General features: G+C 32.7%; 2 protein-coding genes and 3 pseudogenes across 2 annotated transcripts; all 5 read right to left on the bottom strand.

Annotated features, from left to right (window-relative positions):
* Window positions 1-10,718: 10,718 nt before the first annotated feature.
* LOC113749953 (putative 12-oxophytodienoate reductase 11) lies at window positions 10,719-14,244 on the bottom strand. Its single transcript, XM_027293842.1, has 5 exons — window positions 14,156-14,244; window positions 12,476-12,616; window positions 12,231-12,361; window positions 11,736-11,912; window positions 10,719-11,311 (listed from the first exon to the last, which is right to left on the bottom strand). Exons 1-5 carry the CDS (start codon window positions 14,242-14,244, stop codon window positions 10,719-10,721), a joined length of 1,131 nt encoding a protein of 376 aa, XP_027149643.1.
* A 7,151-nt stretch (window positions 14,245-21,395) lies between these two features.
* LOC113750376 lies at window positions 21,396-29,200 on the bottom strand (annotated as a pseudogene).
* Window positions 29,201-30,105: 905 nt separating this feature from the next.
* LOC113748682 (putative 12-oxophytodienoate reductase 11) lies at window positions 30,106-33,852 on the bottom strand. Its single transcript, XM_027292205.1, has 5 exons — window positions 33,678-33,852; window positions 32,280-32,420; window positions 32,024-32,154; window positions 31,523-31,699; window positions 30,106-30,957 (listed from the first exon to the last, which is right to left on the bottom strand). The coding sequence occupies exons 1-5, from the start codon at window positions 33,779-33,781 to the stop codon at window positions 30,365-30,367; spliced, it is 1,146 nt and encodes a 381-aa protein (XP_027148006.1). The 5' UTR covers window positions 33,782-33,852; the 3' UTR covers window positions 30,106-30,364.
* Window positions 33,853-49,371: 15,519 nt separating this feature from the next.
* On the bottom strand, window positions 49,372-52,361 carry LOC113750377 (annotated as a pseudogene).
* A 287-nt stretch (window positions 52,362-52,648) lies between these two features.
* On the bottom strand, window positions 52,649-56,026 carry LOC113748964 (annotated as a pseudogene).
* Between the last annotated feature and the right edge of the window lie 16,056 nt (window positions 56,027-72,082).

Consider the following 72,082-nt stretch of genomic DNA (forward strand, 5'->3'; position numbering starts at 1 on the left):
AATAAGTACTTAACATAATAGAGAGGTATTTTTTTCCCCTTAGGGGGTTAAGCGACAAATAATAAAGCTTAGGGGACAAAGTGAAAATCAGGGTATACTTTAGATGGGATATATTTTCATCTTGGCCCATCTTCAAAAAACTTGGCCCATCTTTAGTAGGCAACTATACAATCCGGATTCAACTCCCTAGTAGCGGAACAAATTTTGTTTTTGGCCCATCTTCTCTTCTTCAAAGCGTTAGTACGTCGATTGGCAAGTTTTATCCAGTTTTTCCACAAACCACAAATTATCTTATATGAAAATATAGGTGAACAAAGATCAACAACTCATAGCTTGTATATGAGGTAAATCCGCTGTAGCACTTAATAAAAGGGAAGTCTTTTCTATCCGGGTTCGATTCCCGGCAGCGGAACAATTCTTTTCTTTTTTCGGTTAACCACTTATCCCTTTTTGGTAGTGTTTCAATTTATCTTCTTGTTTCTTTGCTCAGCATTGAAATATTAGAGATTTTCTCCCCCTCAAAGAGTAAAGTGCAGTAGACAATGATGAAATCTTAGCGTTGCAAAATTAACTTTTTTGTAAAGCAATCAAAATTCGTTCTTATTGAACCAAAGCGCTAATGCTTTCATTCACTTTCTATTGCACTAACCGAATTAAGTAATTGCTCCCCAAGATTTATAGTACGAAGTCTTAAATTGAAAATAAATAACCTAATGTACATTTACAAGGAGATGAATTTGGAAAACATAGTAAAAATTTTGCTATAATTTACAGAATGTATTGTAAACCATTATTTTCACAATTAAACCCAAAATTTATAATGACTCCCACATTAAAAGACGAAACTGTAATACTTCAAGTAGAAGCAGAAAGACCAACAATATATACACCTAAAGGATTAAAATGGATTGAAATTACAGTACTAACTGAATTTCAAATACAAAATCCTCAAGTCCCAAGGAATTTAGAAAGAACAGAAGCAGACGAAATAATAGAAAAACCAGATGGGAGAGTGTTTGTAAAATTCAATTCATTCAGAGTAAGACCTTCAACCTCCCCAAATTATTCATGGATACCAGCTGGGCAATCCTGTTCCGATTTTTTTGAATTAGTGACTCTTGTTGAAAATAGTTCAACATTTAGGTTTAAAACCCCAGTACCAGAGGTAATACATCAAAATCAATTTGAGTATTTACCAACACATTCACAAATGAAAGGAGAAATAAATGTCACAAATAAAACTAAATTTAAAATTAATCATACATACTTACAAGAAGATTTTGATGACAAAGAAAATGAAAAGAAAAGAACTTGGTTTGCACAATTTTCACCTTTATGTAGAAAAAATTTGAAAAAAGAATGGAAGAATGAATTAATACAAAGACAGTTTGATTTTCCTTTTTTCACTTGGTTATCATTTTATACTTCAAAAATAGGATTATATGATATATATGATACACTTCTAATAAATGTACAAACTAATTTACATAAAAAAATGGAATTTAAAAGATAATCAAACAGTTATAGCTATTCATCCCCCTTACAGGAAATAAAAATAAATACTACTGAAGGAGATATAATTACGTCACCTTTTAAAAAGGGAAGAGAAGCAGAAACAAGTAGTAACAATAATGTAAATTTAGAAGACATTAAAAAATTATAACAACAAAACAACTATACAAATCAAAATCTTTATACTATAGCTCAACATATAGAAGCATTAGGTACTAAAGTAAATAGTATTCCAAAACCTTTAACAAGATTTCCAAATGATATATTTGCACCCCATTTTCAACCTAGAAGTCTTCCAAGAAATAGTGAACAAGAGCAAGGGTTACTACAAAATGTAAGTTCAACCAACAATGTACTTAATAAAATATCTCAATCATTACAATCTTTAATTAATACAATAGATAGTGGAATTACTAATGAACAATTAACATCAGAAGAATCTGAATCCTCAAAAGAATATTCGGAAGAAGAAATAGAAATAATAACTCCAATAGAGCAACAGTTTAAGGAAGCAAAAGATAATCAAATAAATAGAATAAAAAGAAGAAAGAATTATAGGAAAGATTGGAAAATAATAGGTACAAGAAATTATTACCCTAGACCAACTTCTCCAGATATTCAATATGAAAAATGATCAAAATTTCGTACTACAAAATATGATGGAGATTCAATATATGAATGGAATATAGATGGAAAAGCATAATATGAAATATTAAACACACTCCAAGAAATAGGAATGGCTAGATTAGCTTATAAACTAAAAAAAAATATTCAAGAAAGAAATGTAGTAGCTTTATTAGTATCTGGATTCACAGGACAATTAAAGAATTGGTGGGATAATGCTCTAGGTCTTCAAGACAAACTTGCAATATTTGATCATACAATAGAAGTAGAAGACACTGAAGGAAATATTCAAGCCCAATCAGATGCAGCAGAATTTTTAATAGTAACATTAGCCATGTATTTTGTAGGAAATCCAAAAGAAGAATTAAATGCTAATAAAACATTCTTAACAAATTTAAAATGTCCAACTCTATCAGATTTTAGATGGTATAAAGATATGTCTCTAACTAATGTATTATGAAGACCAGATTGGAATGCTTCATTTTGGAAAGAAAGATTTGTAACTGAATTACCAAAATTTTTTTTCCCAACGAATTATGAATAATTACAAAAAGAAATGGGAACTGATGTAATTTCATTTGAAAATATTTCTTTTGGACAATTATTTGCTTTTGTCAAAAAAGAAGGATTAGTTTTGTGTTCTGAATTAAAACTTCAAATAAAATATGGATCAAAAAGAAAAGAAGTAGGATCATTTTGTGAAACCTTTGGTATTAAAAGAATAAAATCGCCATCATCAACTATTAAATTATTACAAATTTCTTAGTGTAGCAGAAGATAATGAAAATTGAAAGCTCAACGGTGGAAAATTATTATTATTTTTTCATATGCAATGGATATGTTCATTTTGAACAAAAGAAACAATCCTTTTTCTCAAACGGAAGAATTAAATTACCTCATGTACAATATAAACTAAAACAATATTTACTTTTCCGAATCCAATTCATTATAATAAAAACAACAAATAAATTCCTCATGTACAATACAAACTAAAACAATGCTTACTTTTGCAACTCAAATTCACTATAATCAGTCAACCTATGATTAGTTATGAACCAATCTTAATTTGCGTGTTATAATTAGATTGAACTATTTATTACAGCCCAAAATTTTTTTTCTTTTTGGCCGCGATTCTTTCACTACTGCTGGAATTGTGTAATCAACCAGTGTTGAAATCACCACCCTATAATTATTTAAAGGTTATTTGTAATTTATCTCCTTGAGGGGTATCCTGATTCTCACTTTACTCCCCCAACATTTATTTTGTATCACTTAACCCCCTAAGAGATAAAAATACCCCTCTACGATGCAAATTTTTTTCATTTTTCCCTCTTTTAATACAAATTATTTTTCTGTTTTCAAAAATTTATTTATAATAAAATAATAAAATTATCTAACAAAAAATTTGGATGTCCATTCCCTAATTTACAAAACTGAAAAAACTATATATTTTTTACAAATCAATTTCATCTATTTTCCAATTTAAGAAATGAAGAAAAATTTTTTTATTCTATTTCCTTATAATTACACTATTCATAGTCAATTATCCATTTTTACAATCATATGTCCATATGTCAGTACTCGACATTCTTTTGTTGTTTTCATATAATAAATTTTTGCTTATTACGATCTTTTCTTTTATTTTTAAAAATAATCAATTATTAGTGTATGTCCTAATATCTACTTATCTTTTGTGAAAGTTACCACCATCAATTAGAGCGATCAAAATCAAACTGCAAGTTAAAGTTCAATGACGAAAGGAAGTAGAGAATTTCAAAATAAGTACTTAACATAATAGAGAGGTATTTTCTTCCCTTAGGGTTAAGTGACAAAAAATAAATTGGGTATATTTTTATTTAATATTGAAATATCAAAAAACTTGGACAACTATACAATCCGGATTCAACTCCCCAGCAGCGAAACAAATTTTATTTTTGGCCGATCTTCTCTTCGTCGAAGTGTTAATCCGTTGATTGGTAAGTTTTATCCACTTTTTCCACAAACCACTAATTGTCTTATATAAATATATAGGGCAATGAAGACCAACAGGTCATAGCGTGTACATGGTGTAGATCCGCTGTAGCACTTAATTAAAAGGATGTCTTGCAATCCGGGTTCGACTCCCGGCGGCGGAATATTTTTTTTTTCCTCTTTTGTTTTGGAAGTGTTTCAATTTATCTTCTTGTTTCGTTGCTCAGCAATGAAATATTAGAGATTTTCTCCCCCTCAAAGAGTAAAGTGCAGTAGACAATGATGAAATCTCAGCGTTGCAAAATTAACTTTTTTGTAAAGCAATCAAAATCCGTTCTAATTGAAAAAGTCATTCTGCTGACTAGAAAAAAAAGACAAACTGTCCGCTTGGGGTGTGCGTTTCTCTTTAGTGCGTGTGAGCTCTGAGTGCTTAGGTTTGTCCCACATCGAACTTGGGAGGGGGATTTGGGTAGTTTATTAGGCTCCTCAGGAACCACAAAAGTTGCCGGCTTTTGTGGTTTCCTGTGGATTAAGTTTAGTAAAATGCAAAAGTCATTCTGCTGACTAGAAAAAAAAGACAAACTGTCCGCTTGGGGTGTGCGTTTCTCTTTAGTGCGTGTGAGCTCTGAGTGCTTAGGTTTGTCCCACATCGAACTTGGGAGGGGGATTTGGGTAGTTTATTAGGCTCCTCAGGAACCACAAAAGTTGCCGGCTTTTGTGGTTTCCTGTGGATTAAGTTTAGTAAAATGCAAAAGTCATTCTGCTGACTAGAAAAAAAAAAAGAACCAAAGCGCTAATGCTTTCAATCACTTTCTATTGCACTACCCAAATTAAGTAATTGCTCCCCAAGATTTATAGTACTAAGTCTTAAATTGAAAATAAATAACCTAATGTACATTATAAACCAACACGGTTTCTTGGACAAAGAAATTACTTGATTACACAGTTGTTCAATCTTGAGCCAAATTAGAATCCTAAGGGGAAAGGTTACAGATTCAAGTTTCAAGAATACTGGAGTTATTAACCAAATTATTAGCAATCTCTTTAGAAATCTTGCCCTTTTAGATGTCTGATTTTTAGGTTTTATTAAGTTTTTTGGGCCTTATTCGATTTCCTTGATTGGGAATGTCCAAAGGAAAGAAATTCCACGCCAAGGAAAATTTTCTCATCAAGTTCCACGTTTTCGAATTGTTGCAAAATTGTGCAAGATATATGCATAAATGGACTTGTTATTTGACTCAAAGGGATTATTCTAAAAAAAAAAAAGAAAAATAAAATTCAAAGAGATTACTCGAATTTTGTCAATAAAAATATTAAAGAAAAAGAGAGTGAGAGAGATAATTAGGGTTTCATAAAATGGAGCTTACAAATTTAGTATGCAATTAGCAATATGAAATTATTTAGGGGCTTACAACACAGTTTTGCCAGATATTATTAGTTTCTCAGGAAAAAGAAGGGAAAAGAGAGGCACAAAAGAACTATGTTTTATATATTAAACGCATCTCGTCAACAAATGACTAAGATCCGGGTTCGACTGCCACCAGCGGAAAGCATTTTGTTTCTTTCTTTTTTTTTAATGAATTTGTTTCCATTTTGTTTTTCTTTCCCAAGGATACCAAATTATCCTTAATTCATCCTTTCCCAAGGATACCAATTTGTTGAGATATTTTATAAATTTAACCAAGTTTTTTTGTTCCCCCTTTTATTTTTTGCAAAAATTTAACAAATTTAGGCAAGTTCAACTTCAAACCGTGTGACATTTGAAGTCCAATAAGGAAAAAAACTAGTAACTTCAATTTTCAATAGTGCTTGAGTTGTTAATCTTATTAGTATACGCTATAATTTTGCAAATCTAGTTATTTAGCGCTTAAGCAGTCTATTTTTGCCATTTTGAGATATATTTTTTCCTCTTAAATCATGAGTTTGTATAAATACTAAACAGGGAAAGGAAGAAATAATATGTAAATATTGCATTTTGAGCTTAAGAAAACAAATTTTTCTTCCAAGGTCATATAGCTTTGATTTCCAAACCATTTTAAGGTAGAACCCTTCTTCCCCATACATAATACAGAATATCAAAAGCCATTTTCAGAAAATTGCAGGTAAAGTTAATGCTGATGAATCTTCTCCCTTTCACCTTCTCTTTCACAAAAGTCGGAAACCCTAAGAAACAGAAAGATCTAACATCATCGGTCACTTGAATAATTAGCATATCATGTTATAGGTTTCTAATTAATCTGTCAACCTACAATTAACCTTGTTAACCCATGGATTGACAAGACAAAACTACTTTGATGGGTGGAGTGGAATGATTCCAGATTAAGATAGGCCTAATGTTTGAAACATAGTACCAGCAGTAGTGAAAAAAGTGCATTAATACAAGAAGTAGAGTAGTAAGTAATAATTATACTGCTATTTCATAATCAAGTTTTGTATTAGTGGTTTTTATTTTTTGGCATTTGTAGTTTAGATCTTTCGCATGTAAGAAGTTGCTAAGAATATGTTCTGCAATCATTTGTGATATACGGATTCCAAGAAAAAGAACTAAAATGTATATATTGGGCCTAGAGAATTTTTAAATAACTCAATGTATACAAACTAAGTATGTCAATACCTAAACAAAATTTATTACACTTCAATTTTTTCTACTTTTGTTCTTTCAGATTATGTTGCTGCGTCGAAGTTTAAGCTTGAAACTAGTATTATAGTGTAGTTCAACTTAGGGGAGTTGATGAATATGCACAATGACAGTGATATCGCCTATGGAACATTGGAACCATTACAACTGAAGTAGACAGGTGTAATTTTAATTATTTTTTCATTCTCTTAAGATTTTAATATGTAATAGAATCTATTTAGTTTAGTTTGTTAGTTTGGATGGATTTGGAGGTGGCCGTTCCTCATTTTCTGAAGTTACTGGATTTTACATGTTTAGATTTCCAAAGTTGGTTTTATTTGGTGTGTATGATATGTAGGAAATGTGTAGGAAAAAGGAATATCCCAAAGTTTATGAACTTTGCATGGTGATTAATGTCATATATATTTATGAAATTATGATGATATCATCACATTCTTAGATCAGTCTAATTCTGGTCGAATTTCTTGACTTCTAGCCCTTAAATTCGATTGAATCACTATCCAATCTGAATTTCAATACATAAGCCTCATTTGATTTCTTTCTTTGGGAATCTCCGAAGGAAAGAAATTCCTTCGTGAAGTTCTACATTTTCAAATTGTTGCATATTTGTACAAGATACATAGCTTGTTATTGATTTAGGATAATTTTGAATCTAGAAAACTTAAAGAGGTTACCTAAAAAGAGAGGAAATGCAAAGATATTAGTGGGACTTTGTCAATCACAAGAGAGAGAGAGAGAGAGAGAGAGAGAGAGAGAGAGAGAGAGAGAGAGATAATTAGGACTTCAAAAACTAGAGTTGACAAATTTCGCGTGAAAGTAGCAATATGAAATTGTTCAAGGGTTACCATTACAAGAAATGTTCAAAATGTTCATCACATTTTACTACATGAATTTTTTCGTCCTTCACTTTTAAAATAGCAACTTTATATCCCTTATAAAATCAAGTCAATAAAATTTGGTTTCAACCTAGATTTTTTACTATTTTTTTACATTGATTCCATCACGTGACCCACATATGGTCATTTTTATAGAAGCAAAAAGATTAGATCTCATTTGTAGTTAAACAAAAGTTCAAATCCATATTCATTTTTGTCCTCAAAATGTGAGATCTAACCTGCATCATATTCAATTTTTTTCTTAAAAATATAGGATCTGAACTATGGACGCTATCGAGTCAAGTCGAGCTCGAACTCGGCTCATATATGGTACACTCAACACGAGCTCGAGCTCGAACGAGTAGCTAAGGAGGGAGCTCGAGTACGACTCGATAAGGCTTGATGGAGCCTTATCGAGCTTGGGTACTCAAGCTCAAAAAACAGTTCCTACAAGCTCGATCTGATTCCTGCTACTTCAGTTTCCAATTTCCAGAATCCAAGTTTCAGTTTCAGCAATGAATCAGTATGCTTTGATGCTCCAACAGCTCCACCAAGAAGTTGATTGCTGAAGGCTGAAGCAAAATGGACATGGAGTTGGTACTTGAGCTTAGCTACTTGAGTAGTTGAGCTTCGGCCTTCGAACTCCGATCGAACGAGGGAGAGAAGAAGATGGAAAATTAGACATGAAATGAAGCTCATTTGTTTTGTTTAAGTTTATTCAAGGGGTTTTTTGTGAAATTACTTATTCATCCTTCAATAATTTTATAAGTATACCTCTTAAGGTCGTAAATGTTGTAACTCATAAGCCTAATATAGTAATTAATAATTATAATATACTAGTTAAGTAAATTGGCTATCGAGCTCAAGCTACTCATCAAGCTTCGATCTTAGCACATTCTTGCTTGAGCTTGACTCACTAACTTAGTCGAGTAACTCGAGCTCGGTTAAGAGTCGAGCAGCAGACTAAACTATTCGCGAGTTCGAGTCAAGTTGCTCGATTCAACTCCAACCCTAATATGAATCAATTCATATTCATTTTTGTCACTAAAAAGATGAGATCTAATCTTTTTGCACAAAACTTAGGTTGGAGCTAAATTTTACTATCTTGAATTTGTAAGGGATATAAAGTTAACATTTTAAAAGTAAAGGACGAAAAAATTCATTTAGTAACATGTGATGGATGTTTTAAACAATTTCGTACTAACATAGTTTTTCTCAAATTATTATCTATTGCGCGAGAAAAAAGAATGGGGAAATGGAGTATAGACGTGAAAGTCAAAAGAGATTTGCGTATGATAAAATTGAAATTTGAAAACTAAAATATGAAATATGAAATCTAAATCTTAAAGTCATTATTGAATTGTTAAGTACTAAATCTGATACATTTGAGTATATATCTCGTTAAGTGATAAGTAAATAGTTTATCACTTGCTTTATGAAGCAAATTTTGTCTAGAAAATTCGGTACCATTCAATTAATTCAAATGTTTAGTGTTTAATTATCAAACGCGTCTGAACATATTAAAATCTGAATCTATTAAATTTACGTACTGAATTAGGTTATTAAACAAAGTTAATTTTATATAATTAATTGAAATTGTTATATCAATAAATGACTAGGGGTGCATTTGATAAAACTAAAGTTTAAAAACTGAAATTTAAAGTCTGAATTCATTAAATTATTGAATTGTTAATTAATAAATCTGATATATTTGAGTGTATATTACGTTAAGTAATAAGTGAATAGGTCATCACTGATTTTTGCGAGCAAGTTTTGTTTAGAAAATTCAATGCCACTTAATTCAATTTTTATTATCAAACGTATCTAAACATGTTAAGATCTGAATCTATTAAGTTTACGTATTAAATTGGATTATCAAACACGGTATAAGATCCGTTGTGGCACTTAATTGGTTTAAGCGATTACATCCGGGTTTGACTCCTGGCAGCAAAATCCTTTTTCTTTTTATTAACAATTTGACTCCTTTTTTTCTTTTGTTTTTTGGGCCCAAGGAAAACCAATTATCGTAAAATCGTCTTTTAATCTTCACATGAACGCTCAATGTTTGAAATACCAGAATTGAGTAGAGGTAAGATTTTGGGTTTAATAAGTCAAAGAAGCAAATTACAACTGATTTGTTGAGATATTTTATAAATTTACCCTTTTTTTATGCTCAAAATTTAACCAAGTTAGTCAAGTTCAACTTCAAGTCTTGCAACATGTTGAAGCCCTAGAAAAAAATAATAATATCAAGTTTCAATAGTACTTGCAATAGCCTATAAGCTTTTAATTTGCAAGTACTAATTATTTAGTGCTTAAGCAATCTACGTTTCAAGATTCATTTTTTTTCTGTTAAATCATGAATTTGCAAAAATACTAAACAGAGAAGGGAAAAACAGTATCCAAAAATTGTATAGATTTTCAGAACAAATTTCGATTCCACGGTAAGGCACATAGCTTTGATTTTCGAAACCATTTAAGGTAGATTTCTTGCATACCACGCATAATGGGGAATGGCAGCAGCCAATCTTTCAATATTGCAGGTAAAATTAATGCTGATGATAGTGGGATCATGCCACAAATATACACGTCCAGGAATTCCAGTTTTTTAATACTTGAAATGTGACCATATCCTACATTTTACATGTATGACAAAAAAGAACAGAAAATTCAAAACCTACAGCTCTGATTCTTGGACTAATTATGAGATAAATGGTTTATTCTTTTGCTGATATGCTGTTGATAACTTGCAATAGTTGTTTTCTGAAATTCTCAAGCTGCAAAACTCAGCCAAAGACTCAAAGTGCAACCTGAATTTTCCCATCTGTGCAAATATTTGAGACTAAGAGCACATATTGCTGGAATAAACAGTCAAAAATGACCATAAAGATCGTTGATCTGTTTTGTTTAGTTTAGCTATTCAAAAGTATGTGCAAATTTGCAGTGTTGATTGTTAAATCCTTAGTCATCACATTTATTACCAGACGGATGCTGAACCATTTCATGCCATGTCCTTTTCTAACTACCTCTGCAATTCAATGTCTAACAAAATTCACATCCTTTCCAACAATAGTCCAGCCAATACAATAGGATGTAAGTCATGCATTTGTTTCAAGAAATGGATAGTCAGTATAACCCACAACTGGATCAGGTATATAGAATGTAGCTCGATTATACTTGTTCAGGGGAGTATTTAACTCAAATCTCTTGGGTAAATCAGGATTGGCTAAGAATATACGCCCATATGCAATAAGATCAGCATGATTTTCTGCCACAGCTTTGTTTCCATCTTCCCTTTGATAACCACCAGCAGCAATGAAAGTACCTTTGAATGCCTTTCTCATTGGCAGAAGACTATCGGCACATTCAAATTTTTCTCCAACTTTTATCATCCTTGGCTCAACCATGTGCAAGTACAGAATTCCATACTTATTCAAGGCTTCAGCCATATGCAGACCTAGTGCTTTCGGATTTGAATCGCTTGCTCCATTGTAATTCGCAAAGGGCGAAAGTCTTATACCAACTCTATCGGCTCCTATTGCATCTGACACGGCTTCAACTATTTCCAAAGCAAATCTGCAGCGGTTCTCCAAAGATCCTCCATATTCATCTGTTCGGTCATTGACTTGGCCCTTCGAAAACTGGTCTATTAGATAACCATGAGCTCCATGGATTTCAACCCCATCAAATCCTGCAGAATAGACTTAAGCTGGATAGGGCAAAACATGATCTTCTGATAACTTTAAGGCTGTTCTGTCATCTTCTTTGCAACATTGGTAGAATGAATGATTTAGCCAATTAGGACATAAATTGTAATCTTAACTAAAGAAATGCAGATAAGGCACTCGCAAATCAGAAGATTATTTTGTAGAAGTTTCCAGTATGTTACTAGCTCAAATTTATCCTACTTGCTGAAAATTAAGTTAAAGTTCCTAATGAACCAGTCTTTTTTGTTCTCATTTACACTTCTACCTGCGCTGAATAAGAATTGTGTACATAAGAGCAAGAACTCAAGAACAATGTCATTCTTTAATCAGGATTCCATCTTTATCTCCAAAAGATAGATTTTAATTTTTCAGTTCTTCAACAAGTTCTGCATATACTGAAAATCTTACCAGCTTCAATAGCACTCAAAGCAGCAAGTCTAAAATCATTGACAACCTGAGGAATTTCTTCTGTCCTTAACCTTCGAGGAGGTGAAAATTCTGCAACATCAATACCATTTGTTCGAACTTGGGGAGCTAACAGCTTGTCTGTAGATGATATTGGAGCTTGTCCGTTGGGTTGAAAATCTGCAAATGGAAGTTAATTAAATCAGCTTCAAAGGAATAGAAGTCAAGCGCTCAGAGTGAACAGGAACTAGTGCCTCCAATAACACATTAGACTGAAACAAGAAATCTCAATTGCCACAACCAATCCTCAGATTTATATCCATGCTTGATTCCAGATGAAATTTTAAGGTGTAAATGCATCATCCAGAGTGGCCTTGCCAAATGAATTAGTTTACAGCAGTTGTATTCCTGTTGAATATATAGTAAATCTTGGTCCACAACTAGCATGTCTAAGATAGCACACTTAACCAAAAAAAAATTAATCAGAGAGAAAATTACCATTGTTTGAAACCCGTCCACCATGCCAAAGTTGGCAGAAAAATATACCACCTTTGGCATGAACTGCGTCTACTATTGGTTTCCAAGCCTCAATTTGTTCCTTAGTCCATATTCCAGGTGTCATTGGATAGCTTTATATATAAGGAAAAGTTCAACACTTAGTAGAAATGGCCAAAATAACAAACATAGGGTGAATGCTTGAAATATTTAGATCAATGGAAAACAAGGAATTCTAATAGAATTACCCTCGGCCTGTGTCAGAGACTACAGTGGCTTCTGCTATGAGCAAACCACCTTTCGTGGTTCTCTGAGAGTAGTACAAAATAGCATGAGGCTGTGGAATATCGTTGTAAGATCTCTGTCTTGTCAAAGGTGCCAAAACAATTCTGCATGGAATTAATATTAGATGGTGCAAAATTTAGCCCTGAAACTCTTTCTGATGTAGGGGTTAGAGATGGAATCTCAAAATTGATCAGTTAAAGTAGTCGTAATTCTGATAAGAAAGATGCAATATCACACAAACTTCAGTTACAATTTTTTTTTTCAATTGAGTTATTGCCTCCAAAGAGGAAAGGAGAATTCTAAGTTCAGTCTCATTCGAAATAGTAAATCTTGTGATATGGAAGATTTCTTCACTGAGCTTATAAGTCCAGTCCTATTTCTATTTAAGGAGGACAGAAGGAGAGCTTCATAGTCTAAATGCAGAGCAAATTATGCAAAATGCGAAGTAGGGTGTTTACTTGAAGGTGGTTCTCATTGTATTGACATATTTTCTGCCTCCATGTAACTTAAAAGGAACAACAAACAGTCAAACTAACAGAGTAATAGTGTCTATCAATTGCAGTAAAAAGAGATGATCCTGACCTGCAATCGGATAAGTTACTTTTTTTTATGCAAAATGCGAAGTAGGGTGTTTACTTGAAGGTGGTTCTCATTGTATTGACATATTTTCTGCCTCCATGTAACTTAAAAGGAACAACAAACAGTCAAACTAACAGAGTAACGAAGTGTTTAAAAATCTATCAATTGCAGTAAAAAGAGATGATCCTGACCTGCAATCGGATAAGTTACATTTATACGCAACGACAAACTACACAAAGTTTCAAGCCAATTTGTCATTGATCTTCTAGAATCTTTTTCTTTTCTATTTCGTTTTCTGTGAGTTCACACCGAGCCATTGATCACTTTGAAAGATCAGGAAAGGAAAAGAGGAAAAGAAAAATTAGAATGTGCTCTCCCACAATGACGCAGGGACGGAGTGATAAGACTGCTCAGCTTGGAGCATTTCTTTAATTTGTGACTCTTTGAAGTTCAAACTGAAAGTAGCCTCTGTGACTCCTTCACAACATATAGCTTTTATTTCTTCTCTTCAAATCCTTAGGACAGCAAATTTCTTCACATCATGACATGATCAGAAAAGTAGGTACAAAGTCTGTTAATGTAACAAATTCAGAAACTTTTTTAGTGCATTTTCTTCCAAATCAAATTATGTTATTCATAGTTACAGATCAACTTTACCAGGTGTATAAACACATCTTTCCTATTAGCCATCACTTAAGGAAGAAAGATAGCACTTCAGCCCAGATTATTGAGACAGTAATCCCTCCTTCAAAACACTACAACCAAGTCCTTCGTTTTAGTAATCTAACTTTGTCTGTTTCTTGAATAATATAAAAGTTGAAATTACTTGCCTGATGAACCTGATTTCACTCCAAGTCAAAAGCTAGCAATTAGATAAATACATACATCAAAGTGATTTCCCAAGTGGGATTTTCCTAAAATATCTGCTTCTTAATCCAAATTCAGACATTTCAACAGTGAACACAAGCTGATCATTTCCTTCATAAAAAAAGGTTCAAAACTATATAGCCTGACAGAAATATAGGAAGAGAAATTCTAGTACTAAATATATACAGAAATATTACCTGTGAGAGAGCTGGAAAGGTCCCATTTGATAGGGAGTCAGCAAAGGGATCGTTTGCTCCTCCTGTCTATCATCTACCTTCTTTTCCATTTCTGTTTACTATCTCTAAATCTCTAGTGTTCTTGGTCTTTGATCTCAAAGGACCATACAACTGAGTAAGCCAGTGTGGGAGCTGAAAAAAAGATTTGGATATTCTGGCAACTGCAGGCACCAGTATCCAGTATTTACTGGTGGTATCCACAATCCACCATGTCGCTGATCATGGCCTAATTTTTCTAGTCTCCTATACAATTATTAATTATACCAGTGGATTAGAATAAAGTACAAAGAAAAAAAAAGTACAAAGAACCTTTTACTTTCCAAATTACGTGTTCCACTGAAACTTCACACTGAATTTTACTTTATTTACACATAATATTGCCAATTTGTCTTGTCTTTGTACAACATGTTTTGGGTCTAATTTATGCTGTGTGCGCTAAAAGAGATCGAAACTAAAATGGAAGAAGACGTGTGTTTGGATTAATCTTAACAATTTATTACACTTTTTCCATTTTTAAGAGTATCACCTGTGATATACATTTTTTTTAATAAGTGTGAGTTTTTTAATCCAAACTTCCATCATACCACGCAATCGTCCCTCAAGTATCAATTGCGATAATTGTGAGATTCCACTCGTATGACCCTCTCATCACAAATGAAAATATTTTTACCAACTAAATCACATTTCATTGTCAAATATTTAAATTGAAGATTGACTCTAATACTTTCCTTTCTAACAAGAAGAAAAACTGAAAACTCTACAATCTTGCGGTGTGTTTGGATAGGAGATTATTTTAAAAAAATTATTTAGAATAATACAGTAACACTTTTATGATGTGATTTATGAGAGATAAAAATAATGATTAGGAATGTATTTATAATGCATGCAAGATAATATTTAAAAAAATTTTCCCCAAATTTATGTCTTGTTATATAAGACTATTATTTTTTTGGTGATACGCTTGTTGACTTTCTTGCATTTTGCTACACTTTTCTGTTGATGCCAAAGGGCAAAGGTCCGCGGGGCGGCATAAATTTATTAGTTATTGTCCTCTCTTTACGTCCATGTTCATGGCTCTAACAAGAAAAAGAAATCCCAGTACATTAAACGCAACAAAAGGGTAATTTTCTATTAAGACCCTCATGTTCATTAGAAAATTTGAATTTGATGTTTCATTTTTAGATATTTATTTTTAAAATTTTTGTTTCTAATAGGGGAGAGATAAAATTTAAGAAACGGAAAGAAAGAAGGAAAATAAGATTTCTACCTCCTTATTTATGATCTTATGTCACTTTTATTGCTCTTATTTGTATATTAGTAATTTTAATCTTTTGTATTGGTACTTGGTGATTTAGTTATTTGAGGAAAACATAATTTCATAGCATAGAAGTCATAGAAATATAGGAGCACAATATATCAATAGTGAGATATAAGGGGCTAAATTTGATTAAGTATACTTTACAAGGACTAAAATGGTAAATGAGAAATAAAAGAGACTAAATTATGTTATGATTAATGTTATTTCATAGACTTAAAAGGAACAATATTAATTTAGTAGTCCCATAAAGAATTTATTAAGGCTCAGGTTAATAGATTAGGAGGGATTTTTTGTTTTTGGGGACAAACCCAATGAGACCATTGGCCTAAGAATTTATTAAAGCTTAGGTTGACAAATTAGGAGGGATTTATTGGCCATTAAAATTTAGAGGGGACTAAAATCAGTTGGGAAACCAAGAATTGTTGGCATTTGATGGTGGCAAGGAAATTTGATTTCGCAACCAGCACCCGGAGAGGGACTTAAAGAGTCCCTCCTGGTGGCTCCTGGACCGATGGTCCGATTATCTAAGCATTGTGAGCAGAGTCCCCTCTTTTGAGAGTCTTTTCTATTCTAATTTGTTTAACGGTAAGTTCTACAAAATGGTGTAGTGGTTTCTAACATCATTATGGTAAAGACATTTTCAACCACTAAAAATTAGACAGCACAACAAACACGGATTCATATGTGGTATTAAATAGGACATTCACAAACTAGAAACCGGGTCCTTTATCCTATAGTAATAAAAGTTTGGGAGATCGGAGATGGAATAGGAATGCGAGTAGGAGATGGGAGATCAATTGATATTTGGCAAGATAAGTGGATACCAGGAAGTGAAAATGGAAGATTAACAACTGCAAGACATCCACAATGCACGATCAAAGAAGTAGCTGAACTGATCACGGATGGAGAATGGAACCAGGCAGTTCTCAAACGTTGGTTTATAGAGGCGGATATCCAAAAGATAAAGGCCATTCCAATAAGCACCACAGGCTGCCAGGATACAATGTACTGGAGATACACCAAGTCGGGTGTATTCACTGTGAAGTCAGCCTATGATGCAGCAATGGAAGCAAGTAAGGAACAGCTGAAGGGAAGGGTGCAAACAAATTTTGGAAGTACCAGTTATGATCAACAGAACTCAAAAATCTGGAAGAATGTATGGTCCTTACAGCTGAAGCACAAATTAAAGCATTTCCTGTGGAGGTGTCTGCACCACAGTCTGCCCGTGAATGAACAGATAAATAGAAGGACAGGCAAAGGCACTCCAATGTGTAGAAGCTGTGGGGAGGAGGTGGAAACAATTGAGCATATGTTGTTCTTTTGCAAAGATGCTGAAACGACTTGGAAGCTATCGCCAGTGCAATGGGATGGTTTGAAGGACATGAGAAGCAATTTTGTAAGGTGGTGGGAAGGGATATTAGGAGCAAAAGAAAGGGATAACGGACAGGAGCACATAGCTCTCACCGTAAATATCCTATGGCAAATATGGAAGGCAAGAAATAGGAAAGTTTTTGAGGCACAAGAGGCAGATCCCAGAAAGTCAGTCCAGCAAGCTCTAGCAGAGTGGGAAGAGTATATAGATGCTCAAAAATGTACAGCTGGAGAGTTCATTCAACAAACAGCACACTCAAGCAATAGAGGGAAGTGGAGTCCACCACCAAGGGGACTGATAAAAATAAACACAGATGCTGCTTTCTCTCAACACATGAGGAAAACAGGCATGGGAGCTGTGGCTAGAAATGCTGAAGGTAAACTAGTGAAAGTCTGGGCACGAACTGCATACAAAACTAGTGAACCACAAGTGGAGGAAGCAGCAGCAATTAGGATGGGAATGCAAATGGCTCACGAAGCAAACTGGAAGGCAGTAGAATTCCAATCTGATTGCAAAGAGGTGGTGGATAGGATAAACAAGGAAAATGGGCAGCAATCAAGAGTTGATGTTATCCTGGAGGACATTGCGAATATGAGATGTTTGTTTGCAAAATGTACTTTCTCTTTTGTCCATAGAACTGGAAATTGTTGTGCACATAGTTTGGCTAAGTTTGCGGTACAGCTAACAAAAAATGTTGAATGGGAAGAGTGCTTTCCCATGTGGCTCCATGAGAGTGCACAAAATGATTATACAGGAAGCAATCCTGATGTATCCAATCTTGTACTATCGAGTTTATGAAATGAAGATTATGGTGTTTGACAAAAAAAAAAAAAAATAATAATAATAATAAAAGTTTGGGACCCACATAATGTGACTATAAAAGAGAGTCAACCAGCCAGCTTGGCTATTGGTAGTCTTTGAACTCCAAAATCTCAATTTAATTGAGTCAAATTGGAAACGTTTCTATTTGGTCCTTTGAAATACTCTGAAAGTATCAATTTGGTCCCTAACACAAAATCTCAATTTGAATTAAAGACTTCAGTTTAGTCATATGAAGTGAGAATATTTTTTAATTTAGTCTTCCAAATATATAATGTTGGAAAATATAAAATAAATTTTATATACATTGTTAGTGAAAATTAACTTTTTTAAGTCTAAATTAACTTTAGATAGATGTCATAGTAAGTTTATTATTTTATGAAAATCATTTTATTTTTAATAAACTACTTCTAAAAATAAACCTAGTATATTTCACGAATAATTCTGTAAAAGGTTTGTTCTTCTCTTCTAATTTCCTACTCTCTAGCATCTACAACTTCTATTTGACCTTTGCATTATCCAAACCACTAATAGATCTCAACCATCATTGTTTCGTAATTAAAACAAGACTAAAAGATTTTTTTTTATCAATGTGGAGGAACTGATGTAAATTAAGAAAATTTGGGAAAAAAATTTTTGGATCTAGGGAGGCATGAAATCATGGATCATGTAGGGAAAAGAAACTTTCTCTTCAAGCTATGGAAAGATATGCATATTTGTGATTAGATGTAGAGAAAGAAAATTTTGGAGATTTACAAAGGCATGAATTTTGAGATTTGATTTGGGTCAAGTGATTTTCACTTCAATTCACCATGCAAAATAAGTGGGAACAGATTGAAGAAAGTGGAAAAGTAAATATATTTAACAAGCAAAAGCATGAAAACAAAGGCAATGGATGGATAGACCTGTAGGTTTTTCTCGAAATTGATTTTCATGAGTTTTCATACTTTTAATTGAGATAAAGTTCTAATTTTATTAAGCTGTTGATTTTTTTATTTGTATTAAATTCTATTTAATTAATTTCTATGTAATTTAATATTTTAGAAATTTATTTGCTTGTATCATAAATACATTTTAACAACTTTTTTATCTCACATACTGATTTCAAAAGAATGCTATAATTTTTTTTTTCAAAAAATCATTTCAAATAATCTCCTATCCAAATCAGTTGTTCCAAGGCTATTATGTGCTACCGTTCAGACCACACTTATATCTTTCAAGACCTTCCACTTATAAAAAAGAAAAAAGCACTTATATTTTTCATTAATGAAAGAAGCTAAAATTAGTTACCTAACAAGTTACACACCTTCATTAATGAATTGGCACATAATAACGAATTGTTAGTATAAAATGAGTTTATACTAATGGTGTATAAAAGATTTATTCAAAAAATATATGGATAAATATTTCCTACACTATTTATATATATAAACCAATGGGTTTACATGCAACGTATACAAATGTGGAACTCAAATTCAAGTTTGGATGATGTAATATGTATCTCAATGCACTAACACACGCTATTAGTGTAATGATTAATCCAAAAATATTATATCACTAATTATAAACAAAGGTTATGTTTGTCATTTTATGAAACATGTGGTCATCTTAGTAATTTACACAATAAAATGTATTAATTTACCAAATTTCAATTTCCAAAAAATATAGTGAATCAAAAGAGGAAACTACATTATTTAACTAATTTATACTTTCAAAATAATTTTTGAAATAAAATCAGAAAAAAAAAAAAGCAAAAGAGCACAGTTTTAAAGAGCTTGTACTAGTTAACGTTAAAATTTTTAAATTTAGTATTATTTAGTTTTTTCTAGGGTCAAAATAAATTTAAAAAAGTTGAAAGTTTGACTTGTTCAATTGAATCAATTGACTAATAAATTGGAAGTTCATTCAGTTCACTTATCAATCATAGTGTAAAAATATTAAGTTGAAGGGAATTAGTAGCTAAATTTTATATTATTCATCTTTATGGTTTTGCTTGTATTAGAGACTCATTTCTTTACTTCATTAAATTGTTTCTTTTATTATTCGTTCATCTTGTTCTTGACAAAACTCCCCCATCTTGGTCAATTTAGGTTATGTGTTTATTTAGTTTAATTTTGCTTTGCTTTTACTTTCAATTTTTACAATTTTGTTACTCTCACTTATATAAGCAAAATACGAATGCATAAGCTGAACTAAAGCATAGGCTGGTACACCTAAGTAACTAAAGGAGATTTGACTTTTAATTATTTCTAAAATTTCATTTTCAATATTTTCTTTAAGAGGTGGATAAAGGAAAAAAAAAAAAAAGTAAAATGTGTACAGAGAAAATGAAAATTTGATGGCAAGAAAATGCATGGTAAAAAAAGTAAAGGGGATAGAAATAAATTGGATAAGCAACAGAAAGGAAAATAAATGGAAGAATGAAAAATAAATCAAAATCCATGGGTCAAGAGTATTTGATGAAAAAACATGAAACAAGGACCTAATTGGAAAAACTGTGAGAGACAAAGTGCAACTCTACCAAAACTTCATGGGATTTACTACATGAAAAAGCCACGGAACCGAAAAAGCCACGTTGCTCAGCACATTTTCGGGACCGACATGGCATCATTCACTGACTTCGTTCTGAATCAATTGACTAATAAATTGGAAGTTCATTCAGTTCACTTATCAATCATAGTGTAAAAATATTAAGTTGAAGGGAATTAGTAGCTAAATTTTATATTATTCATCTTTATGGTTTTGCTTGTATTAGAGACTCATTTCTTTACTTCATTAAATTGTTTCTTTTATTATTCGTTCATCTTGTTCTTGACAAAACTCCCCCATCTTGGTCAATTTAGGTTATGTGTTTATTTAGTTTAATTTTGCTTTGCTTTTACTTTCAATTTTTACAATTTTGTTACTCTCACTTATATAAGCAAAATACGAATGCATAAGCTGAACTAAAGCATAGGCTGGTACACCTAAGTAACTAAAGGAGATTTGACTTTTAATTATTTCTAAAATTTCATTTTCAATATTTTCTTTAAGAGGTGGATAAAGGAAAAAAAAAAAAAAGTAAAATGTGTACAGAGAAAATGAAAATTTGATGGCAAGAAAATGCATGGTAAAAAAAGTAAAGGGGATAGAAATAAATTGGATAAGCAACAGAAAGGAAAATAAATGGAAGAATGAAAAATAAATCAAAATCCATGGGTCAAGAGTATTTGATGAAAAAACATGAAACAAGGACCTAATTGGAAAAACTGTGAGAGACAAAGTGCAACTCTACCAAAACTTCATGGGATTTACTACATGAAAAAGCCACGGAACCGAAAAAGCCACGTTGCTCAGCACATTTTCGGGACCGACATGGCATCATTCACTGACTTCGTTCTGCATCTAATGACATTTTGTGGTAAAAACCACTCTTAACATAGTATATAACTATCCTTGTTTAAATACTTTCAGTTACTTTTCAGGATGATTACTGCAAAAGCTGTTTAAGATTCCAATTCCAACAAGATCTAATCATTGCTTAGGCCAATGGTACTCATATAACAGAGAGAGAGACAGAGAAATTCATAATGCAATCGACAAATAGTAGTATCAAGTTACAATTGTACCAAATGCTTAAATTAGCAGTCCTGCAATACAAATTTCACCTAAAAAAGACCTTAACATGGTTTCAGTGGTCCTGCAATATTCCATTAATCTGCAAACGGGGAGAGCCTGATTTAACTCAACTCTATCAGCTCCTATCGCATTGGAGACAGCTTCCACGATTTCCAGAGCAAATGTGCAACGGTTCTCCAATGAGCCATTCCGTCAATTCATCTGTTCTGTCATTGATTTTGGTCTTTCAGAAACTGTTCTACAATATAACCATGAGCTCCATGGATCTCTACCCCATCAAAACCTGCAAATACGAACAGACTGCATCAGCATTCACTTATCTTCTGCTCGTTCTCCCTCCTATATCGTGTCTCTCGCATGTTTAACTGTAGTCTGCTTCTACATTAAAGATCTATAAAGATATGACCTGAATTTCCATGGCCGAGAAGTTGACTTCAAAATTTCCTAGGCACGACTTCAACATGTACTCCTAGTCAATGACCTTAGACATGCAAAATATTTTAGAACAAGAAATGCAAGCTAGGTCACCCCAACAGCAGTTTGAGATGGAAGTTTCAAGTAAGTACTATTTCAAATGTAGGAAAACAAAAGGGTTGTAATAAGAAAACAAGTAAATCAAAAACAAGAGAATTGATGATGAAGTTCTAGGAAAATTGCAAAGATACAAAATGAGGGGAATCTGATAACACTAAGTGAATTCAAGGCGTGTAATCACTTTTCTTGAAGTTTGATTGCCCCCACTATCTTGCTAATCAGGTATTGGGTAAAAACTCTAGAATACAATGAATTCGAGAAGACAACCAAATAACAAGTTCTTGGATTGTCTTGACAAGAATTAGAATGCTGAAAAATCAGTTAGTTTTTTTCTTTTATTGAAGCAGTTATTTATTTTGCTATAACACCCAGAAAAATGTTCATGTTAATAGGCATGAATTGACAGTGCCACCTTTCAGAAAATTCACATGAAAAGGTGCCAAACAAATTTGCAGAAAATTCACAGGCAATCTTTTAGAAAATTCACATGAAAAGGTGCCAAATGAATTTGCAGAAAATGACCATTATAGGGATCCAAATTCGCATCTTAATCGATTGCACACTTCAACTTTTTTCATTCGCATCTTCAACTAAGTGGGGGAATGTTGCAAATAGTTTGTAATATAATTCCAAAACTAACATCGAAGAGGTCATACATAAAAGGAAGGTAATTTTCATTTCAACTTTCTTCATAATGTTCATATATCACATATCTAAGTTAAGTCAATGGTCACTAGGTTGCTTAAACCAAGACTCAACAAAGAAAGAAATATTACACATATGGACTTTCAAAGCATTCATAAATTCACACTTAGTTTTAGCACTATACTGACCATGTGCTCATCTTAATTGATGATCATATACAAAGATTGTCCCAAACTTTGTTAGAAGCGGAATCAGTTCTATCATCATATAGGTAAACTATATTTCTAACTTTAATACATAAAGCACTAAGAAACATGTTTATTAAGAGAAGCTTCACATCCTACTCACTTGAGAGTAACAACTGGTACTATTCCTTGGAATGATCTACACCTAAATTGTAGGCTAATTCCTTAGATTATAGATGAGAAAAAGAAAAATCGGACAATTATAGGTTTGACAAGGGGGTTTTGCAAAACTATAGCTATCGTGCTGAATCAGCACGGCAGGAAGAAGTAATATATATATATATATAAAGTTAGATGTTGCTAAAAAAAAAAGCCTGCAAATCTTGTCCCTCCCGGGCTAACTTGGCCTGGCAAGGGTGATCCTTAAAAAAAAGGCAACCTAAAGCCTTTTTTATATATATAGAAAGCTGCCTCCTGTTGGGCTGTGTTTTGAAACTCGGACCGGATCAGCCGATTCAACCGGTTGAATCGGAAATCGGGAAGGCATCTGGTCCGAGTTGCTTTAAAAAACCAGGAAACAAACACTCGGTCAAAATCCGGGTTTGACCGAACCGCTTCAACCGGAATCTGAGGTCTAAAGAAGAGATGGTATGGGAACCACTTAAAAACTAAAGCCACGGGACAATGGGACATGTGTTGTACATAATTGCTGCCAAGAATTAACATCTCTGTCTTGTGTGTCGTTTCTGACCTTTGACCGTTGTTGTATTCTGAGCTTTTTTAATTTTTCCTTTTTTAAGTGTTTTACCCTTTTTGTTTTCCTTTTTTTATTCTTTTTTTTAATTACTCTCAAATCTCTTCACATAACCTACCATAAATCTCTCTCAAACAACTCCAATGGAAGATCTAAGTTCAAAAAGGGATAAAACATTAAAAAAAGAAAATAAAAATTCACCTAGAAATATTTTATTAATTTTATGATTTGACCCTTAGAGTACTAGAAAACTATTATTACACCTAAAAAGATTTTAGAACTTATAGCTATAGCCCTAAATTCTTGTATTACTTGTCAAATAAGCCCTCCAATTTGGTTCTAAACCTGTTGAATATGCACTAAATTATAAATTGTATAAATTGCTACTTAATTATACTACCTTATTTGTATTTTCTTGTAAAGTATCTTAGAAATATCAAATATATATTGAACCTGCATTTCTTAGTATTAATATATTTTTATAAAATTTACAAAATATATTAATTTTTAAAATTAAATATATTTATGACGTCATCCGGTTCTTGAGCGGGTTCGACCTCGGTCGAATCCATTGACACCTGACCCCTGATCTCGACCGAGTCGATGGCCGGTCCGAGTTTCAAAACATAGCCGCTGGGCTGAGTAAGCCCGGTAGGTGGTGATTGTTTTATAAAAAAAGTGTTAATTATACTTTGCCCCTTCAACTTGGATCTTTGTAACACTTTGTCCCCTTAAACTCCAAACATAGACACTTTATCTCTTGTGGTCAACTCTTTGATGGAGTTAAGATGAAATAATATTTTTTATGACCAAAATATCCCGATTAATTCTTAAACACATATAATAATTGTAACATAATAAATAGCTATTTCTTTAATATTTGCTAAATGTATTTAAATACAATTACATTATGCATTTTGATCTTTTTATTTAAAAGAAGTATTGCTACGAAATTGAGATAAACTCATTGAGTTGCTTAGACTTCTTTTTTATGAATTATTTAATTCATTTTATTGCTAAAAGATCAAAATGTATAGTGTAAAAAATATTATTTCATCTTAACCCATAAAAAAGTTGATTACAAGAGATATAGTGTATATGTTTGGAGTTTAGGGGGACAAAGTGTTACAAAATCCAAGTAGAAGAGAGCAAAGTATAATTAACCTTTTTTTTTATAAAACAATCACCCCTGTCGGGCTCGCTCAGCCCAATAGGAGTCAACTTTCTATATATATATATATATATATATACTCCCTCCGTCCCACTTTGATAGTCCTGTTTTCCTTTTTCGTCTGTCCCAAATTATAGTCCACTTTCCAATTGAAGATTGTAATTGTATTTTAATTTTCATAAAATACCCTTATTTAATGTAAGTTGTTGTTACTATAAATCTATCCCATTTAATGAGAGTTGATTCTTTTTTTACCATCAATTCAAGTTTCCATAAAGTTGTACTCTAATTAATGTGAGGGTATTTTAGGAAAATAGCTACCTAAATTGATTGTTCCAACAAAGTTAACTACTTTTTCTTAAACTGTGTAAAAAAAAAATCAGGACTATCAAAGTGGGACGGAGGGAGTATATATATATATAAAACCTTTAGGTTGCCATTTTTTTTTAAGGATCACCCTTGCCGGGCCAAGTCAGCCCGGCAGGGGACAAGATTTGCAGGCTTTTTTTGTTTTTTACAGCATCTAACTTTATAAAAAAAAATTGCTTCTTCCTGCCGTGCTGACAGCTGTAGTTTTGCAAAACCCCTTTGTCAGACCTACAATTGTCCGATTTTCCTTTTTTTTTCATCTATAATCTAAGGATTAGCCTAAATTGTACGGCTTACTACCACTTAAAACAATTTGTTTTTACCCTTTAAACCTTTCAAACTAGAGGTAGTACTAGAAGAAGGTTGGGTTACCATTGCTAAGTGATTTTAGTCTAAAAGTTTTAATCTCATTCCAGATATTGTCATATTTACCAACTCTCTTACTAAAGGATTGGTCAACGAATCCACTAAGTTTTTGTGTGTCCTTACAAACACAATACTAACAACATCGTTTGCAAGCATTTCTTTAATAAATGCATATCTCAAGCTTATATGTCTAGACTTGTTCAACACTCTAGACACAGTAGTTTCACTATCACAAAAGATATTATTAGAGGCATTGGTTTAGGCCAAAAATCAATTTCAATTAAAAGATCCCTTAGCCACCCAACCTCTTTACAAGTTGAAGATAACGTAATAAGTTCAGCTTTCATGGTTGAATGAGTTAACACTATTTGGTTCTTTGAAACCCATGAGATAGCTCTGCCACCAAGTAAGAATATCCAACCACTTGTAGGTTTTTGATCACTAATGCTAGTAATCCAACTAGCATCTAAAAATCCCTCAAGAACACTAGGAAAACTATTATAAAAGAGTCCAATATTCTTGATTTTTTTAAAGATAACCAAGTTCTCTACCAATGGCTTTTCAATGATCTATTCCTGAATTTTTAGTGTATCTAACAAGTCTACAAACTAATTATGAAATATATGCTCTAATGCAACTCATTGCATACATAAGACTACCAATTACACTGACATATTCCAGCTGAGCAATTTGTTTACCGGTATTTTCATATAATTTAAAGTTAGGATCAAAGGGAGTCTCAATTTCCTTCACATTTAGGTGCTGATATTTCTTTAATATCTTTTCCACATAATGTGATTGTGATAAGGCAAAACTCGGACTATGTCTCTTAACTTTAATTTCTAAGATAGTATCTATTTCATCAAGATTTTTCATCTTGAATTTAGAAGATAAATATTTCTCTTTCATCTTGAACTTAGAAGATAAATATTTCTTAGTCTCTACTACACCTTTATTCATAGTACTAACAATGAGCATATTATCCACATAAAGACAAATGATCACACCATACTCACTATTAAATTTATTATAAATGCACTAATCAGCATTATTGTACCTAAATCAAATAGAGAGTAAAATAGATTCAAATTTCTCATATCATTGTTTCGGAGCTTGTTTTAAGTCATACAAAGATTTGACTAATTTACACACTTTATATTCATTACCCAACAACATAAAGCCATCCGGTTGTTCCATATACACCTCCTAATGTAAGTCACCATTTAAAAAAGATATTTTAACATCCATTTGATGTACATAAAGGCTAAATACAGAACCTAAACCTAGAAGCACCCGAACAGAAGTAATTCTAGCTACAAGTGCATATGCATCAAAATAGTCTATTCCTTTTACCTATAACCTTTAACTACTAACCTAACTTTGTTTGATGAAAGGGTTGTAATAAGACAACAAGGAAGTCAAAAACAAAAGAATTGATGATGAAGTTCTAGAAAAAATTGCAAAGATACAAAATGAAGGGAATTTGATAACACTAAGGGAATTCAAGATGTGTAATCACTTTTATTGAAATTTGATTGTCCCCACTATCTTGCTAATCAGGTATTGGGCAAAAACTTTATGATACAATGAATTTGAGAAGACAACCAAATAACAAGTTCTTGGATTATCTTGACAAGAATTAGAATGCTGAAAAATTAGTTAGTATTTTTCTTCTATTAAAGCAGTTATTTATTTTGCTATAACACCCAGAAAAATGTTCATGTTAATAGGCATGAATTGATGGTGCAACCTTTCAGAAAATTCTAATGAAAAAGTGCCAAACGAATTTTCAGAAAATTCACGGGCAATCTCTCAGAAAATTCACATAAAAAGGTGCCAAATGAATTTGCAGAAAATGACCGTTACAGGGATCCAAATTTCGATCTTCATCGATTGCACACTTCAGCTCTTTTCATTCTGAGTTGTATTACAAACTATTTCCAACATCAAATGCATTTCTTATGTAATATCCTGAAGATTTAATGATTGTTCTATTTAAATTTTTGTCATTTTCATTTTCTTTTACTCTTCTAGCTCCCTTTCAATAATTTTACTATTCATAGTAAACAAACGATAAGGAGATCGAAAGTTTTTTAACCTGAGCTCAGTCTTTCTCTACAAAAAAGAAAAATGAAAAAAATTTTCAGTTCAGTTCGTTTTTTGTATAGCCATACCAGCTTCAATAGCATTAATTGCAGCGACTCTGAATTCATTGACAATCTCAGGAATTTCTTCTGTTCTTAGGCGTCGTGGAGGTGGATACTTATAATCATCTACGCCGTTCTTTTGAACTTTGAAAGTTAATTGCTTGTCTGTTGATGAGATTGGAGATTGTCCATTGGGCTGATAACCTGGAATAGGAAAAAAAAAAAAAAAGCATGAAACAGATAAACCAATCTTCGCCTCCCAAGCTGCACAAGTAAGAAACAAAAAATCTCAATTTTATACAACACTGCACAACAGAGGAAAAAGAATTATGAATTGCCTCCAAGACACCTCAGAGTTCTATACATGCTTGATTCCAATCGATATTTGAAGGTGCAATGCACCATCCACAGAGGTCTTGTCATGTGAGTCTTCTTTAAGATTTGTAGTCCATTTATGTGCTGGGCATCGGTCCAAGAAGAACACGGCATATAGAGGACAAAAAGTTACGAAAATTGTAACAAGATAAGAACTCACTGTAATTTGAAATCCTTCCTGCATGCCAAATCTGGCAAAAGAAGATACCACCTTTGGCATGTACTGCATCTACAATGGGTTTCCAGGCCTCAACTTGCTCCTTTGTCCAAATGCCTGGTGTAGCTGGATATCTTTTTGGTTGTAAGGGAACACTAAGTTCAGAAATTGCGCAATAACCAAAAGAAGAATATCATTGAGCGATCAAGAGTTCAAATAAGAATGCTACTGTAATTACCCACGGCCTGTTTCAGAAACTACGGTGGCTTCTGCTATGAGCAGACCTCCTTTAGTAGCTCTCTGAGAGTAGTATAAAATAGCGTGTGGCTGCGGAATATTGTCGTAAGATCTCATCCTTGTCAGAGGTGCCAAAACAATTCTGAATGGATTTACATAACCAAAATTGGTGAAAACATTAGCCTTCAAACTTTTTCTGGCATGGATCAAGCCTTGACCTTGAGTGTGACAATCAAACTTTGGGAGTTGAAAGCAACTTCCAAACAGTGAAATGCAATGTAAAAATTTGAATGTTGAAACTTGAAGCACGAGGTAAAAGTAGAAATGGGAGGAGTTGCAATCAATTTTTCATTGCTCCTCTGAGTAATTTTCAATTCTGTTTCGATCAAGCTAAGATAAATCCTTTCCATTGTCTTCTGAAAACTTTTGTTTGCATTTTCAACCATGAAGATTGAAGGCCATAGAAAAAATTGTCTTGTTCTTCCAGATTTTGTTGTTACGGTAAGGTCTTGGATCCATATAGACCACAAATATCTCTGTCATGGCACAAATATAGTTGAAGAACGTAAGCCATTTATGAAATCAATGAACAGAATTAAGTTATAATGAGGCTACTCTCTAATCTCCAATCACGAGCAATTACAACAGTTGATGCATCAAAGAGCTAATTTCCCAACTGGGATTTTCCCTCAAAAATCTTCATTTTCATCAAAAACCAGAAATTTTCAAGAGTCAATAAAAGAACATCACATTCTTGATTCTTCATAAGAGAATGAAATCTACATAAATCTTGAAAACAAAACGGAAAAACAAGAATCAAATAGATAAGTAGACAGACATATACCTATGACAGAGCTGAAAATTTCCCAATTTATATGGAGTCAGTAAAGGAATTGGTTGCTGCTGCTGTTCTGCTCCATCATCTATCTCAATTTCCATGCCTTGCTACTTGTCTCTCCACTCCTCTTCTTAGTCTTAATTTGCAGTATGCGAGCAACTAATGTGTAAATATTTATAGAGCTGGATCCAGATGCTTTGGCATTTTGCTGATATTAGCCAGCCAGTACACACCTAGGGGCTGATCATAGCCAAACTTTTACTACTAATTTTTATACGTGTATATCTGACAAACTTGGTTATTATTGTTAATTAGGGAATCGGGATCAAATAATAAGAAATGTTAGCCGGTGTATTTAATTAACAAGTGGTTCTAAACATATTAGAGAAACAAGGTTGGTGATCAATTTTCAACGGTATCTACGTTCTGTGGGTGAGAGACAAGGCCCGAAAAATTCTCATCAAAAAGGGGAAAAAAGAGGTTTAAAAGTGCTTGATCGACAACTGTTTTTTTTCCGGGTTCTTAATCATATGCATTGGTCATATTTTAAGAATATCTATTGACTAAGTTCCTGATGATGATGACTTCCACTTTCATTTGATAGAGATGTAAACTTGTTCTTATACTATTGTCTTCCCTAGTTTGTGCAACGGCTGATGGCCAGCCGTAAAGGTGGCATCTGTAGCACCGAGAACACTTTGTATAGCAAGAGCAGAGGTGCAGAGCATAAGGGGGACGGAGCAGGCTGGAAAATGGCCTACAGCCCAGATTTGACAGCAAATTTTCTCGTGAAACAGAAAATTATTCAAGTTTATGCATGGCTGCTCTATGCATAGCTGCAGGCTGACCATGCATTACACAATTCTCGTGATCCAAGTTTTATTGTAGTACTAAGTACTTTACACATATGTACCCAAGGAACTGAAAATTTGAAAACTCTAGTCTAATGAATTACTTTATTGAAACTAGTTACCATACGTTTAGGTGTAGTGGCAGGAGTTTTCTCAATTTGCAAATTCGGAAGTTATCTTTTAGGATGCAACATGAACTTCCAATTTGTGTAATATTTGGAAGCCGTGTCTATAGTTTGAGTTGAAAATAAAAAACCAAACAGACCCCAATCACAGGAAAAAGTCATCATCCAAGCTTTTCTTGAAGAAATTCTGTATATGATTTTCAGTTGTATATCTGCAGTAGAATCTGTAACGAAAAAGCCGTATGCTTTAAAATTCTGACCCAGCAATACAATGAATATTCTTTTAGAATTACGCTGTGGTTTCAAGAAATGGATAGTCAGTGTAGCCAACAACAGGATCAGGTAAGTAGAAAGTGGATCTGTTGTACTTGTTCAGAGGAGCATTTAACTCGAATCGCTTTGGCAAATCTGGATTGGCCAAGAACAATCGTCCATAAGCAACAAGATCAGCACGACTTTCAGCGACTGCTTGAATGCCATCTTTCCTATCATAACCACCAGCAACCATGAAAGTACCTTTGAATGCCTTTCTCATGGGCAAAAGACTATCGGGAGTTTCAGATTTTTCCCCAACAGTTTTCATCCTTGGCTCGACCATGTGACAGTATGCAAGTCCATATTTATTCAAAGATGCAGCCATGTAAAGACCAAGAGCATTTGGATTTGAATCTCCTGCTTGGGAGTAGCTTGCAAATGGGGAGAGCCTGATGCCAACTCTATCAGCTCCTATTGCATTTGAGACAGCTTCAATGATTTCCAGAGCAAATCTGCAACGATTCTCCAGAGAGCCTCCATATTCATCTGGTCGGTCGTTGACTTGGTCTTTCAAAAACTGTTCTATTAAATAGCCATGAGCTCCATGGATCTCAACACCATCAAATCCTGCAAAATTTAACAGGCTATATTAGCCAACGAACCATAGCGTGCTTTCCCCCAAATTTCCTTTGCTTCATAATTTGTGGAATACATAAAGTTAGAGAAAGATGTGATTGAGCTTCCTTTTCAGGATATAGTTCTCATATTCTCCATTGTCCAAAGTAACGTCAGAATAGACATTATATTTCTACTATTTAAAAAAGTGTATTTTTTATTCATAAAGTAGCAAGGCAGCACAGTTTTATAGGTAACCGATTTAGAACCTGAAGAATAGTTCCGCCCTCCAGGGCAAGCAATTCAAGCAAGCTCACTTGATCATTGTGCTCTAAGCTAGAAGGCAAATTTTTTAAATAAGTTGCAGCATCACAAGGTTTGTAGATATTTTGATCTTTTTGTGGAATAGTTAAGCTGCTTAATTAGACAATTCCTTCTTTTTTGACTCTATTTACTGCCTGTAAACCATCACAAACGAAGTATACAACTCTGTTACCAGATTTACCATTCCCCTTCAAAAAGCTACATCCAAACGTTACAGATTCAAATATATATTAATCATAACAAAAATCCTTACCAGCTTCAATAGCATTTATTGCAGCAAGCTTAAAGTCATTAACAATCTCAGGAATTTCTTCAGTCCTCAACCGGCGTGGTGGTGCAAATTCCGCAACATCAACACCATTCGCTCGAAGTTGAGGAGTTAATGGCTTGTCAGTAGATGAGATCGGAGCTTGTCTGTTGGGCTGATAACCTGTGAATGACAGTCAGATAAAGCAGATCTTAGAGGAAATACGAGGTTTTATGACTCCATAACCAATAATATGGACCATTAATAGGTCGAGACACGGCATAACAAGAAATTATATATTCTGGATTGCCTACAAGTCCAATCATTACTTCATAAAAGCTTAGTCCCAACAGAAAATCGAAACTGTAATACATCATGTGGAGTGATCTGGTCTTGTCAAGTGAATATTAAATAACAATTCATTTCTGATCTTTGAATGAATTCCACTATACATTTGACATCCAACAAGGCAGAAAATTAGGGAAAGGTAGTGACAGAAGGACTTACTATAATTTGAAACCCTTCCAACATGCCAAATTTGGCAAAAGAAGATACCACCTTTGGCGTGAACAGCATCTACGATGGGTTTCCAGGCCTCAACTTGTTCCTTTGTCCATATACCAGGTGTATCTGGATACCTACAATTGGGAGAAACATAAAACTCTTGTATAGACAGGCAAAACAATACACATACTGCCAAATGTGTAGGCATTCGTGGAATCTATGAATCAGTAAGATAGAAAGAAATACTAAAACCAATTACCCTTGAGCTGTGTCAGAAACTCCTGTAGCTTCTGCTATGAGAAGACCACCTTTGGTGGTTCTCTGAGAGTAATACAAAATGGCATGTGGCTGTGGTACATTTCCATAGGATCTTTGCCTTGTCAGAGGTGCCAAAACAATTCTGTAGGAAATCAGAAAAGAAATGGTGAACAAATTAGTTTCCAATTTCTTTCTTTCAGTTGAATTGAAGTATCAGGAGCACCGGATTCTAAATAATCCAATCCCAGCAACAAGAAAAAGATAGATGTGATTATGACATTCCAATTTAGCTAATTAAAAACTTGAAATGCTTCGTGATATTTGCCTAATTCATTGCAATACTAGATTCTTTTGCGACCCCAAAAAAAAAAAAGAAAAAGAATGGAGAAAAATGTTTTAAAGGAGATAGATATACAATGTTCACAATCTCACAAAAATCGGCTTGGCAACCAATAAAAAGGTTGCTTTTGGTCCGTTGAACAAATATAGGATAGATCCACATTTGCATAAGGGCAAGAAAGATCACTTTTATGAACTTCAAACCTCAACTTAGGGGGCACCCAGAAACAGAATCCTAATCTTTGAACCCTGTTTCAAGGAATTAAAGTGGAACCATATTCTCCACTTGAGATGCTCTGGCAAAACTTTTTACATGAATCACATAAATGTTTCAATAAAATCAAAGCTAATTGACTATCTGAAGTCTAATTGGCATCTAAAATCAGCACATATTGACCGCATAATGGAAAGAACAAATAAAATGCAACTATCCCTCTTTCTTTAGTTCTTCCTCCATTTTTTTTGGGGTTAAATATAAGACAAAGCTTCTTCTAGATTTTCAGTTCATAAACTCGGCCAAAGAAATCATAATATGTGAACACTAATTCATAGTCTCAGTCAATGTATCTAGACACATTTCAGTTGATTGATGTCCAGAGTTTCTTTCTCTTCAAAGATTTGACTTTTATAATACAAATCTTCAGGAAGAGACTAAACGGAATAGAAATAATCCAAGCCCAAGATAACTGAGAAGTGAGAATGCAACATATACTCTGATTATCCTTCAAAACAAGGCCATAAGAAATCCTTTCTTTCATTCTTTCCTTTCTTTGTCTTGAATTGGTTATACTTACAAAAATAATAAACATAGTTTTAACTAGTTCAGTAATGCACCAAGCAGAATCCCAACTGGAATTTCCCAAAAAAAAAGGCTTTTTCTTATAAACTATTAAACTCATAAAAAAAGAGAAAAACTCCAAAAAAAAAAAAAAGGAAATACAAAAACATACTATTCTCCATTACAGAATGCAATATTCTTTACAAAAAGACAAGGCCCAAAAAAAAAAAGAAAAAAAATTTCTAGCTGGAAAATAAAGAAAAAAAGAAAAAGGAAGAGTACCTATGAGAAAGCTGGAAGTTGCCCATTTTGTATGGGGTGAGTAAAGGGATGATAGACTGAGGCTGCTGTTGCTCCTGTTCTCCATTCTCAGCCTTATTTGCCATTTCTGGTAGTTACTGAAAAAGAATTTGATTGATGATCAAAAAAGGTTTCTCTTTCTGATGTCTTGAGTAGCTTGAAGTTGCACAGGTGAGAAAATGAAATGCCTCATCAATGGATATTTATAGTGTTCAAATAGAATTCACAGAGACTCAGAATCTTCTTGGCAGCAAGCTTGCGACAACCAACCTGGGTAGGGTCCAAAGATCCTTTTTTTTTTTTGGGTTTAATGTTTGAACCATAATGGTCCCAAAATCTTTTGGTCTAATTTTTAGGCCGGTTTGGTTCTCACATGGTGATCTTTGACATAATCTATTTTTTCAAACCGTAGTTTGACGTAGTCACATCTTATGAAAAATTACAACACAATGTATATATGTCAAATCTTATTTCGATTCAGACTAACTATGTGGCAAATTCAATAGTTAGTTTTGATTAATTGAACACCATCAATTGGACAAATAAAGGCCTCACAACATCAAATAAAATTTGAAGTTTATCGTGTCAAAAAATTGTAGCACATTTTATGATATGATATATATGAGATAAAAAAATGATTGAAAATTGTGTGTATGACACAAGCAAAATAAATTTTGAAATTTTTTTTGAAAATCTTGTAAACAAAACACACCTATTAATTTATTGGGCATTAGAAACTTCTGTTCACTTGAGAAACGTGATATGTTATTGTAAATTATTCAGATTTGCTAAATGATATATCCGTACTCATATTTAATAACAGAAAGATCTTTTTCTTTTTTGAGCATTGACATCTCATTTGTGCTTTTCGAATTCCTTTTTCAAAATTGCAGCGCTTAGAGAAAACAGTGCACCAAAAACCAAACCAAGGGAAAAAAACAAGAGAAAAAAAAAAAGAAGTAATAAAATGACATGACGTCATCAGTGATTCCAAAAGTCTTAAAAGTGGTCCATTCTACTCGTATTCAGCTACACGCCCATCCCGCAAATTTGGAGTCAAACAAGCCTACTAAAGAGCGTAACATCTTACATCATCGAAAGACTGGCCATGTGTGAAGTTGGGCCGCCGCAGCAGCTTCCGTATTGGATTTGGGGCGGTTGTGATTGCTGAGGCTAACAGCGCGTTTGGATTGTATTTTTCAGAGGATTTTTTGAGAAATATTACTGTAATGCTTTTTCAAGATGTGATGTATATAAAATAAAAAATAATCGAAAAATATGTAGAAGAAAATATTCATAATAGAGTTGCTTAGATTGTAAATATTTTACTTTTTTTAACCACATATATCATACAACAAAATTTCTCCAAGAGAAAAAGAAAAAAAATTAAATTGCTTACCATACAAATTTACCTTATATTTTTTTATTAGCCACATATATGATTCAACCAAGTTTCTCCTAGAGAAAAGAAAAAAGAAAAATGCTCATCATACAAATTCACCTTTTATTATCTCTTTTACTTATAATTTGATTAGTTTTGAAACTTTATTTGTTTATCTTTCATCTCTTTGGCAAAAAAAAAAAAACCTTACATCACTTTTGTCCAACCTATCGTCTCAAAAGTTGTCTTTGGTTTATATGCATATTTGAGAAAGCCTTTGGTTTAGCAAAGATGGACAAAAAATCAAAAAGGGAATGATGCTTTTACGAAATGTGACGGCAGAACCAAACCCATGGTCAGAACCTAAACAGCGATGGCTCACACAGAAGCAAATTGTATCACACCCTTTGATAGGACGGTGTCCGGCAGCAAAAGAGGAAAATCATTTAACTCACAATCAATCAAATTTTGACTTACCTTTCTCTTTCATAGTTCCTTATTATCACAATGGACATCGTCACACAGGCAGTCCAGGTTCATGCCATCCCTCAGGTCAAAACGACTTTTTGTAGGCTTTTGGTCAAAATCCACTCATTCGTAGGTGCCAGTTGCAGTAAATAATTGGTGGAACAAATAGTTTTACACATATTAAACATATGGTACTTTATAACTGTAACCTAACTAGAAGCAACCACAGCCTTGTCCCTTCAAAATATTTTTTGAAAGAAGACCCAATTATTTATAATAATACATAAGATCATTGAAGTAAACCCTTATTTCTTGTCAGCTGTAATACTTTTGTTTGAATAGGAGTTTATTTGGATGGTTTATTTGAGATAATTATTGTAGCACTTTTTGTGTTGTGATGTACGTGTGATAAAAAGGTGATTGAAATTTGTGAAACAAATTATTATTTTTTTTTTCAAATCATCTCAATCCAAACACAAATAGTGATTCTAGATCCTGTTTTATTTGGATAAAAAGGAAGCAAAAAACATTGTGAATATAAAGTTGTTTCAATAACCACATAGTTGTTCCACGTTCCTAACCATCAAGTAGTTTTAGTAGTAATATATAATCCTATATATAGTGTAGTTCTATTTCAGCATAAATAAACATATAATTGGTACATAGCATGATGCTGAAACATGCAGTATATCATGTCACCATGCTTTTACTACAGGGATTTTGCCTGTGTTGGATAAGGGCAAGACGGTTTCTTTTCTACAATATCTTATTGTTGCTCTATTAATTCAGCCTTAATAATTATTAGCTCATCTTGCATGCTTGTGTCTTCAAGGCAAGGCCTCCTTTTGTTTTAGCTGGTGATCGAGATAATTTGCTGTAGCAATGGAGGACTGAGCAACTAATTTGAGCACCATCTTTGCTGTTGAAGAATTGGTCCTTGTTACTTGATTGCTAGCATGATACAGCAGAGGCGTCAACGTGGGCAACAACATTTTATGCAAGATCCTGATGCTTGATTGGATCTCAATGTCTGTAGACTTAGACTTACGCTGTAATTTTGGATCTCAATATCTGTCAAATAAAATTGAAAGCCAAATAGGGATTCATGAAGCTGAACCTATGGCAATAAATCAATGTAAGGATATACTCACAAATAAAACTGCAAAGTAGAACAGACTTTTTGTATCAAACTAAGAAAAACAACGTTTTACTTTGGATGTCAAAGATCTTTGTCTTGTCTCTCAGATTAGGAGTTTTTGTTTTTGTAAACTCAAACAATGCATTCATAGATGTTTGGATACTGTATGAGTTCGGAGGTGCTAGAAAAAAAACACTAATGGCACTCAAGCTTTGTCGAATTATGAAGATGTAGTACCTTAGCAACTATTTCCATTCCCACCTAAGAATAATTTCTCTCCTATAAATTGTTTCCTTCATGGTTTGAGTTACATCAAACTCAGCAAACATTACAGGAACTTTGCGACACACTTCTATATTAATTCACAGTGTTTGGATTGTAAATTATTTGAGATATTTTTACTGTAACATTTTTTTTGATACGATGTATGTGAGATAAAAAGATAATTGAAAAATGCCTTCTTCTTTCCCCCTCTTGAGCAAACTAAAACTAAAAGTCTAAACTAAAGACCAAATAGTCTGTGTAAAGTAAAAATAAAAGTATAAGCACGACATTCAGTTCCTAACATAGTATCTAAATAAAAATAATACATAAATGGTTTGTAACTTCCCAATGGAATGCAGAAAACCTCCCATTGAAAAGTTGACAAACAAAAGCAAAACTTTTAACATAATAAACAAAGTAAAATACCAACAGAGAGCACATCAAGTTTTATGACAAACCTTACGAAAGGAGAGCCAACTTGAAGGAGCAAAACACACAGAGGCTATAAATAAGATGCCAATCTTGTCCTCAAAAAAAAATTAAAGAGAGAAATATCAGACATACAGAGGATAAGGAGACCAAAAAATGAAAAAAAAAAAAAAAAAGGAGCAAAGTCTATAGAATATGTAAAAGCTTAAGTCCATGATTTGCAGCATGCAATTGAAGTAAAAGAAGAAGTAAAAGGAAAAGAAGCACACCAGAGAAACAAATGGCAAGAACAACAGAGTAAAAGGTCAATTTTTTGTACGTTTCTCTTTTAAGCCCAAAAGAAACTAAGCAAGAAAACTAACATTATTCCATCTTGATCTAGTGAGATGATTAATGGTCAATTCAGGGCTACTATTAATTTCTGCTGGTCATTATGCGAACACACCAAAAAAAAGTGAGAAACATCGATACGTATTAGAGAGAGAGAGAGAGAGAGAGAGAGGGAGCCAAAACTCAAAATGGAATAATATGCAAAAAATACAAACTAAGCTAGAGGAAAACTTAAGTTGATGATTTTCACTAATAAAAAGAAAATATAGGGAAAAAAGAAAGAGCTATACCAGAGTGAAAAAAGGGTATGAGCTAATCCTATCTATCAATTTATCCATCACCAAACCTAAGATACAGAAAGACAACAATGTTAGTGTGATTAATTATGAAAAGAAACAACTAAGAAATAAGGGTTGAAAGTAATAGCGGTGAGAGAGAGAAATAACGTGAGGTAGGTTTTCTGTGCATCGTGTTGTGGCTTTGAGAGGAGAGTTATTTTTTTTTAGGACTAAATTTGACAAACCGAAGAAAACGAGGAGGAAAGAATACAACTTAAATAAAGGAAGTTGCCACTTGTCAAAAGAAGAGACAGCCACTTTTCAAGAAAAGAAGCTGCTACCGTGAAACCAATATCTTCTTATTTTACTTGAGGGATGAGGGATTGTTAACCAGCGCATCTTAATCCCTAATAATGTGATCCTACCCATAATCCATATTCTATAAATTTCACTTGCTAATTGGGTTTTAGTTTCTAGTTTCTAAAGAACTAACTAAGCATTAAGTAACAGCACAAACAAGAATGCAAAGTCACGAAAAGAAAGGACTGCAACATATTGTTTTACTGCTGAATCAGCTAGCTGCTACAATGAAATAAGAGGTCTACAATGTGATATTTCTGAACTTCCTTCCGCAGAAAGTTAAAATACATGATTTGTCATGCCCTTGGTCCACACGTGTCAGTCACATGACATTCACTTCATTCTCAAGTCCGGCTCAAAAATACAAAACAACATTAAACTAGAATAAAATTAAGAAAATGCTGAATAGAATAACTAAATATAGTGCGGTACAAATCTCAAATGGATGGTAGTCTACGAGTATCCAATAAATTTGTACATTTATTTTCCAGACGAAACAAAGTGAAAAATATTAAATAAAATTAATAGCCAAAAGCAGCTAGACTCTAATTTCTATCCACTTAGAGCTAATAAAAATCATCCTTAGGGTTTTCAACGTAAACCAATTCATACTCTTTAGAATTTACAAAAATGGAAAAAATAGGTTGAGCAATAGGTAGCGTTTACTCTTCTGTTGGACCATGCAACCATAGCTTACATATACATGCATATATATCAAATTATTTGCACACAATTCACATGCATAATTATTGAAAATATATTATTCGTAAAACAGTCAATAATAATGAGTGACACAGCAACTTGTAAACATCCTATACATAACCGTATATGAAAGCCATATAGTTATAAATCATTTCATATCAACTCATAACAAGTACATGCAATGACTGACTTATGAGTACTCAACTTAGAAATTAAACTCTTTTTAGGTGAGCGACCGATAGGTTTCATGACTACAGATTGGTCTTATTATATACATAGGTCAATCGGCTGGACTTTATACCGAACTACTATGACAGTTAATCGGCCAGGTGAGTGTTTTCTATTCTAATTTGTTTAAATAGTTTTAGTTATTTTTTAGGATGATTATTGTGAAAGCTGCTTAAGATTCCAATTCCAACAAGATCTAATCATTGCTTTGGCCAATGGGACTCACATTGTTGGATATTTTAATAAAAGAATGTTTATTTTGAAATCAAATATAATAAATTACAAATTCTTCAATGAATTTTTGGCTACAAATTCATTCATTCAAAAGTGTAACTTATGTTTTTAAAGTGAGATTTATGGTTTGTGTAGACACAAAATTTTGTTGATAGATCATTTCATTTATTTATATTCATTTTTATTTATTTCCATTGTTATTTTTATTTTTATTTTTCTAAGAAAAATCATTCTATCTCATTTGACTTTATTTGATTGGTTTTGTAGGAAAAGCAAAAAGGGAAAGGAAGAAAAGAAAAAAAAAAAAAAGAAAGAGAAAAAACATTTTTCTAAAAAAAAAATATTTTTTCTGCTCCGCACGCACGTTATACCTTCTTCTCCCTCGCATTTTCGTACCAGAAACAAGGCAACAGTACAGAAAATTGCAGCTGGAATTTTGATTCGATTTTTCTTCCTTTTCTTTTTCCCCAAGATTACTAGTACAAAGGCCACTTCACCAACCAAATTCTTATCAAGAAAACTTCTTGAAAAAGCCAGCGAATCTCCAAAAAATAAGCATCAAAAGAGGGTTTTCATCTCAAACCTTGATGGGAGGGTTTTGGGGGGTTCCATCTCATTTAAATAGAAAAGACATGCAACCTTAAGAGGGGGGGTGAGGAAAAATAGCAGGAAAAGAAAGAGAAAAGAAAGAAAGGAAAATAGAGAAGGAAAAAGAGATTTCTGCAAAAAAAAATTTACAGAAAATAGTTGACCTTTGGGCCTCCTTTCGACCAAGATTTCTCTTTCAATATAGCTTTATTTGAGAATATTTTAATTTCTCCACAATCTAGGGAGTGAGGAGATTAAGTTTCATTTAGAAATGTTTTGCAAACAACGACTGGAAAGCCCTCGAATCTGACCCTAAAGTTGCTAGTTCGGCTTCACTGGCGCATGTCCGAAACTTCAGCAAATCTGCCACATCTGCTCCTTTCACGTGTTTTCTCGTTCTGATTTGACCCAAAAAGCTTCATCGGGTATTTCCCAACTTCTCCTTGTTTGATTCGACTTTCATGGAAGAGATTTAAAGGTGTTCATGAGAGTTTGTGTTCAAAAAACTTTGATCCATATTTTTCTATGATTATGTAGTTTTTAGCCCTTGTTGGATATTTGTTTGGGTTCAAAATGACATGAACTTCGTGTATATGTAAAGATCCGCGCTTAAAGGCTTGAAAAATGGGTTCTGGCGAGTTCCGGCCACTTTGGCCGGAATTTTTCCAGTTTCTGATGGTTGACTCACCGGAAAATTCAAACTCGCTAGAAGCTCTTCATTCCTTTTCTTTCCATTTTACTCCGATTTTTCCTTATTTTGTTTTATATGGTTTGATCTATCTTGGGCCAAAAAGGGCTAATAACATTTTTTTCTGGGTCGAAAATTTGGGTCGAGACTTGGGTTTTTGTTGGGGTTTACACCTGGGCCTCGGAATTCAAGCCCAACCCTTGTCATCAGACCTATTTTAATAAAATTAGTGAGCTATTTTATTATTCTTTCAGTTTTTTTCTTTGGGCCGAAGAGGATTCCCAAGAAATAAGAAAATGGCCCAAAGGCCTTAGAAACCAGAAAAGAAATTTGCAATCTGGTCCTTTTTTTTGCATAATTTCACTGTGACGCTAAAAACTTTGGATTTCTTTCAATTAGTTTTCTAATTTAATTACATTTTGGTCCCTGAACTGTATCTTTTGTTCAATTTCATCTCCTAATGTTTTAGAAATTATAATTTGACTCCAAAAACTTTTCAATTTTTGTAATTGAGTCTCTGACAGCTTTGATTTCTTAAGTACAATTGTTTATCTCATTTAATTATTAATCATGTTTCATTTAGATGCACTTAATTGATGATTTTTTTAGGATTTTATGTTTATTCATATTTCTTTGAAATAATGGAGTAAATTTTGCAACATGTTTACATTTTCTTTTAAATTGTTAAATAAATTGGTGCATTGACTATTGTGTTGGTTTTGAAGTATAAATAGGGCAAATCCTACCTCATTTAACCACAATTTCAAGGGAGGCACATTCTGTTATTATTTTAAATTCTTTTATGTGTTCCTATGTATTTTTTATGTGTGATTGCATATTTTGAATGCTTTTTCTTTCATTTACTCATTTTTATTCATTTTAAGTGTTTATTTATTTTATTTAATTTTTGATGATTATTTGGGAGGCATTTAAATGCCAAATTGTAATAGATAAGTACCTAAGAAATGTAATTAGTTAGATAAATATAATAGATATGTTTATTATTTCCAAAAATTTTCTTTCTAAATTGTAGTTAGGGTCCCCAATGTAATAGTTAGTTTTTATTTGCTTGTATGCTTGTGTGTTTATGTGTTTATTCGCTTTTTTTAGCATTTTACATCTAGATATTATGTCTATGTGTTATGTACTCTATGTGATTTATGTGTTTATTTACTTTAATTATGCTTTATATGATTTATTTATTTATAATAAATGCATGACGTCATCACACTAGTCCATGTTAGTTGCGGCATTTCTGCCCGATTTCTTACTAGTCTAACGCTAGTGAGAACTTGTAGAAATGAGTTAGTCTAATGATAGACCCTTTAGATCGTTTTCGCTCTAGATTCATCTATTGTGTGACATTTATTATATCTCATGCATTTTTTTCTACTTTTAGGTTATTTTCATTCGCATGATATTTTCCCTACTATTATTCCCTTACCCTCTATATATTTGAATCATATCATTTAGAATTACATCTCATCTTAGGAAATTAGAAATAAACTAATTCATTTGCTTGACCAGATTACAAGAGTTGCCCTCCAAATATGGGAAATGAATGAGTATGACTTCATAACCTTAACACGCTTCATCACCTCTATAAGAAAAAAAATTGAGTCACGAATTTTAGTTTCTCATACCCGTCATGTTACACTCCCCTCTTCTAGGTCACGTATATTTACTTATGATCACCTTTTTGAGTCTCATCTTTTACATTTTTTGTGATCTCTTTTAAGAATCATTTTTGGGTATCACAATTAATATGATTTACATCAATTAAATTTTGAAGAGACATTTCAGCACTCCTGATATCCTTTAAGTCTAGATTTACATTCATATAGAAACATCCAAATGTGATAAATTTTATAGGTTAGATTAGAAATTTTTTGACTAAATCTTACAACTAACTTTGGTTAGGTTGAAAGTGTGCCTTAGATTTGAGTCTATTAAATCTTTGTCTTCCCTTTTTTCAACCGTGACTCCCGAACTCTTTTCTCTTATGTTCAAAGATCTGGAGTCGTCTAAAAGGGGTTTTATTTATTTTTTATTTAAAAAAATATATTTTTTGGGTGATTTGGTACATCTAAATTCAATACCAAATGACGACTCCTATTTTTCTTAAAAACCCCTTTTTAGATTAAATTTTGGGCCCAAACCGTTGCATTTTCTATGTCCCATTTTAGGCCTTTTTTTTCTTTCTTTATTTTCTAAAAATCAAAAACTCATTTTTTTAAAACACCATTTTCTAACGCCATTTCTCTTTTATATTTATTTATTTTTCAAAAAATGGGGCACGACAGTTTGAATTGTGTAACCTATATAATGATTAGATTTATGAATTCATTTAGTGAATTTTTACCATTATACAATAAATTTAGACCTTTTCAATTTGTAGCTGAACTATAACGTGCTAATTCCTCTTAATGTTAGCATTTTAATACTCATAATTTCTCAACCTATAAATAGAAGTTTCTATCAACCAACTCTTGCATATACTTTGCTATCTCTCGGCTATCTTTTATTTTTCTTTCTTTCACTGCTATTGAAGCTTATAGGGAAAAGAACGGTGTTTTGTGAGATTTCTGTCTTATTTCAATAGTATAGATTGGAGTAGATTACAGTGAGAAAAAGGTTGGACTGTTATCCTGGAGACAACGTTCTGAGACCTACTATACCGGAAAATACTCCATAGGGGCACGAATCATTTTAAAGAGAATGACCTAATCCGCGCCTTAACCTACGCCAAACTAACTTTATGGTACAAATTATTTGCATTTTTTAATGGGAAAGAATGCACTTTTCATCCTCAAAGTTTGGATGGTTGACCAATTTCATCCTCAAAGTTTCACCCTAAACACATTTCATCCTCAAAGTTTCGTAATTTTGGCCAATTAAGGACAATTGACGGGAAATGGAGGACAAATTAAATATTGGGACCGAACTTTGCAAGTGCGAAGCATGATCCGTCAGATCCAACTTAATACCCAACATAACTAGGTCAAACCGAATGGAGCTACTTTTTCTAACGGACGAAAATTTGAAAAATAGTAAAAGGAAAAAAACTCCAGTCTTCTCCTTCTTTCTTCTCCATTCTTCAGACCTAAAAGTTTTTTTGGCCAATCGTTTCATCCACTTTTCGAGCATCTGCTGGCAAGAAGGAGGGCATAGACGGCATTCGTGGAGCATTTTAGGTGAAGAAAAAAATGGCATTGCGGAAAAAAGAGCTCCACATTTGTCCACCCCCAAATTACGGTATTTATACCCAAAATCAACAACTACATTGCATAAAGATATGTGTTTTTTTGGAGAAAGAAACCTGATATGTGGTCCCTTGTGTTTGTACTTTTTCATCACTATAATTTATGGCTATTTTTTTTTTCAGATCTGGCCATTTGCATGAGGTATAAATAAATTAAAAAATTTGTCTTGGTCTGATTATTATAGTGTGAATGTGGTCATTTATGTCTGATGATAGTTGCTGCTTGACTATAATTTTGTGGTGAGAGTGATTAATAAACAATAATGCTTGATTTATTTTGCCGGCCATGTGTATGGAAAAAGTGTTAAAGTGGTCCTTGTTAGGTAGTTTTTGTGTGGGTTAACAGTTTGTTGTGCTGAAATGATGAAGCTTTTTTTTCCCTGAAGAGTCTTGTTTTCTTTAGCCAGAAACGGGTAGCATAGTTATTACATTAAGATGTCACCATGGAGGACTCATTTCATATACTCCTGATCCCTATTACGAAGGTGGAGATTTGTGTGTTTTTTACTATGTTGAGAGTATAGATCTAAGTGTTTTCGAAATGGATAAATTAACTGAAAATGCTGGTGTATATGGTCATAAGGTGTACTATGGTTGGAAAAATAACATGTTTAGGCGGATAGACAGCAGTAGGGAGTTGAATGGTTATATTAAGGGGGAGGTTGGACCAATTAAGGAAGTTAACTTATACTTTGAAGTATCCTTTCATGAAATTCTAGTGCAACAACTTGGTTATGTTCCGTATGAGGTAGATAAGACAGAAAATAAATCCCAAAATGGTGATGGTAACAATAATATTAGAGATGAAGGTCAAGGAAGGTGTGCTGCTAATAATTGTGATAATGATTCCAATGCAAGTGATGAGACTTATTTTTCAGCTGTTGATTCAAAATATGAAATAGGTGATGATGCTGATGATGGTATATTTCATGATAATGTTGACAAAAATGCTGAATGGTTGGGGGTAAACAATCACAGGAAAGAAAATGTGGTTCCTGATCCTTTGAATGAAACAGAGCAGGTTCCTGATTCTGATGAAACAGAGCAGGTTCCTGATTCTGAATCTGATTTTGAAAGCATCCATGAGTCTGATGATGAAGAGTCTAAATTGTGGTCTCGTACTTTTGATCCTAAACATATTGACAATCCAAAATTAGAGCTGTACATGTCCTTTACAAGTCTGAAACTTTTCAAGACTGTTGTACATAATTATAGTGTGAAACAAAGCAGGCCTTATAAGTTTGTGAAACAAGATACAATGAGGGTAAGGGTTAGATGCAGAAATAGTGAATATAATTGGGTTATATATGCTAGAAAGTTAAGTGGGGATGGAACTATTCAAATAAGAACATTTGAAGATAATCACACATATGATTTTACATATGATAACCCTCTTGTGCATTCTAGATGGATAGCTAGAAAATACTATGAAGAATTTAGGTGTAATTCTAAATTAGATTTGGAGCATTTTAGGGAGACAGTAGTGAAAGAAAATAGGTGCTCCTTCACAAAAAATCAAACATATAAGACCAGGAGAAAAGCAATGAAAATTGTTCAGGGCAGTGAAAAAGACCAGTACAGCAAATTAGAAGTTTATTTATATACATGAAATTCTAAGATCTAACCTTGGTAGCACTGTTAGAATGAAAACAGACTCAAAAACAGGGAAAGGCAGATTTGAGAGGCTGTACATCTATTTTGCTAGAGTGAAGCATGGTTTCCTAACTGGATGTAGGCAATTTATTGGAATAGATGGCACTTTTTTGAAAGGATCAGTAGGAGGAGTTTTGCTAGCAGCTGTTGGAGTTGATGCCAATAATGGCATTTTTTCAATTGCATATGCTGCAGTAGAGGGTGAAACTAAGGACTCATGGTGCTGGTTCTTCAAACTATTAAAAAGAATTATGAGTGGACAATAATGAGTGACAAACAAAAATGTCTAATTAAAGCATGTGATATGATTTTTTCAAATGCAGCCCACAGATTTTGTGTGAAACACTTGCATAATAATTTTTCATCTGCTGGTTTCAAAGGAGAAGGTTTGAGGGGAGCATTATGGACTGTTGCCAAAGCAACAACACCAGCCCAATTCATTAGCAGAATGAAAGAAATGACTGAAATTGATATAGAGGCAGCCAAGTGGTTTGATGACAAACCACCAAGTCAATGGAGCAGAGCTTACTTTAGCACTCATCCTAAATATGCTATGTTATTGAATAATATCTGTGAGTGCTTCAACAGCAAAATTCTTGATACTAGAGAAGCCAATAATTGAAATGTTTGAAACAATATGGCTGTACATGATGCAAAGAATGCAAAAAAATAGGGATCTGGCCAAAGAGAAGTGGCAGACTTATTTTTATTGCCCCAGAATTCTTCACATTATGCAAAAAAATATAGATAGAACACCTGACTGTTTTCCATTCAAGTCAAATGATGATCTTTATGAAGTCAACTGCCCATATGGTGACCAATATGCAGTGAACATCAAGGAGCAAACATGCTCTTGCAGAAAATGAGAACTAACAGGTATTCCCTGTCCCCATGCCATTGCTGCATTGTGGATAGCTAAAAAGGATCCTCTACTATATGTTTTAAAAGTGTATACAGTGGAGACATATATGAAGTGCTATGAAGGATCAGTGTCTCCCATGAATGGAGAAAGTGAATGGGGGCTTACTGATGTTGGTGAAGGTCCTTTGCCACCCTTATATGGGAGAGCACCTGAAAGGCCTAAGAAGCTGAGAAGGAGAAGTGCAGAGGAGGTTCAACAAGTCAAGGAAAAAACTAAAAAGAAGGTGATAAGAGTGGGACAGATTAACAAGTGTAGATACTGTTATCAAAGGGGACATAATATGAGGTCCTGCAAGCTTCTCAAAGATGCTCAAGATCCTGCAGTTGTAGAAACTGATATTAGTTCAAGCCAAGTTGCTGCTTCTACCAACAATCCAGCAAGCCAAGATAGAAAAAAAGCTATAAGTTGTCTTGATGACTTGTTACATCTATCTTTGTTATTTGGTATATAAATGACATGTTTTCCTTTTAAACTGTAGGGAACAAGAAAAATCAAGAAGCCTGCTGCTGAGTCTTCAAATAAAAGGGTAAAAAAACCTGCTACATCTTTTGATTTTTGTCTTTATGCAATTTGACTTTTGCTACCTCATTGTTTTGTGCAGAAGAGACAGCAATGTACAAGAAGAGTTGCAGCTGCAGTTTGTAATGATAATTCAAACACTAAACATCAACAGGATGCTGAGCCACTGGTTGAGATTAACATAACATCCTCTGTCCCAAATCAAGTGGACCAAGATATGTACGAAGTGTTTGGACTGTCAAGGTCTTAAGTCAAATATAGCACCAAACAAGCCAGAACACAAACTAAAGAACAAGTAGAGATGCCCTTCAGGATTAGAGATGTTCATATGCATGTTGCTGCTGCTGCCAAGACAGATTTAAGTGTTCCTAGTTCATCTAAATCGAAGGGAAAGGAGAAACTATTATGATAGGAGAAACAACATGCTGAATAGTTGCTGCTTTTGTTCAAGCCAAGTTGCTGATTTTGTAATTAACAGGACTTTTGCTGTTTCAACTTTTGCCTTGCCTAGTAATTATGGAAGTGCAGGCTGTAATGTGATAGCTTGCTTTATTTCGTTTATAGACCCGTGTTCAATAATAGTCATGTAGTTTGCTTTATTTCATTTGGAATGCACTTTAATTGTATTGAAGTTATGATATATATATATGGCAGCTGTTTTCATGTTCATCTGTTTGTATTATTTGCATTTGTTTTCCAGTTTGGTTTATCAGTACATGTGGGACAATCTTGGGTTTATCGGCTTGGTTTAATTGCATTTGTTTTCTAGTTTGGTTTATTTGCATCTGTTTGTATTATCAGTACATGTGATTTATTAGTTCATGGCCATTTTATATATATGATAGGAATAACACTTTGACAAGGACCATTTTCTTATACTCAATGCATAGTTTTACAAACAAAATAAATTGCAGAGTTCATAAATTGCATTATTGCCAAATACATTTCCCTTCCTAAATCCCACCTTTTACATAAATTGTAGAGTTCATTTGGAACCTTTGTACAAACAAAATAAGTCCCTTTCTATTCCCTGCAATTGGATATTACTTCATAGGGAAAAATGCAACTCTCATTCCAACAACAAACAATGCTAGTTTCAAAATGTTCTCCTGCAATTTTAGCAAAATCACTCCAGTGTTAGCAGCAACTTGCCTCCCTTTACTTTTCCCTCGTCTTTACTGCTCCAACTTAGTACTACCAAAATCACCAAAAGCACAATTATCGTAATAAAAAATTTCTCTCTCTTACGCATTCTTTCAACTTGTTCTTCCATTTTGTTAATCTTTTTCAGCAAACCAGGAATGAGAACTCTCCCTCTTAGACAAATTAGCTCATCAACCCATTCAAAGTACCTGCATTTCTCAGGTCTCTATCATAACAATAATGACATTTTTCAGAAATTAGTTAGCTAAATTAACACATTGAATGACCAATATTTTTAGACAAATATTTCTTACCGGCCACAGAGAGCAACCAAGGAATCTTCTTCCCAGATTCTCGCCGCGCCAATAGGTGCTCATTTTTGTTCTCAACCCACAGTTGCAGAATGGAGTTGATGAACCACTGGAGACTTCAGAACTTCTGCTCCTCATTAGGGAAAAATGAGACTTCAGAACCACTGCTAGATGCTCTGAGGATGAAATGTTTAAAGCTCCAGAGATTGGCAAAAAAATTTTGGGGTTGCAGAAAGACAGAGGGAAGAAGGAGAAGAGTGGAGATTTCGTCCGTTGCAATTGTTCCGTTAAAAATGGCTCCATTCGATTTTACCCATTTTTTGTTGGATAAAACCATTGGTTCTAACGATCAATTTGCCATTTCCCGTCAATTGTCCTTAATTGGCCAAAATTACGGAACTTTGAGGATGAAATGTGTTTGGGGTGAAATTTTGAGGATGAAATTAGTCAACCACCCAAACTTTGAGGATGAAACGTGCATTTTTTCCCTTTTTAATGCAATATTGAGATATGAGATTTTTGTTAATTTCTTTGTTAAATTTTATTAAGAAAATTATTGTTATTTATATGATTATTTTGGTCCAGAACCAACACATATAAACAGAGAAAGAGAGACATAGAAATTCATAATATGATTGACAAATAGTAGTATCAAGTTACAATTGTATCAAATGCTTAAATTAGCAGTCCTACAATACAAATTTTACCTAAAAAGACCTTAATATGGTTTTAGTGATCCTGCAATGCAATGTTGTTGTCTTTTCATACTTTTGCAGATTCATGCAATGGTTTCAAAAAATGAATAGTTAGTGTAGCCAATAACAGGATCGCATGAATAAAAAGTATCTCTGTCATGCTTGTTGAGGGAAGCATTTAACTAGAATCTTTTAGGTAAATCTGGATTGGCCAGGAACAAATATCCATGAGCAACAAGATCAGCATTACCTTTTGTTAGGGAGAAAATCCTCGAGAAAGCCCACCAAAAAATCCAATATGTAAATTAAGAACTTTACTCTTATCCAAAAGTTTAAGTTGTTAGGTTTTGGATATTTATTTATATATTAACTACTTTTTTTCCATCTTTCGAACCAATATGGGTCACTATTTTTTAGTGAAAAAAATCATTTTTTCTCCCAATCATTGACCCACTCTTTTTCAATATACAAATTAGATTCCAGACTCCTACCAACCTTTGATTTCTTAGTCTAATACCAACCGTACCCCTTACTAAACCTATGGCGTATCTAGTCTAACACTATCCAAACTCCTTGATACTTCAGTCCATCATCACTCTTTGGTCTAACACCAATGGCATCGATTCCGAACCCCTGCCAACCTTTGACTCTTTGGTCTAATACCCACCTGACCCCTGCCAAACCTATAGCCCATCTAGTCTAATACCAACTAAATTCTTTGACACTTCAATCCATCACCAAGAAGAGAATTTTCACTAGCCCAACTTCCAAATTCGAATATCACTTGTTAGGGAGAAAAACCTCAAAATAGCCCATTAAAGAACCCAATATGTTAGTCAGAAACTCAACTTTGATCCAAAAGTCTAAGTTGTTAGGTTTTGGGCCTTTATTTACATATTAACGATTCTTTCTCCATCTCTTGAACCAATGTGGGTCACAATTTTTCCTGATGACCCTAACACCTGTGGCCACTGCTTCGCTGCCATCTTCCCTACCATAGCCACCTGCGACAATGAAATTACCTTTGAATGCCTTCCTCATTGGCAGAAGAGTATCTGCACATTCAAATTTTTCCGCCAGAGTTTTCATGTTGGCTCCACCATGTGACAGTACAGAATTCCATATTTATTCAGGGCTTTAGCCATGTAGAGACCTAGTGCTGCCGAATTTGAGTCTCCTGATTCCATGTAATCTGCAAACGGGGAGAGCGTAATGCCAACTCTATCAACTCCTATCGCATTGGAGACAGCTTCAACGATTTCCAGAGCAAATCTGCAACGGTCCTCCAATGAGCTTCCGTATTCATCTGTTCTGTCATTGATTTGGTCTTTCAGAAACTGTTCTACTATATAATATAACCATGAGCTCCATGGATCTCTACCCCATCAAAATCTGCAAATATGAACGGATTGCATCAGCATTCACTTACGTTCTGCTCGTTCTCCCTCCTACATCGCGTCTCTCCCATGTTTAACTGTAGTCGATCTATTAAGATATGACCCGAATTTCCTTGGCCGAGAAGTTGACTTCAAAATTTCCTTGGCACAACTTCAACATAGACTACTAGTCAATGATCTTGGAAATGAAAAATATTTTATAACAAATCAGCAGTTTGAGATGGAAGTTTCAAATAAGTACTATTTCAAATGCATTGCTTATGTAATATGCTGAAGATTTAATGATTGTTCAATTTACAATTTTGTCATTTTCTTTTTATTTGACTCTTCTAGCTCCCCTTCAATAATATTGCTATTCATAGTAAACAAACGATAAGGAGACCAAAGTTCTTTAACCTGAGCTCAGTCTTTCTCTGCAAAAAGGATAAATGAAAAGGTTCTCAGTTCAGTTCGCTTTTTGTATAGCAATACCAGCTTCAATAGCATTGGATAACCTGAATTCATTGACAATCTCAGGAATTTCTTCTGTTCTTAGGCGTCGTGGAGGTGGATACTTATAATCATCTACACCGTTCTTTTGAACTTTGAAAGTTAATTGCTTGTCTGTTGATGAGATTGGAGATTGTCCATTGGGCTGATAACCTGGAATAGAAAAAAAAAAGCATGAAACAGAAAAACCAATCTTCGCCTCCCAAGCTGCACAAGAAAGAACTGAAAAATCTCAATTTTATACAACACTGCACAATAGTGGAAAAAGAATTATGAATTGCCTCCAAGACACCTCAGAGTTCGATACATGCTTGATTCCAATCAATATTTGAAGGTGCAATGCACCATCCAGAGAGGTCTTGTCATGTGAGTCTTCTTTAAGATTTGTAGTCCATTTATGTGTTGGGCATTGGTCCAAGAAGAACAAGGCATATAGAGGAAAAAAGGTTATGAAAATTGTAACAAGATAAGAACTCACTGTCATTTGAAATCCGTCCTGCATGCCAAATCTGGCAAAAGAAGACACCACCTTTGGCATGTACCGCATCTACAATGGGTTTCCAGGCCTTAACTTGCTCCTTTGTCCAAATGCCTGGTGCAGCTGGATATCTTTTTGGTTATAAGGGAACACTGAGTTCAGAAATTGCGCAATAACCAAAAGAAGAATATCATTGAGCGATTAAGAGTTCAAATAAGAATGCTACTGTAATTACCCACGGCCTGTTTTAGAAACTACGCTGGCTTCTGCTATGAGCAGACCTCCTTTAGTAGCTCTCTGAGAGTAGTATAAAATAGCGTGTAGCTGCGGAATATTGTCGTAAGATCTCATCCTTGTCAGAGGTGCCAAAACAATTCTGAATGGATTTACATAACCAAAATTGGTGAAAACATTATCCTTCAAACATTTTCTACCTTAAATAATGTGTATTGGTCATATTTTAAGCATTTCTATTGACCAAGTTCCTGATGTGATGATTAGTTGTATTTTCATTTAATAGACATGAACAACTTGTTCTTATACTATTGTCTTCAGTAGTTTGTGCAACGGCTGTAAAGATGGCATCTGTAGCTCCGAGAACACTTTGTATAGCAAGGGCAGAGGCGCAGAGCATAAGGGGGACGGAGGAGGCTGGAAAATGGCCTACATGCATGGCTGCTCTATGCATAGCTGCAGGCGGACCATGCATTACACAATTCTCGTGATCGAAGTTTTATTGTAGTACTAAGTAATTTACACATATGTACCCAAGGCACTGAAAATTGGAAAACTCAAGTCTAATAAATCACTTTATTGAAACTAGTTACCATACGTTTAGGTAGTGGCAGAAGGCAACGTTAACTATCACAATGTCTCAATTTGCAAACTCAGAAGTTACCTTTCAGGATGCAACATGAACTTCCGATTTGTGTAATATTTGGAAGCCGTGTGTATATTTTGAGTTGAAAATAAAAAACCAAACAGACCCCAATCACGGGAAACAATCATCACCCAAGCTTTTCTTGAAGAAATTCTGTATATGTTTTTCAGTTGTATATCTGCAGTAGAATCTGTAACGAAAAAGCCGTATGCTTTACAATTCTGACCCAGCAATACAATCTATAAATATGTGGTTTCAAGAAATGGATAGTCAGTGTAGCCAACAACAGGATCAGGTATGTAGAAAGTGGCTCTGTATCAGAGGAGCATTTAACTCGAATCGTTTTGGCAAATCTGGATTGGCCAAGAACAGTCGTCCATAAGCAACAAGATCAGCATGATTTTCAGCAATTACTTTAATGCCATCTTCCCTATCATAACCACCAACAACCATGAAAGTACCTTTGAATGCCTTTCTCATGGGCGAAAGACTATCGGGAGTTTCAGATTTTTCCCCAACAGTTTTCATCCTTGGCTCGACCATGTGACAGTATGCAAGTCCATATTTATTCAAAGCTTCAGCCATGTAAAGACCAAGAGCATTTGGATTTGAATCTTCTGGTTGGGAGTAGCTTGCAAATGGGGAGAGCTTGATGCCAACTCTGTCAGCTCCTATTGCATTTGAAACAGCTTCAACAATTTCCAGAGCAAATCTGCAACGATTCTCCAGAGAGCCTCCATATTCATCTGTTCGGTCATTGACTTGGTCTTTCAAAAACTGTTCTATTAAATAGCCATTAGCTCCATGGATCTCAACACCATCAAATCCTGCAAAATTTAACAGACCATATTAGCCAATGAACCATAGCCTGCTTTCCCCCAAATTTTCTTTGCTTCATAATTCGTGGAATACATAAAGTTAGAGAGATATGATTGAGCATCCTTTTCAGGATATAGTTCTCATATTCTCCGTTGTAAAAGTAACGTCAGAATAAACATTATATTTCTACTATTTTAAAAAAGTCTACTTTTTATTCATAAAGTAACAAGGCAGCACAGTTTTATAGGTAACTGATTTAGAACCTGAGCCTCCAGGGCAAGCAATTCACGCAAGCTTACTTGATCATTGTGCTCTAAGCTAGAAGGCAAATTTTTTACATAAGTTGCAGCATCACAAGGTTTGTAGATATTTTGATCTTTTAGTGGAATAGTTATGTTGCTTCATTAGGCAATTCCTTCTTTTTTAACTCTATTAATTATGCACACAAAACGAAGTACACAACTCTGTTACCAGATTTACCATCCCCTTCAAAAAGCTACTTCCGAACATTACAGATTTAAATATATATTAATCATAACAAAAATCCTTACCAGCTTCAATAGCATTTATTGCAGCAAGCTTAAAGTCATTAGCAATCTGAGGAATTTCTTCAGTCCTCAACCGGCGTGGTGGTGCAAATTCTGCAACATCAACACCATTTGCTCGAAGTTGAGGAGTTAATGGCTTGTCAGTAGATGAGATTGGAGCCTGTCCATTGGGCTGATAACCTGTGAATGACAGTCAGATAAAGCAGATCTTAGAGGAAATAAGAGCTTTTATGACTCCATAACCAATAATATGGATCATTAATAGGTCGAGACACAGCATAACAAGAAATTATATATTCTGGATTGCCTACGAGTCCAATCATTATTTCATGAAAGCTTAGTCCCAACTGAAATTCGAAACTGTGATACATCATGTGCAGTGATCTGGTCTTGTCAAGTGAATATTAGATAACAATTCATTTCTGATCTTTGTATGAATTCCACTATACATTTGACATCCAACAAGGTAGAAAATTAAGGAAAGGTAATGACAGAAGGACTTACTGTAATTTGAAACCCTTCCAACATGCCAAATTTGGCAAAAGAAGACACCACCTTTGGCGTGAACAGCATCTACAATGGGTTTCCAGGCCTCAACTTGTTCCTTTGTCCATATACCAGGTGTATCTGGATACCTACAATTGGAAGAAACATAAATCTTGCATAGTGAGGCAAAACAACACACGTACTGCCAAATGTGTAGGCATTTGTGGAATCTGTGAATCAGTAAGATAGAAAGAAATACTAAAATCAATTACCCTTGAGCTGTGTCAGAAACTCCTGTAGCTTCTGCTATGAGAAGACCACCTTTGGTGGTTCTCTGAGAGTAATACAATATAGCATCTGGCTGTGGTACATTTCCATAGGATCTTTGCCTTGTCAGAGGTGCCAAAACAATTCTGCAGGAAATCAGAAAAAGAAATGGTGAACAAATTAGTTTCCAATTTCTTTCTTTCAGTTGAATTGAAGTATCAGGAGCACCGGATTCTAAATAATCCAATCCCAGCAACAAGACAAAGATAGATGTGATTATGACATTCATTTAGCTAATTAAAAACTTGAAATGCTTCGTGATATTAGTCTAATTCGTTGCAATACTAGATTCTTTTGCAACCAAAAAAAAAAGAAAAAGAAAAAATGGAGAAAATTGTTTTAAAGGAGATAGATATACAATGTTCACAATCTCATGAAAATCGGCTTGGCAACTGATAAAAATGTTGCTCTTGGTCCATTGAGCAAATATAGTATAGATCCGAATTTGCATCTCTACACTATCAACGGGCAAGAAAGATCATTTTTATGAACTTCAAGCCTCAACTTAGGGGACACCCAGAAACAGAATCCTAATCTTTGAACCCTGTTTCAAGGAATTAAAGGGGAACCATATTCTCCGCTTGAGATGCTCTGGCAAAACATTTTACATGAATCACATAAATGTTTCAACAAATCAAAGCTAATTGACCATCTGAAGTCTAATTGGCATCTAAAATCAGCACATATTGACCACATAATGGAAAGAACAAATAAAATGCAACTATCCATCTTCTTTAGTTCTTCCTCCATTTTTTTTTTTGGGTCTTGAATTGGTTATAGTTATACTTACAAAAAATAATAGACATAGTTGTAACTAGTTCAATGATGCATCAACCAGAATCCCATCTGGAATTTCCCCAAAACAAAAAAGAGAAAAAATCCAAAAAAAAAGGAAATACAAGAACATTTCTATTCTCCATTACAGAATGCAATTCTTTACAGAAAGACAAGGCCCAAAAATATAAAATAACAAAAAAGAACTGAAAATTTCTAGCAGGAAAATAATAATTAAATAAAGGAAGAGTACCTATGAGAAAGCTGGAAGTTGCCCATTTTGTATGGGGTGAGTAAAGGGATGATAGCCTGTGGCTGCTGTTGCTCCTGTTCACCATTCTCAGCCTTATTTGCCATTTCTAGTTGTTACTGAACAAAAATTTAATTGATGATGCAAAAAGGTTTCTTCTTTCTGATGTCTTGAGGAGCTTAAAGTTACAGAGATGAGAGAATGAAATGTCTCATGAATATCCCATTCACATAGACTAAGCAAACTAGCAAGTAGAAACTACCAACCTGGGTAGGGTCCAAAGATCATTTTTTGTTTTTGGGTTTAATGCTTGAACCATATTTGTCCCAAAATCTTTTGGTTTAACTTTTAGGCCGGTTTGGTTCTCACATGGTGATATTTGACATGATCTATTTTTTCATACAGTAGCTTGACCCAGTCACATCTTATGAAAAATTACAAAAATTACAACACAAGGTATATGTATATATGAGAAATGTTTCGATTTAGACTAAGGATCCGTTTGCTTCGGGTGAAAATGTTTTTCAGGAAAATATTTTTTGAATTTCCCGTGTTTGGTTGCACAAAAGTTACTAAAAACATTTTCCTATGTAAAATATTTTCACTCATCTTATGGAAAACAACTTCCCTTCCAAACTTACTGAAGTTGTTTTCCGAAATACATGCATCTCGCCTGTAGTATGTTCCAAACTTATTGAAAACATCTTGTAGTATGTTCTTTTTTTTTTTTTTAGTGTAAACAGGAGGATTCGAACCCAAGACCTCTTCCTTACACTCCCTCCCCCGTACCACCCAACCCAACCTCCCCCTAGTATATTCAAAATAAAAAAAAAATCTCATCCTGCTCATCCTATGCTAGTAATTAATTATGTATAATAGGGACATTCTTTTCTAGAGAAACTTTCAGCAGTGAGAGTGCAAGATATATGTCACAATAAGCATTGCATGTGATTGATATTTGACACTAAATGGCCAGCAATTTGTTTATTGCTTAAGGAGATATTTTTTATTCATATATACATTTCTCCAAGATTTTTTAAAGTTAAACAATGAGATAAATTTTCTTATTTTACATGGGAAGAAGTATGTAGTTATAATGTGTAGAAAGTAAAGATAGAGATAAAAGTGAAAATATTTCAAAAGTTAAATAAACACCAGAAAAATGAAGTAAGAAAATATTTTCAATAAGCTAACCAAATACCTGAAAATGATGAAAGGGAAATGATTTTCATGGAAAATTACTTCTACGGAAAATATTTTCCCAAGGAAAACATTTTACTTCCAACCAAACAGACCCTAAGTATGTGGCAAATTCAATAGCTAGTTTTGATTAATCTAATGCAATCAATTGGACAAATAAAGATTTCACAGTACAATATCGTTAGATTATATGTGATGTGAAATAAAATTTGAAGTTTATCACATCACAAAACATTAATTTACTTGTCATTAAAAATTTTTAGTCACTTGATAAATGTGATATGCTATGGTAAATATCTCCGATCTGCTAAATGATTTATCCGTATTTTATATTTAATGACATAAAGACTCTTTTCATTTTTTGAGTATTGACATCTCATCTATGCTTTTCTAATTCCATTTTCAAAATTGCAGCGCTTAAAGAAAAGATTGCACCAAAAACCAAACCAAGAAAAAAAAAAGGAAAGAAAGAAAGAAGGAAAAAAAATAGAAGTAATAAGATGACGTGACGTCATTAGTGCTTTTTTTTTACTGCAATGATAATATTTTTATAATCTACTATATCCTATAAAATGACATTTGACGCTTTTGGGAAAAAAATTATATATCCTATTTTACAAGAAGAAAGAGTCTAAAAAGATTGTATAAAGAAATAATATGTATACCGACTTGATTACTTTGAATTTATTTCAAGGGTTATTATCACTTTACCCCCTTCAACTATATCACTACTAGCAGTTTACCCTCTAACGTTATCTTTTAGTCACTTCACCCCTGTAAGTAATTTAACTCAACATGTTAAAAAATTTTGGACAAAAATACCCTTTTATTCTATAGCATTACTACATTGTTATTACTACTTTATTCATTTAAATTATAGTGATATAATCACTTTGATTCCTAACATTATTTTCTAAGCATTTTACTTCATCGTTAATCTAACTAGTATGATTAAAATTTTTTAAATATATTTACCCTTATATATATAATTAAAAATAAAAAAGTTGGATGATTATTCTTCTTTTTTTCACTTTAAGAGATCCAAAAATATAAAAATAAAAGAGTTTTCTCAAATTTCTTTTTTCACACTTATTAATACTAAGAAAAGAAAAAGAGATAGGAAGAAGAAGACAGAAAATTAGATTTTGCAAAGAAAAAAATATAAAAAAAGTGTAATATTATCGTATTAATTTAAGGTTGTTGGGATTAGGATTGAAATCTGGTGGTAAACAATAAAGTAAAATAATAAAAGTATTTAATTCTTTTTTATTTGTATTTTTTTTAAAAAAAAAATTGAGCTCTCTCTCTATCTCTCCCTCTCCCTCTCCCTCCCCCTCCCGATCTTTCTATTTTTTTTTAATATTAATAAGATTGCCAAGAAGAAAGAGATAATACTTTGACTTTTTTTCTTGATAATAAAGAGGAGAAGAATCATTCTAAATTGTTTATCATTTTTATTATACAAAAAGGAGGGTACTTTCTTCTAAAATTTTTTAACATGCTAAATTGGTTTAATAGTGGGATAAATTGTTTAAAAAATAACTCTATAGGGTAAACTGATAATGACGCTATAATTTATGGGGGTAAAATAATAATAACTTTAAGGGCTAAATTTATCTTTTTACTTTAATTAATAAACTCCGTTAAGTTTGACCATTAGTCTTGGAAGTAAAATGACTAAAAAATAACATTAAGGGAGAAATTAATAATGACACCGAACGTTAAGGGGGTAAAGTGATAATAACCCTTTATTTCAATAATTACAAAAGTCAGTTGTCCATTCTACTAGCATTCAGTTACACGTTGTTTATTCCCATCCCACAAATTTGGAGTCAAACAAGTATACTGAAGAGCGTAACATCTTACATCATCGAACGACAGGATTTCCGTGTGGGGTCTGGATTTCCGAGTGGGAAGTCGCGCCGCAGCAGCCGCTTCCGTATTGGACGTGGGGCCGCCACGGCCCAAGTTTTTTTTCGCAATAATAATAACATTTATATAAGGGAAAATGTTTAAAACGTGCCTCATATTTTATAAAATAATTTTTTGCATTCCTTACTTTTAAAAATATACTTTTACATCCCTTACAAATTTACATTAATTAAATTTGATCCCTATCTAGATTTTTCACTAGTTTTTTATTGAAATTTACCACGTTCCTTGCACATGATCATTTTTTAAGGGTAAAATTGTCAAATTAAAATTTACATAATCTGATCCATAGTCTCTTACATTTCACAAAATGATTTTTTGTATCCCTCATATTTCAAAAATAAATTGTTTCGTCTCTCACATTTCACAAAATGAATTTTTTCATCCCTCATTGATCATGTGTATGAATAACATTTTTTTTAATTCATGTATATATTTTTTTGATTTCACCTGAATAACACGAATAGCATATAACATATTTCGATTTGATTTCGTCTGAACATACTGTTCAGGTGAAATTAAAAAAGATGTATGCGAGAGTTTAAAAAAATTTGTCAGTTTTCACTCATGTTAATTTCCTTTTACTCAAAAATTAAAAACAAAGAAGATATTTAATTTTAAACATTATCAAGTGTTTATATCAAATTAAATTTGGACATAAACATGACAAAAAGAAGTAAGTAATTGACACTTTCAAATTTTAACATAATCAGAAGGTAAGAAATTCAACTATTGGTTTTAAAGTTGGCGAATAAAAATTTCAAATTTAAATTACAATTTGTTAGCATGACTATAGAATTTAAGTTAGAACCGATTAATTAGATGGCCTTATTACACAGCTCAATAAATGAATTATTACCAAAATAGAAAAAGTTACAAATATTGAATAGATTCACATGGTGAAATCAAATAGATATATATATATATGGATTTAAAACAAAAATGTTAAATTTAAACTCATGTATATATCTATTGAATAGCATATATACAACCACAATTAGTCTATTTAGGTGGAATTAAATAGAGATATATTACATGCTACTCGTACTATTCAAGTGAAATCAAATAGATGCATACATAAATTTAAAAAAAAAACTATTCGTACACATGGTCAATGAGGGATGGAAAAATTTATTTTGTGAAATGTGAGGGAAGAAACAATTTATTTTGTGAGATGTAAAGGGCTATAGATGGTTTATATAAATTTTGATTTGATAATTTTGCCCCTAAAAATGATCCTATGCAAGATACGTGGTGAATTTCGGTTAAAAACTAGTCAGAAACATAGATAGGGACCAAATTTGATCAATATAAATTTGTAAGAGACTAAAATTAGAGTAACCAATGGAAAAACCCCATTAAAAAAGCCACTGAAAGTGACAGTTACAATTAAATGGCAAGTATATGGTGGGAGGCAAGGGTTAAATCATTAACCTCTCACCCTCATCAAGACTTTAACCAAGCAAGCTGTTGTGAATGTAGAGACTAACTACCCATCTATATCTATATGTATTCAGGAAGGGCTTTTTAGCAGAAACCCTCTCAATGCCTTCTAAATTTGTCATACTTTTTTCTAGATTTTTGTATTTATTTTAATACATAAAAAAGTAGTGGGTTATAACCCACCTTATCACCAATCAATATTCCCACTATCTCACTCCCACTATCCCACTATCTTAACTCATATTTTTGCATTTATTTTAATACATAAAAAAGTAGTGGATTATAACCCACCTTATCACCAATCAATATTCTCACTATCCCACTATCACCTTATCACCAATCAATATTCTCACTATCTCACTCCCACTATCTCACTATCTTAACTCATCCTACAATTACTCCTACAAATTCTTTTTTTACTGATCGACTTAATTAACTTATCGAGTTAATTCCCTCACCCTCTCTCTCAGTTTCTTATTTGTTTTGGGTTCTCTATTGATTTTGTAAATGTATTGATTTTGTTTCTTTTGTGAGCAGTAGTGGAAGATATTATGTGCAGAGACTCCAGCAGAAATCAACCTTCTTGCGGCCGGTTTAATTTTTCAGGTCAGTCCCCTCTGCCTTTTAAGTATGTTTTGCTTTTGCTTTGTTTTTTGTCATGAATGATATTGAATTGATTTTCTGATCATCCATTATTTCTGAAAATTTTTTACAAAATCTTATGAACAGTTGTTTGCTTATTGTTACACTGTAAAGCAAAGATAAAAAGGTATTGTTTGCTTATATAATTGCGGATGGTATAGGTTCATTATTGAGGGTTCTACTATTTTTAACATAAATTATATATTATAAAAATTTATTTGTTTGTATTACTGAAATTTTTTTAATTATTTTTTATTGCACATTTATCACATAAAATAGGTGTTACGATAGTTATTTTCATAATTTTATTCCAAAAATGATCGTGCATGAAATAAAAAAAAGATTTTTTGATAATTAAAAAAAATAATTAAAAATGATTTATAATTGGAGAAAAACAATTCAGATACTACTAATAACTAAGGCACTATACGCCCATTATTAAAATTGGATTAATTTTTAATTTCGTCAGAAATTCTTTTGGCAAAATTGCATTCTAGCATTTCTTTTCTTTATCAACAATGACAATTACAACTACGTGATTCATCTATCTAGCAACAGCACAATTCAACTCATGGAATAAATAGTTCATTGCTTAAAGTACTTAAACAAAATGTTAGAGACAAGTCCTACTTAACACCTGCAAGTAATATATTACAATTAGAAAAAAAAAATGATTCAATAGGAGCAAAAAACTCACCAAACCCCTGACATATGTGCAATCGTCAAGGCACTTTTGAGCATTTAAAACTGCATTCCTTAGTTCAGGTAACCACTTCTCTGTAATTGTTTTCATTTGATTACAATGCAATTCTATTAAATTCTATTGATGCTATTTCTATATTAATTATTGTATTTTTTTGGTTAACAGTTCTCATACAATGTATCACTATTTACACATAAAATAAATACATAAACTATTGATTTTTAATTTAATATATATTTTATTTCTAGATCAAAGAAATGAAAAATCTAACTGTCCTCAAGATCGCCAGGCATCCACATCACCAATGATTTTGCGTGATCATGGTAAATATACAGTTTCTTATATCGTCATACTCATCTTACATACACACTTTTTGGCTGCACTATCTTGCTAAATCAACTATAGATACAATACAATACAATTATATTACAATTGTTCGATTACAATACAATTGTATTACATTCTATTGATGCTATTTATAGACAACTTAGCAATTTTATAGATTAGCAATTTATTTTATTTTATAGATTACCAATTACTACATGTACCAAAATATTTTTATATAGGGATTACTTCATTAACTATGGGTGCTAATAACAATTCAATTGGTGAGTATTTTTCATTTGATTACAACACAATCGTATTAAATTCTATTGATGCTATTCTATATTAACTATTGTATTTTTTGTTATCAATTCTCATATAATGATAAAAAAAATTCTCATACAACCGAAAAAAGACGGTTCTTGAATGATATATATATTCTATTATATTTCAAACTATTGTTAAACAGATATTATATTTTAATTTTATTGGTAAAATTTTTTCACCTTTATTTGTTCACCATTTTATTTTTTTTCCAATAATGTCAGCACCGTGCATAGCACGGGTATTCCCACTAGTTTGGATTGTATTTTTTTAGAGGATTTTTAGAGAAATATTACTGTAACACCTTTTCAAAGATGCAATGTATGTAAAATAAAAGAATGATTGAAAAATACATAGAAGAATTATTCATGGTATGGTAGATTTGATTAGAGTGTAAATGTTTTAATTGTTTTAGGCACATATATCATTCAACAAAATTTCTCCAAGAGAGAAAAAAAAAAGAAAATTACTTATCGTACTCTTTTTTTATGAGCCATATATATCATTCAACTAAATTTTTCCTATAGAAAAAGAAAAAAGATAAATTCTTATCGTACAAATTTACCTTATATTATCTCTTTTACTTATGATTTGATTAGTTTTGAAACTTTATCTATTTATCTTGCATCTCTTTAAAAAAAAAAAAAAAAAAAAAAGAGCTTGCATCTCACACGGAAGCTGCTGTAAGAATAAGAGGTCTACAATGTGATATTTCTAAACTTCCTTCCGCAGAAAGTTAAAAATTTTAACTTAAAATACATGATTTTTGTTTATCCATTTCTCCAAAAAAAGGAAGAAAAAAATTCGTTAGTTAGTTAACATCTGGATTATCTAGGTATATGTTTCAATAAATGCACCTTGTTGGGAATCATGGAGGTGCCCCCAGATCATGAGGGACAGTAACAACAAATCCCAAAACAAAAACTCAAAATATTCCTCTTAAATTTATATCTATATAAATTTGAGAAGGGATTTTGAGGAACAAGCCTTCACACACCTCCAAATTCGTAATTCCTTTTTTCTAGCATTTTACATTTAATTTAGCTTATAAAATATAGTCCTTTCAGCTCCCGCATCTACTATTCATATTTGAAATTGTTAGTTACTTTTTAAAATCACTAGTATTTTGACCCATATTTCAAATTAAAATAATATTTATATATTTATATATTGTGGTACAGAATAATATATATATATATATAGACTAAAAATTTTAAAGAAGTGTATGTTTAACATGTTGAAAAAATTTTAATTTATAATGATTTACATGATAGAGAAATTGTTAATGCATTTAAGGAGAGGGTTAGGTTGTGTGGTAAGGTGAGAAGAGTTTTCTTAAAAAAAAAATCAATTTATCAGTACCCAACAAAACATATTATGTTATACCCATATATCAAAACTTATAATATAAAAATAATAATTTATAACCAATTTATTTTCTTCCATTTTTTGAAAAAAAATCTTTCTCCTGTCTTGTACCGCTAAAATTGTTGACTGCATTTAGATTAGCATTTTTTTATAAACTTTAACGTATATTTCAAAAAAATCTCTGTAATATATATTTTTAGATTTCTCAAAATTATTAAAAATCACTATCATTTTCCTCTTCTTTTATCAGCCAACTAGTCATGAGATGCTTCCTACAACTTTCGTATCTTCTATCATGGTACCACTCTCTTTTTTTTTTTTTTGTCATCCCTGTCATATCCCTATAATCCCCTTCCTTTTTCTCTCCCTACTCCGCCCATCCTTGTAACCCACATTTCTTCTTCAACCTTTCTCGCCACTTTTCAACTCCTCACCATTTTCTTCCCTCCCTTCTCCCCCCATACCCAACTTCTAAATTCATATCCATGCACCCAATATATTTAACTTTACCTATCATAATGAAAATATAAAATTGAAAATTGATTACAATGGTTGCAATTATTAGTATCTAAAAATGGAAATGAAAAACTGATAATATCTATAATATCCTCAAGTACTACAATCAATATATATATATATTTAACATAGCAAATACATACTTACATATGAAGACGGCAATAAGAATACATAAAATAATTAATGATATCAAAAGTTATCCTTAATGTTTGGGTTTTATACTCTTATTCAAATCTAATCAGGGTCAAATTTGGACCAGATATATACAAATTAAGTAGTATTTTAGGGTCGAATGTTCTATATTTTTCTCTTAAGCTATAATGTTACTTTTTTTAAATTTTTGGTAGAATTGGTGTTGTTATTATCATATTTATCAAAAAAAAAAAAATTCCACGTTAAAAGGCCAGTAGTACTTTGTTTTTTATTTAGTGATTTCATAATTTAGATTTCATGAATGGTACCATTCTTGATTTTTTAAATCCACGACATTATTTCCTTTTTGTTTTCTGTTTAATTTTGCTCTTTTACTTAGGATTACTAAGTAAAAAGATAAAATATTATCATTTACTTTTTTACTTTTACTAAGTTTGGCAATGTTTTCTCTTTATTTACCCTCCCACTAATAAACTTCAAACCAAATTCTTATATAAGTGGAGCCACTACTTACTTATTTAAATTAGAAAGGCATGGAAACCATTTCTTACTTAGGAAAATGTTATTTGCACTTCATTTTTTATTTTTTGCAATTCCACCATTTGTTTTATCATATAATCTAATTAATGAAAACTATATGATCAAAATGATTATTGAAATGTGAATAACAAAAATAGAGGGTAAATAATCTTACTTATTTAAATTAATAAGAAAGCATGAAATGATGTTATATTTGTTATCTCTTGTTATGGTCTTATAGCAGTTTTAATTGGAGTAGAATCATAAATAACGCGAAGCAATCGGAAACGTGATAGGTTGAAATTCAAATAAGATAACATGCACATTAACCAACAATTTGAAATGAAATGATTTTAAAAAGTAACCAACAATTTCAAATATGAAGAGTAGACGTGGAAGTTAACAGAAATATATTTTATAAATTAAATTAAATGTGAAATGCTAGAAAAATAGAATTGATAGTGGGAAGATGTGTGAAGGCTTGTTGCTAAAAATCCCTTTTCAAATTTATATAGATATAGATTTTATTTCAAATTGTTAGTTGCTGTGCACGTGCAAGTTATTCTTTACAATTGAAACACGATGTTAACTCTTTAGTGTGCATGTTCCATACCATTTGATTTGACTAGTGTGCATGTTTTGCACTTATTATTTGAATTCACTGCAACGTTTCTGTATTTCAACTTCTTATTTCCTAACTAAAGGGACAAAATTATATAAAAAACAAAAAGGAAATAATATTTATTGGTTGTGGATTTTAAAAAATCAAGAATGGTATCATTCTTGAAACCTAAATTATAAAATTACTAAATAAAAAATAAATTACTACTGGCCTTTTAATGTGGAAATTTCTATTTGAGCTATTCATTTTTTATGAAAAATAATAACAACAACAACAATAATAATAACAACACTAGTTCTAACAAAAATTTTAAAAAAAGTAACATTACAATTTAAGAGAAAGATATAGAATATTCGACTCTAAACTATTCAGTTACTTAATTTTTATATATCTAATTCAAATTTGACCCTGATTACGTTTGAATAAGAGTGCAAAATCTAAACACTAAGGATAGCTTTGGGTATCATTGATTATTTTATGTATTCTTATTGCTATCTTTATATGTAAATATGTAAATACTATGTTATATATATATATATATATATATGACAAGTATCGAGCTATATAATAATAAATACAAAATAAAAAAAATATAATTTTTGTATATAGTGGTGAGCAGGATCGAATCCACAGGAATTGAAAAAATTTGTTTCCTCTTGAGTTCAAAGTATGGGGGAATTTTGGAGATACTAGGAATTAACCAACTAAATTCAGCAAAATCAAAATAACACAAATAAAATAAAATTGAATCAATAATAGCAAAACTTTAGCCAGAGGAATAACTGTCAGACAAAGTTCATAAACCAATCATAGATGCAAGGATGAATTCAATTACTTATTGATAAATTAGTTCTAGGATAAAAGCCAACTCTTCCTTATTTTGTCGATAGTCAAGGTACGACCGTTGACTATTTTTCTAATCAGGAAACAACCCTAAGTACGACCATAGAAATTTAATTTTTCAATTGCATGAATAATTAGAAGAGCCTAATTCTAACCAATCAACACGCTACGAGGGTCTCTTTAAGTTAGATTATTTGTTCCCCTAACACAAATATAATTATGCCAGTTGTTACTAGGATTAAAGCAATCTAATAATTATGGATTAAATCATTTTGATTAGCAATCGACTATCAATTCAATTCAAATATCAGGCCCTTTGATATTCGAATAACGTAATAATCATAAATATTAAAACCAAAGAATGAATAAATATCAACAAATGAAAGAAATAGTGTAATTGATTCGATCTCACAGTTTGTAGAACAAAGTATTCAAACTATCCTCAAGCTAGAAAAAGAATTTAGCTACGTATCCTCGAGGGAAATCCGCAAGACTATTGATAACAATTGCATATCGTTTTTTCCTCTAAAACTAACGAAAGACTAGTAGGAAGGAAAAAAGTGACGGATCGTGTCTGATACTTTAAAGAGTCCTCCCAAAATTGTTGCTAGCCAACTCCTAATCAAATCGGAATCCTGCTTTCCTAATTCCTCTTGTTTCCTACTTAACCTCAATTACTAATAATAAGACATGTTCCCCAAAATAGAAAAAGGAAACTACTAAAGATAATATTCCAAATTTCCTAATCCAATACTAAGATTAATAATGACAATTAAAGTTTTCAAAATCTTCCTCAAAAACTTGCCTTGAGTTCGACTTAGATTTGGAAACCGGTCCCGAACACGTCACCATTAAAGTAGCTCTTAGAATGTTGAAAAATTGCTTCTTTTAATCACATATAAGTAGAATCTATCAACTAAAATAATATTTGGTTAAAATCAAGGAAAAATAATTATAAATTGAATAACAATTTTGCACCCTATCAATTCCCCGTACACCTAAATCATATTTGTCCTCAAGCATGAAAAATAACAAATCAAGCAATCAAATTCAAATAGTAACTATTACTCAGGTCTTCTATTGCCAACACACATTTAAAACACACATCAAACATTAGTGGTTAAGTTTCAAGAAATATCTCTGTAGTTAGTTTTTAAAACCAAGAACTCTTCAAATTTCGGGCTAATCAATCTAAGGATATAAAATATTCAACCAACATTCATTCAACAAATGGTTCAACTATTAAGCAAAATCTCAACATTAAACTCATGGATCAACAAGCTAACACAATTATTCACACACTTGCATATTTTTCACTATTAACTCATCTTTTTTTTTCTCTTTTTTTTAGGGGAAAAAACTTAGTCCTTAGTCATTCAAATTTTTTGACGCGAATTCGGACATCTGCCAAATGGAGGAGTCCGGTTACTCAATTTTTATTGCTAAAGAACCCCATGCTCATAGTTATCATCATTTTTTGATGCGAGTCGACATTTGTGGTGAAAATTCCCGATTACTAAGTAACGATACTGGCAAAGTATAGCTAAACATTATTAACAAACAAGTACCCAAAATAAAATTAAAAACCACACAAATCTACTTTATTTTTCAAATATGAAGAATTAAAATTAATAGCTGAACCAATTTATATGAAAAATGCCAAAAAAATATTTACAATACCTAGAAAAGTTAATCAAAAATTGCAAAAAAGTCACAAAATCTTAAATATTCACCAGAGAGACACCCTTAAATTTAACTATGTCATACTTAACCCATTAGCATATGAAATCTTAGTAATAGTCAAATTTGAGAATTTAGCCATTGTTGATCAAGAATAATCACAAAAATATATAAGAAGTGGCAAAAATTAGATAAAATTCGACAAAGTCGAACAAAAAATTTCAACAAAAATGCTTACACTTGCACTTTTCCAATATACTACCCGCCCACACCTAAATCTTTCATTGTCCCTAATGTAAGAAATAAAGAATAAAATACGAAATAAAAAGGACAACGAAACTTTCTTGATAATTGAGGGGGTCATGGACAGTTATGGGTGAGGGGCAAAAGACATGTGAAACTCGACATTGGCCCATCAAATATCCATTTGATGAACTTGGCCACACAGGTGAGATGCCTCGTTGAGTAGTTTCCCAAGTTGACCGATGAATTGCTGTAACTTGTAAAGTTAATCACGAGCAGTGAGCAACGCGTGATGATGGCTGGCCGGTGAAGAAGAAAAAGGAAATGAGAGAAGGAAAGAAGAGGAAGAAAAGAAGAAGAAAAAAAGAAAGGAAAAAGAAAGAAAAAGATAGAGAAAAGGGAAGAAAAAAGGAAAGAAAGAAAGAAAAAAAATCTTTTTGTCTCTTTTTTTTTTTAACTTCCCCCTTATTGGAATAAGACGTGGGCACGTCTTGTTGGTCTGGAGTTTTTTGGTGGCGAGATAATTTCAAGTTAGAACGTGCTCTTAAGACGTGGGCACGTCTTGTTGCTTAGTCATCTGTCAGAATTTTTTAAATCGAAACATGAGCTTTCCAGTCAATTAGACGTGGGTACGTCATGTTGAGCAGTAGTCTTCTGATGGTGGAATTGGGTATTTGTCTGTTACCACGTGTCCTCAAGGCACGGTCACATCTTGTCGGGAGGAAGTCTTCTGACCCTTGAAACATCAAAAATGAAAATTAAACATACCAAATATGAAAAACTTAAGATAACATAAGGAAACTAATTATAAAAATGAACTAAAAAGTAAATTGGATTGCCTCCCAATAAGCGCCTTTCTTTAATGTTTTTGGCTAGACATTAACATTGTTATTCACGGAGGATAAAATCTTGTAACTCGTTTCAGTGCTTCATCCTCTATGCAATCCTGATAACTCTTATAAATAGAATGATCTTTAAGCACACTGGTTGTTATCTTCCATTGACTAATAGATGGTGCCAAATAGTTAAACAGTGACTTTAATTTTTCACTTGCTCCTCCATCACGAGCACTTACCGGTTCATGATATTTGGCCATCACAACTCCTAATTCATTCCTGCCATGAGACTCAAAAACTTCTAGTATAATAAAATCAATCTCACTAATAGAAATCACAGAATAAGAGTCAGGGTAATGTTAGTTAGAAAATGGAGAAGGTGTCACCATATTTGGGAATTGTTCACTGAATTCTTTTACTTGAACGATTAGATATTGGGGTCTTATTTCTTCATTTTCAACTGCATCTTTAGATTCTTCTTCTTGAAACTCTTACAGTTTCTCGTCACTTGTCAGATTAATTGCATTATTATCTTATTTAAGGTTGAAAATAGTTTGTGAGGGCCATGCTTCACAAATTTGAGAAGTCAATTGCATTATTCTAGATGCCAATAGACATATTTGATCCGTCAGGTCACGAATGCTCACTGTAGATGCAAACAAATGCGTTTGATCCTCCATCTTTCTAATTCTTTGAAAATGATATATCATTTCTTGAAGAGACATATCTGATGTAGATAATGGTTGTTGACGTATTCCATCCTCCGTCTCTCTACTTCTCATTTGTGTCTCCTATTTAAATCGATATGTATTAGCAGTTAGTAATTCCATCATTTCTTCAAAAGACATACCTGATTTAGATAATGGTTGTTGATGCATTCCATCCTCAGTCCCTCTACCTCTCATTTGTGTCTCCTGTTCAAATCGATATGTATTAGCAGTTAGTAATTCCATCATTTTTTCAAGAGACATACTGGATATGGATGATGGTTCTTGAGACTCTTACTGTTGATATTGATGTTAAAAATCGATTGGCTTTGTTGCATAATTAAAGTTGGAGTTGTCCCACCATCCTTGATCATATCCATTTGAATAAGGGCTATACCACGTTTGAGATTAGGGTGAAAAATCTCCAAAAAGTATTGATTGGGCCACTCAGTTCATTTTGAAATACGGGGCATATGTCGGTTGAATGATCTGAGGCATAACAAATTTCACAAGTTGCAATAACCAATTGATCATTAGAAAAAACACGAGCCTCATTACCTCTTCTTGGAATAAAATCCAGTTTATCACAAAAATATGAAATGTCAGTAGCCATAAACTATAAAAAACGAATAAGAGAAAAATAAAAAATAAAAACAAGATGAACTAAAAAAGAAACAAATTAATCAGGCACCAGTCCTCGGCAACAGCGCCAAAAATTGACAGGTGTCGAGCCTATACAATAATAAATACCTACTCAAGAAAAAATATAATTTTTGTATATAGCGGTGAATAGGGTCGAATTTATATGGATTGGGAAAATTCGTTTCCTCTTGAGTTTATGGGGGGATTTTGGAGATACTAGAAATTAACCAACTAAATTTAGCAAAATCAAATAACACAAATAAAAAAAATTGAATCAATAATAGCAAAACTCTAGCCAGAGGAATAATTGTCAGACAAAGTTCATAAAAAGATCATAGATATAAGGATGAATTCAATTATTTATTGATAAATTAGTTCTAGCATAAAAGCCAACTCTTCCTTATTTTGTCGATAGTCATGGTACGATCGTTGACTATTTCTCTAATCAAGAAACAACCCTAGGTACGACTATAGAAATTTAATTTTCCAATTGTATGAATAATTAGAAGACCCTAATTTTAACCAATGAACACGCTACGAGGGTCTCGTTAAGTTAGATTATTTGTTTTCCTAACACAAACCTAATTATGCCAGTTGCTACCAGGATTAAAGCACTCTAACAATTGCGGATTAAATTGTTTCAATTAGCAATCGACTATCAAGTCGATTTAAATACCGGGCCCTTTGATAGTTAAATAACATAATAATCATAAATATTAAAACCGAAGAACGAATAAATACCAACAAATAAAAGAAACAGTGTAATTGATTCGATCTCACAATTTGTAGAACAAAATCTTCAAGCTATCTTGAGAATAGAAAAAGAATTTAGTTACGCATCCTCAAGGGAAATCCGCAAGACTCCATCGATAACAATTGCGTATAGTTTTTCCCTCCAAAACTAACAAAAGACCAGCAGGGAGGAAAAAAGTGGCGGCTGTGTCTGATACTTCAAAGAGTCCTCCCGAAATTGTTGCTGGCCAACTCCAAATCAAACGGGAATCCGGCTTTCCTAATTCCTCTTGTTTGGTACTTAATCTCAACTATTAATAATAAGACATATTCCCTAAAATAGAAAAAAGAAACTACTAAAGATAATATTCCAAGTTTCCTAATTCAATACTAAGACTAATAATGAAAATTAAAATTTTCAAAATCTTCCTTTAAAAACTGCCTTGATTTCGACTTGAACTTGGAAACCGGCCCCGAACGCGTCACCATCAAAGTAACTCTTAGAATGTTAAAAAATTGCTTCTTTTAATCACGTCTCACATAATTCCCTACAATTAGCACAATTAACCAAATATAAGTAGAATCTATCAATTAAAATAATATTTGGCTAAAATCAAGAAAAAATAATTATAAATTGAATAACAATTTTGCACCCTATCAATATATATAAATATATATTTGTATGTGTGTGTGTGTATTGTAGAACTTGGGGGTATTATAAGATATTATGAATTTTTCATTTGCATGTTTAGATGCCAATAATTGCAACCATTGTAATCAATTGTTTATTTTATATGATTTTCATATTGTGGTAGGTAAAGTTAAATATATTTAGTAGCAGGGATTGGAAGCTAGAGGTGAGGGGAAGGGGATGGTAAGAAGTTAAACAGTAGTAGAAAGGTTGAAGAAGAAATATG

The sequence above is a fragment of the Coffea eugenioides genome, chromosome 10 (assembly GCF_003713205.1).
Source record: "Coffea eugenioides isolate CCC68of chromosome 10, Ceug_1.0, whole genome shotgun sequence".
NCBI lineage: Eukaryota > Viridiplantae > Streptophyta > Magnoliopsida > Gentianales > Rubiaceae > Coffea > Coffea eugenioides.

What these genes read in the sequence shown, in the direction of transcription:
- LOC113749953 (XM_027293842.1), bottom strand. Translation starts at nt 14,244, where the DNA reads ATGGAAAAGAAGGTAGATGATAGACAGGAGGAGCAAACGATCCCTTTG. An exon ending in TGGACGGGTTTCAAACAATG is followed by an intron (nt 11,913 to 12,230) that starts GTAATTTTCTCT and finishes TTCCATTTGCAG; the next exon opens with ATTTTCAACCCAACGGACAA. An exon ending in TTTGAGTGCTATTGAAGCTG is followed by an intron (nt 11,312 to 11,735) that starts GTAAGATTTTCA and finishes TCTATTCTGCAG; the next exon opens with GATTTGATGGGGTTGAAATC.
- LOC113748682 (XM_027292205.1), bottom strand. Translation starts at nt 33,781, where the DNA reads ATGGCAAATAAGGCTGAGAATGGAGAACAGGAGCAACAGCAGCCTCAG. An exon ending in GTTTCTGACACAGCTCAAGG is followed by an intron (nt 32,155 to 32,279) that starts GTAATTGGTTTT and finishes TCCCAATTGTAG; the next exon opens with GTATCCAGATACACCTGGTA. An exon ending in AATAAATGCTATTGAAGCTG is followed by an intron (nt 30,958 to 31,522) that starts GTAAGGATTTTT and finishes TAAATTTTGCAG; the next exon opens with GATTTGATGGTGTTGAGATC.